The 71735-nt window shown below is 45.5% G+C and overlaps 2 protein-coding genes across 3 annotated transcripts; both read left to right on the top strand.

Moving 5' to 3' along the window:
• Positions 1 to 10038: 10038 nt before the first annotated feature.
• Positions 10039 to 46410, top strand: arid1ab (AT-rich interactive domain 1Ab). 2 transcript variants are annotated; one of them, XM_083680924.1, is made up of 20 exons: positions 10039 to 11187; positions 22972 to 23187; positions 23978 to 24664; positions 25026 to 25142; positions 34361 to 34601; positions 34763 to 34852; positions 34997 to 35164; positions 35949 to 36249; positions 36987 to 37126; positions 37523 to 37635; positions 37759 to 37968; positions 38158 to 38362; positions 40240 to 40372; positions 40573 to 40745; positions 40858 to 40999; positions 41206 to 41325; positions 41541 to 41637; positions 41871 to 42687; positions 42795 to 42925; positions 43100 to 46410. In XM_083680924.1, the coding sequence occupies exons 1-20, from the start codon at positions 10279 to 10281 to the stop codon at positions 45008 to 45010; spliced, it is 6921 nt and encodes a 2306-aa protein (XP_083537050.1). In that variant the 5' UTR covers positions 10039 to 10278; the 3' UTR covers positions 45011 to 46410. The 2 variants fall into 2 exon arrangements, with proteins under 2 accessions (XP_083537050.1, XP_083537051.1); XM_083680925.1 differs by having other exon boundaries at positions 37762 to 37968.
• Positions 46411 to 57108: 10698 nt separating this feature from the next.
• Positions 57109 to 65359, top strand: zdhhc18b (zDHHC palmitoyltransferase 18b). Its single transcript, XM_083680705.1, has 9 exons — positions 57109 to 57915; positions 58472 to 58632; positions 59889 to 60038; positions 60562 to 60699; positions 61265 to 61316; positions 61539 to 61641; positions 61769 to 61881; positions 61975 to 62077; positions 64779 to 65359. The coding sequence occupies exons 1-9, from the start codon at positions 57668 to 57670 to the stop codon at positions 65130 to 65132; spliced, it is 1422 nt and encodes a 473-aa protein (XP_083536831.1). The 5' UTR covers positions 57109 to 57667; the 3' UTR covers positions 65133 to 65359.
• Positions 65360 to 71735: the final 6376 nt, after the last annotated feature.

A 71735-nucleotide genomic window follows, 5' to 3' on the forward strand; every position in this document is an offset into this window, starting at 1 on the left:
TGGATAACCATTTTGATTAATCTCAAGAGGCATGGTATCATATCTATTTATTATCTATGCTTGAAGGCCAGGACACCAAGAGCATAGTCTGTCAACAGTAGACCATAGACTATTAGCAGTATGACGCTCATCCTGTACAATCTCCACAGTCTGCCCTCTTGTCCTGGAATGCTGCCACTGCCCAGGATTCTCCCCTCAAACAACAGTCAAGTATTTGGAATGGGGTGGCTAAATCAACACGCCACCTATTGGTTGTCCCCTGCTATGCTGGCTCCCCCGGTTCCCCAGTGTTTAAAGCATCAAAGGCCTGCTGGAGGTAGCAGCACATGTGAAAGGACGACCGCAAAGGAACACGACGCAGAGTTTAATCAAACATTGGGGTGCCACTGTGATCAGTGTCAATGTGCCACCATTTCAAAGAGATGACATATTAGGCAACATAATGGAGAAAAATCACCCCCTTGGAGTGTGAAGAGTCTAAACAAATGCACATGCCTACTCCCATTTTTTGAAAGGGGACTGTCAGCGGGGAGGTGAATTTGGTTGACATGCAACCAAGAAGATTTTTGGGAGCACTTCAAAGAATTGCCCTGTCTCTGGGGCCTTCTCTCATCTTGCTCAACAGCAAGCCGTTTTGACTCCTTTTACCGCATGGATATACTGTGCAGGACAATAGAGAGTTCAATGTTATTAGATATGGTATATGGAAGTCAAATTTCAGTCCGTGCACACTTCAGTAATGGTCTATTAAGTATTAAGAGCAGCCTTATAATCAAGTGATGTGTATTTCTCTTGTCTCTCAGTGACATTCATAAAATGATCTGAAGGAAAGGTCAGCATTCAATGTGTTCAATTTCAATTCAATTTAGATTTTGACTGTATTGACACTTAACATCAGTGCATTTGTTTTGGACTGTATGTCTCCCCCTTGGCTCATACATACACCCCTCCTCTCCTGCAGGCTCCTTTTTGACTGTCTGGTTGACACAAAGTGCTGCCACGGTGACGGGGTTCACCCCTCCCTTGAAAGCCCAGCTGTCAGTGGTTACATAATAGCAGGGCCTTGTTGGGCTCGCTGGATTGCTTTGTGCGGCTGTCACTGAATGTGATTGTGGGTAAGATTAAGCGGCGGGTGAGAAGCCGATGTTAAGGGTTCCTACCTGATCTCCAGCAGAGAAAACAAACCAAACAGAGTCACAGAGTTGGGGAGTGCTTAAAGCAGCTTGGCCAGAGTCATTCCCCCAGCGCTTTGTGCTGTTGAACGATATTTCTTGCTTATGTGCTTGATTGTAAATGTATTACCACCAAGTAAAGACCACCAAGAGAGCCTATTCCGGCTGCCATTGAATTACACATCCGGTGTCTTTAATCTTTAATATGAATCAATGTTTAAGAAAATGACCAAATAGGAATATTACCTGGGATATGTCACAGCAAAGCTGCACAGTGCCTCTAAGAAAATACTTTATTATTAATTATTAATTAGCAGATATTATTATGCAGACTGGCTGACTTGATTGGAACACGAAACAACTAGTTCCTGCTCCAGCTGTAAAATACATACTTACAGCTTAAGTATACAACATCAGATTAAAATAATCTATCTGTCACATCAGTGCAGTTCAAACTACTGTGTGTCACCTTGTTCTCTGTTGCCAAGACAAGGACATGTATGTGATTTGAGTAAACATGGTTTAATAACAGGGTTACCATAAAAATCAAGGGCAGTGGGTAGGGGGTTATCCATTTATTGCAGTAAGGTCTGATTTCCCTAGGGCCTGTGCTGTTAATTTAATGCATTATGGCATTGTTTATCCAGCGATAGTTTGAATGGGCAAACAAGTCCTCTCAGAGAAGTAGTTCCAAAGAGGATGATCATGTCGGCCCAGGGCCAACAATTTCTCAGATTGGACAGAATCCTTTTGAAAGCTCTATCCAGTCGTCCATCTGTGAGCTAACAGTCATCCCCTGGGCTTGTGGATGAGAGACTCTCTCTGTGGCAGCTTTTCTCTCTGCTCTCTCCTCTCCGCCTCCCTTTTTCGTCGAATCCAGGCCAGCTTTTCCCTTTCTCTCCGTGTTATAACAGGGAGCCAAGCCTTACATTAAATCTGTGTTTCTGCATAACCGGCCTTGTGTGTTTTTTCTAGTCTGCCGGGCCTCCTCTTTCTCTCTTCTCTCTTGCAGTGGAAGTGACTGCCTTATACAGGCAAACCAAGCCTCCCTATAGCTCCCTCTCAATGTTTCAGTTGCTCTGTGCACACTTGAGTTCCTTGCACATCACAAAACACAGACAATGTACATTGTACTAATGTACATTGTTTTGAAGCCTCTCCCTAAATATGCTTTTGCATTACTCCTCTTGACTGACAGATACACAGGTTAGCTGGGGGTGGAGTCTCCTCTTTGATCAATTATCTCCGCCACCACCTCCCTCTTTTCATTTTCTTTTTAAATTGCCTTTCTCTGAGAGAATAGAGTTAATAGTCTATAATAACTGAGCCATATTTTTCCCCTCCTTACAACTGATTTGCTGAGATGCAGGACAGAAAACTGCTCTCCTTGGTGCCTGAAATGAAACATTGCTGTTGTCCCTAGCTGTGTTCTTAGAACTCACTTTATTGTAACAGCCTCAGTGAGGATTGCGTATATGGCGCCGGTTGCTATCAAAGGGAGGAGATATCAAAATCTCTTTTTGAGAAGCACTCAGCCAAATCCTCCAGTTGAAAAGAAGGTTCATGGAAAAGGCACAGTCACAGCAGATTCATAATTTCTGTGATATTAGAGTTACCTACCACTGTGGAATATTGATTAGTGAGAATGTGTGACAATGCTAACCCTAACCCACCACTGTGAGTGGACCCTGGCAATTCAATAAAAACAACAGTTGCTCTGTCACTTTTGTTCATCTTAACCCAATATGTTTTTTTTTTTCTCGCGTAGCATGCTGACACATGCCAAACCCTTGGTTGGCACTATGATGTGGCCATCATGCCTTTGCCAGCCTCCACACTTTAGGGTCTGTGCCAACCTTTTATAAATGCCCCATTTGGCAACAATGTTCAGCCCAGCAATGTCTCTCAAGGTTCTAGTCAAATATCTTCTCCAAATGTGAACATGTTCCAAATGGTGGAAATGCTAGATATTATGCATTCCAAATGGGTAATCACATTCAGAAGAGCCCATGGATAATGTAGTGCTGGCAACAGATTGCATGTCATATGTAAGGCTGCTTTGTCATACATTATTGCCTCACATTATAGTATTTTGTGTTGGTTGAACTCATTGGACAGAGATGGCAGCTGCTACTTTGTCTATCTTTACAGTCTAATTTAGATATTCAGATAGGAGGCGTGTCCAATCAGCCACAGCAAAGGAGCAATCACAATTCAATGTCCCTCTTTCAGCAGCATCTCAATGCAAAGATTTGAAGTCCTACCTCGACACCCTCCCCCCCCCAACCACCCTTCACCTTGTCCTGCAGCCCTCAGGCCAATAATTAACCCAAGAGAATAGCTCCCCATTCAAAGCTCTTGTTGGTCTTCTATCTGGTGGCCTCCCCACAGGGATGCCACAAAGCCAAGCCGAAGTTTTGTTTTCACAGTTGACTGGTGGGTGGAGTTGGAACCCCCCAGCATGGGTGCCAGGGGTCATTCCTGAAGTGTGCCGCCCCACACAGGGGCGAGTTCTGTCACAGCTGCACCTCTCCCATGGAGGGGCGACGATGGATGGTCCCTTAGTCCAGAGAGGAGCATGTGGAGGAAGGGGAGGAACAGAGCCTGTGGTGAAGCTGAATAGATCCAAAGACCATGTGATCGTGCTACAGGGCTTCCAGTCTTGGCCTGACACCTCCACACCTGGATTTACCCATTCCTATTCCATTACTGAAAAACCCTGTAGCATTGCATGTACTATGCCCTGTGTAAGTAATGGGACAGTGAAGCATTGTTTTTTCTTTTGGCTCTATACGCCAAAAGTTTGGAGTGCCTGAAGTCTGCAGCCCATTGACCCCACCAGACGCTTGAAATCTTCTCTGGTGATGCTCAGCCAGGCCTGTACTGCAGCCATCTTCAGTTGTTGTTTGTTTTGAAGAATGTTCAATTGGAATGTTCAATTTAAATAAAAAACGTTCCACTTTTTGGCCCTGAAAAGCTCCCTAGATGCTCTGGCAGGATGTTTTGGGTCATTGTTTTACTGTATGATGAAGAGCCATCCAATGAATTCAGGCATTTGCTTGTACTCGAGCAGACAAGATGTTTCTGTACACTTCAGAATACATTCTGCTGCTGCCGTCAGCAGTTACATTATCAATTAAGACAAGTTAACCCTTGCAATCACTCTAACATGATAATATTCATCTTATCTGTCTACAAGACCTTTTTTTCCAGACCTCTGCAGGAGTTTTAGCAAACTGTAACCTGACCATACTTTTTGAGGATAATGAGTGATCTGCACATTGCAGTGAAGCCTTTGTAGTTCCACTGTAGAAGTCTTCCGTGGCCTTCTGCTCATTTGCTGGTTTTTTTAATGATGTTCTAAACTGTTGATTTTGACAAGCCTAAGACTTTGGCCAGTAGTTTTTTTTCAGATTTTTCAGCCTAGTAATGGCTTCCTTGACTTTCATTGGCACGTCTTTGGTTCTCATGTTGACAGACACCAATAGCAAACTATGCCTGTGCAAATAATGTGATGGAACACACCTGTCAAGCCAATTGCCCCATTACTTTTGGTGCCCTGAAATAGGGGGACTATGTATAAAAGTGTAACAAATATGTACACAAATACCCTCAAATAAAAGCTGAGCATCTCTACTTTAACCTCATACAGTATTTTTATTTTATTATTTCAAATCAGTGTAGTGTATATAGAGTATAGAGCCAAAAGAAGAAAAAATGCTTCACTGTCCCATTAATTACGGAAGGCACTGCATATGCTTATACTTCTAAATGGAGTCCATATTTTCTCTGGTAGGCAACAACCTGTCCATGCTTACTCAATTCATCTTATCAGGCTGTCATAGTCCAGATTGATATGCACAGCTCAAGGGCTGTTCTAAAACTGGCAACTTAATCACTCAATCTGCACCATGTCGATATTGCCCAGCTTGACAACACATCTCTCTTTCATCCCGTTCCACACCGTCCCACAATGTTCAGATGTCTCACACAGAAACATCAAGGTGCAACTCCCTTGTCTCTGACCATCACAGGCTTGTTGATGACTCCTGATTCAGATCGTTTGGATATATTTGACAAATGTTTTCCTATGTTGGATGACTCCTATAGACATTTTAAACGTAATAGTTGAATCTGCCTATCCTTCCTGCAATACATCCCTAATGGATATAGCTTGCAATGTGAACTAATATAATAATAATAGAAGTTGCTACTTTTAAAACATTTTGGTCACATTGTTTTTTCAACCTGACACTCCATGGTGTAAGTCCTTTGCTCATCTTTATTTTGGCCCTGCTGCTTTCTTCTTTTCCCACTAAGAACTGCTGACAGCACGCTCAGTGTGATTTTCAGGTAGAATGAGTGTTTGTCACCAGAGGTAGGGAGTGCATGGTGAGCTCTATGACCCACTATGGAACTGATCTCAGTGTGAGGGCAGTGATGAGTTCCACCACCACAGAGATGCTTCTGTGTGCTGTTTATTTTCATCCCTGTTGAAAAGAAGTGAACACTTCTCTGTCCTTGTGAGGGAGGACACCACATTTTTGAGTGCTCTTTACCTTGCCATGCTTTGTTTAGACCGGGGGTCCCCTTCCTCTCTCTTGCTCACACTGTGACAAGTGGAGTGTTTAGAATTGTGTGTGTGTGTGTGTGTACAGTATGTGTGACTGTAAATTTCATGAATTCATGTATTTTCAAGAATGTTATGAAAATGCCCCCAAGCAAATTATCGCTCCAGAGAAAAAGTCCTTCTCAGATAAAAGTGCACTCGTGTAACCTAAATATGTCCGATTAACTTTGTTTTGAAAGCCTGTCTGGGTGCTAGTAAGTCTCCTAGCCTATTTTCACCTTTGGAGGATTTCATCTCTGTAGATACGGAATACTAGGATCACACTGTTTCTCTGAAAAGGATTTGATGCCTACTTAGCATTTGGAGATAAAGCTGCCGGTATGGTGCATGAAAAACGCACAGGGTTTGATCCCCTTTTATTAAATCAAAGCTTGGTGCTGAGAATAATGACCAAGAGATGATATCACATTGCCAAGGCCTACATGACCTACCTCACAGACAGGGGAAGATTCAAGCTCTCAACTATCTTACAGTATATTACAGTGCTTTTGAATGTTGATGTTATCAAAGCTTTGTGAGTAGAACCCTGTATCAAGACCTGACCCCTGAGTGAAACAAGAATCAGGAACCAATTGTCATTTTAATGTCAGGCAAGGTCTTTATCTCATAAAACATGTCCCCTTATTTCCCATATCAGCAGTTTCTAAGAAAATCTCCAGTGTTATAACAGAAATACAGAGGTAAGAGTAATAGGCAGTGAAAATACTGTAAGACCCTCCTTAGAGATGGAGATGATTATTGTGTATGCTTCACACAAATGTATTTATATTGTCATAATGACCTTTATTTCAACATTTGAACATGTGTGTTTGAGTCAGGTGTACAGTATGTGAACCCAGTATTTTCTTATGCACATAAACTGTGGGAATGAGCCGGACGCCCATTGGCGTTCTCAAAGTGGCACTTCCTTCCTCTGCACACTCCAGACTATGCGTTCCACTGCTGCCTGGCAACCAGTTGGACTGGGCCCAACTGCACTTTGTAGTGCACAAAGATTGTGTGTGTTATTCTAATATGTGTGTGTGTGTGTGTGTGTGTGTGTGTGCATGTGTGGCAGTCCTTGTGTGGGAGTGTCCACAACATTTTGTGTGAGCATGTGCGTTTATGACAGCATGTTTTTGAATGACTGTAAATGAAAGAATGTGAGTTCTGTGTGTGTGATTGTAGGGGGGTCTGCTTTTCCAGTAAGGAATGTCAGTGAGTATATTGTGTGTGTGTGTGTGTGTGTGTGTGTGTGTGTGCGTGTGTGTGTGTTCTTGTTGCTCCAAACTCAACTCCACTCTTGTTCGTGAAATTCCACTCCACATTATTGCGTTGTCTTAGCGATCAAATGGCTCCATTCCCAGACTGGATCCCAGGGGATTAAAAGAAAATCGCAATGATCTGTCATCAATTAACTTACTCAGGAGTGACACTTTTACTGTCTCGTGGTGAGGTCAAAAAGGAAACAATATATGAATGTGTCTTATCTATTTATACAATTAAGCTTTATGTCATAGACCAAGCCCTCTGACTGAACTTCTTTATTCAGTAACTATTTGGAAGAAACAGCAACTTTCATTGGCCAGCAATGCTGTTTTCTGTATGAAGTTCATTCATAGATTGCTGTGGTTTATGCCAATAAAACAACAGCGGTTGTCTTTTTCATAATCAATTTTAGTGACATAGAGTTTAATATGGGGTTGGTGACATTCAACAAATCTGCGTACTAAACGGGTTAACTCAGATCATGGTCTTGGACGTAACAGAGGACAGTGGATGCCAGAACAAGCAGAGAGATGTGCTCCCTTACACCTTCCAGACACTACACTGTCCTGGTAAAGCCTTGATGCAGATGCTCAAGAGACACTTTCTTACTATAATTTATACCAAATCATACAAAGCTTAATAATATTCCCATATCGCTTGTTTTTTTTTACCTTTGTGTTGAAGCTATTCATCTCTCTAACCATATGTTTTTTCATACTGACCCATCATTTAATCCAAATGCTGAAATTGTGTTATTCCTTGATGCTTTGTTTATTGTTATTTTTATTTTTTTTATCTGAGGCCCCCAATCAATCCTTCATATCAGGTAAAAAAGGTTACTGGCTGTATTCCTCTGGCATGGTTCCAGGGCTACTGCCGTGAAGATTGTGGAGAACCCACGGCACCAGGTTGAGGGTGATGCATCATGGTCAGTTTCACAGGGAGGTGGCTGTGGTGTACAAAGTAAATACTCTTAAATCATCACCCTGGGACAGATGGCTATGTCACATGATACAAAATAAGAGGCAATGTGACCAGAGAAGCCAAGCTGACAGAGTAGCGTTTTTCATTGGTTATCATAAGGTGACCAAAGGTCATTCTGACATTTTGAGTTGTGTATATACATGGAAGGAAATGTGACAGAAGACATGAAGATGGCATTACAATGAGTTGTCTTCTTTTTGTCTGATTCAACCAGTGTTATTTTCGGGGGGTTGGTGGTTTGAGATTACAGCCTATGGGAAGGTTCTAGAATTCATCCAAAGCAGAGTTATACCAAGGTGACCATACCAAAGCCTTCCCTCTGCCTCATGTTAGTTGAGTCATTCTTTGAATCAAACTCTCAATACTCCATATGTTGCATCCTGGACAACAACCGATATATGACTTTTGGAGGCTGATTATCTATTGTAAACAACAATCAAACAATCTATGAGGGATTTATATGTGATTTCGATGATTTTGTCTTAAATTCTTCCTGAATATGGATCTGACAACCCTGTTTTAGTCATTTCACTAAGGAAACTAAAGAAATTCTATAAAAAAGGATGAAGACAAAAGATATCTATAATCAGGTTAAACAGGCTAGAACACTGCTGAAATGGGGGAGGGTGGAAAATAGGAAAGGAGGAAAGGAGACAGGACCCCTTCATAATAAACACCAAGTTTATGCTAAAGAGAAAGAAAGATCCCAACCCCCCTCCCCTGTCTGCCTCAGCCTATATTCTGCCAGCACAGTACACTCCTCCCTTAGCCAATATAGTCAACCGCTGACCCCCACCCCCACACCTCTCTTTAAACATTCACAAGCTGTCCTTCCAACCTTCATACACGTCAGAAAAAACCCTCAACTAAACTAAAACTGAGGGGATCCCTTTTCCATGCACTGAGAAATGTCAGCTTGGCCAACGTAGCTCGCCGCCAGAAAGCTGCATTGCAAAGGAAAAAAGGGCTGTGCTGAGCTCTGTGCTGCGCTGCCCATCCCCCACGTTCAGATAGCAAAGTTCTGCTGCTTTTGCAAGCAGTGAGGCTGCTGCTGCTGCTAGGAGAGTACGCGAGGCAGGCAGGCAGGCAGAGAGAATGAGGAGAGGGGGTGGGGAGGGAGAGAGAGAGAGAGAGAGAGCAGCAGAGTGGGGGAGAGCGTGGTGTTCTCATTTGATTATTTACTTTATGCTTTCTCAAAATCTCCCTGGCATCATACTAGGCTTTTCTATTTAACCACAAACATATTTGTAGGTTAATTTTGCTTTAGATGTAGCGTTCTATGTTGGATTTCAGTGGCCTACACTGTTTTTTTTCTCTCTCTCTCACTCTGCGTTTCTCTTTTTTTCTATCTTCACTTCCTGCTCTCTGACTGGCTCAGTCCATCCCCCATCCTTCTTCCTTTTCTATCCTCTCTCTCTCTCTCTCTGTCTCACACACGCACACGCACTCACACACACAGGCTATAATTTCATGCTTTCCCCTCCACAGATCAAGCCCTCTGCTGCTGTTTCTCCTCTCATTTGCTCTCAACACATGGAAGGAATCACTCCCACTCTGTAAACTCTGACTTTATGAATACAGTCACAGCACAATAAGCTGCTCAATTATTATACTTCATGAAATATGTGTCTCCAATCCATTTCAAAAACTGAAGAATAAGTATTTGAACATCTTGTAATATAAATGTATGGATCCTCACAATATGAAGCTTCAAAACACATAGCCTACACAGTGTTTTACAGGTTATGTGGTTGTACAAAAGGTCAAGAATTTGAAAGGTTATGAATCATACGCAATGTCATATTTCTAATGTTTTGCTACAAGACTCTCAACTTCTACATGAATCGTTCATCACAAAATTAGTTGCATATCACTGTTATAGTCCGCTTCCAGTGATGTCCTACTCCGGTCCGTCTTTTGCGTTTAACTGTACGCTTCAGTAAAATGGCTGTGTCTCGCGGAGCCTCGTGCTGGTTTGGTCGGTTTCTTGCTCATACTCTCGTTCTGTAACAGAAGCCCCCCCACATTTTGTATCGGTTAATTTAATTCCCTGGAACCGTATTTATATCCTTCCAGTAACTTTTCAGTCAAATCGGAGTCGGGAGTGGATGCCGGATTAGGTCCGGAGGTAGGGGTAATGAACCGGGACACGGGTACATTGTTATAAAGAATTGTATTTATGTTCAATGCTATTCAGAGCTTGATTGTGAGTGACTCGCTGTGAGAGAGGGAGAGAGGGATATCATGGCCGCTCAGGTCGCTAGCGTCGCCACTCTCAACACTAGCCCGCCATCCGAACTTAAAAAGCCGGACCGGGAAACACAGGAGGAGTCGGTACCGGGAGAGAAACAACATGAAAATAAGGAACCGGGATCTGACAGCGGATCTCCGGGACAGAAGGAGCTGCAGGACGGGGCCGATGCTGGAAATGTAGGGGGAGGTGGGGATCCTGACATGAAGAACGGGAACGGTAATTCGTCCAGGGTGAATAATAATAATAACAACCAGAATGATTCAGGGGGACAAGAGGGGAATAACCATCCCGGAATGGCTCATCACCACTCGGGCCCCTTTCCTCCACCTCCTTACGGTTACAACCAGCACTACAGCCGGGCCCCTTTTCATCAACATGGCGGACAACAAAGCCCTGGCATGGCAGCTGCAGCGGGGCCGGCAGTGCAGCCAGGAAGCATGATGGACCCATACCCGCCCAATTCGCATGAACACGGCTTCCCAAACCATTTTAACAATTACAGCCCATTCCCGAATCGGACTTCTTATCAGGGCCAAGGATACGCCATGAATTCCCCGCGTAATAATCAGCCTCCGGCGGCTGGGGGGCAGCCAGGCAAGCAACAGCCAGCGGGAGGAACTACAGCTATGGCTGCCTCTTACAATAATCAGAGGTATAACATGGGAAACCCACAACCTACGTCTACCCCGACTTTAAATCAGCTCCTAACATCTCCTAGCTCCACAAGGAGCTACCAGAATTACCCACAAGGAGACTATAGTAATCAGGAAGGGGCTAGCAAGGGACCAGCAGACATGGGCAGCAGCCAGTATGGTGGGGGCCATCCGGGTTGGCAACAAAGGAGCCACCATCCTCCTATGAGCCCGGGAAACACTGGACAACCTCTGAACAGAAATCAGGTAAACTTTTCTTCTACTGGTCTACTTTGAGAGAGTTAGAACAGCTAAACAGCTCTGGGTAATGGTAGAGTGTTGCATATTGCAATGGACCTGCCATTGTCTATCTGGCTCTCTAAAATGGCTGCCTCTCTGTTTTTTTCCCCTACAACCTCCTATAAGACCATTTAAATAGTAAAACAAGCTATGCTTATGTTGAAAGACTAAACTGTCAACGCCCCGGGTAGATGTGTGAAACATTGCTTGGTTGGGAGCGAAGGGGACAAGAGTTTGTGAGGAGGAATAGGGGGGCTAAAATGTGGTTTTTCTTTGCAAAGCTTGTGATGCTTCAGTTCAAGACAGTATGAAGCGCAATGATACTGTTCATTCTTGAGCAATAAAACGAATCCCTGTTGGAATAGTTTTTTTGTTGTATTCACTTGATGTAGTCTCACGTTTTGCTGGAGGCTGTAATACCAATTTGATTACCAAAATGTACATAGCAAGATGTTAATGATAAAGATGATGTTCGATTATATCGGAATATTTGGTAAACAAGCGAATTGCATCAAAAAGTACGACTCTTTTGCCAGAAGTAACCATGGCCGATGTTTGTAAATGTAGCAAATAAGTAGCAACATTTGCTCCTCAAGCGCAGTAAGTTCACTGTATCGTCTGGTAATTATTCCGATTGTTAGCTACATTGTAATGAAGAGGGGTGTTTCATTTGACCATTTCATTCCGGAGTTCTTCCCTGTGCCGCTTGTAAACAGGGCCAGTGATTTGAGTAAGTGCAGATTGCTTTGCTTTGGGATTTGAATTATGGAGGTAAAATCCTTCTGTCAAAGCCAGGAGACAGTTGGTCTTAGGTTGACATGCTAGCTGAAATCTGATTGGCTCCCCATCCTCTGCTCCTGGCCATTTATAATTGCATCTAATGTAATGCTGCAAAAATCCCAGATTAGCTTCGGCAGTGTCAAAATGACAAATCATATTTTTCAGCACTTAACCATTTTCCGGGTGTACTGCATGCGATTCGAACACAATATTGATTTTGATTGTGGTCGACAGTCTGAACTATTACATTTCACTTGAGTTGTTGTTATTTGACATTTCAAATAAAGTCAACGAATGTGTGAGCAAATTATATTTTGGGGGTTTCCTTTTATTGAACACATCTTGTTGGATCAGTCCCCCTGCAGTAATTTGCATGATGTCTGTATGACTTCTCTCTTTATACACTGTTTGGCTAACTAGCATCTTAGCAATACTTTACATGTTAAGTTATTGTCTTGATTGTTTCACAGGCACAAGACCACGGGCTGAAAATCTTGGTAAACTGAGTACCACACTTCATGCTGATTCTGTTACAGCAGAGGGAGTAGGTGTGGCCGTTTTCTCCTGGCCAGAATGCTGTTCCTCACTGATTCTGGAACAGTAGTTGTGGAGGCCAGAATGTCTTGAGTTCTGTGAGAGAATCAGACTGGCTGCAGTTGTTTACAAGCAGCCAAGGTGTCAGCCAAGTGTCACTGCTTTGTTCACTGGGTTACAATGATTAGGCCTACTTTCTCATTGCAGAGTGGGTAACCATGTCAACAGTGGTAGCCTATATCCCTCTCTCTGAAGCCTAGGTGTAGAGTTGTCATGACACACCTGAAAAGTGATTTATATCCTTTGAAGTGTAGATGATGACACATTTTCTGACATCGCGACGTCTGACGAAGGCGTTATCGTAGCCTAATCCTGAAGATTGTTTTGATTTGTTATTCATTTTAAGACAGGTTTCTATTTATTGCTAACTCACTGCTCAATTTTGCATTCATGGGCCCCAGGATGTCTTTTTAATTTGTATTATTCTTCTCCAGGTGAGTTCATGCCACTGGAAATTACTGTTAAAACAATGTTATTCCTTCTCAGAGGTGTTTCTAGGCTGTTAATTCCTCTGTAGATGTGGCCTGTCTAGTGGAGTGGACAATTTAAAACTCAGGACTGCAATTTGTGGTGAATTCAAGCACAGGTCTGCATGTGGAGAGAGGGTAAATAAATTGAAATTAGCCCATGCTGTAGCAATCAACTCTGGAGAGCCTTGTGCAAATCAAGTTACTGTTAAATCCATTCAGTGATTTACATATTATTTTTTGGAAATGTGCTCACACACCTATGTTCTTACACTGCTTACACTGGAATAATTGAACCAGAATGCACACTCCTCAGCCTGTACATGCCCTTACTCTGCAGTGCCTGCAATGCCACTCACCTGTACGTAGGCTACCTTTCACTCCGTTGATAATGCTATGTTTTGACTTCCTATCAGAGAAAGGAAGGTTACACTGGTAAATTGTTTGGAGAAAGGCTCAATCGCAAATATTCCTTTTTTTGTTATTCATCTATTTATTTTTTACATTACGTTGCCCTATACCTGTGTCACTGCATGTTGTACAGAATAGTAGCTACAGCAATTGCTTTGTAATAATAGCACAAGTAGTTAAGCTATTTGTGTTAGGCTATAACACAAGTCAAGGATAATTAGGCCTGCTCCTTATTCCACCTGTCCATATAGCCTAGGCCTACCATGTCATTCCCTTTAGGACTACTGGTTAACAACATGTTATGGTTACTATAGCTTAGTAATTACAGCAGTGTTACACAGGTATAGGGACAACTTAATGTAAAGTGTTACTGAAATGTTTTCGGTGGACTCATCTCTGGCTGATCTGTGTGTATTTTCCTGTTCTCTGGCCACGTCAGAAGGCAGGTGTAGAGCTGAATGAGAAAGAGACTGCTTGCTAAAGGTGCTTTGGAACGGACTTTGAGGCCAAGCTGAAGCAGGGAATTGCCTCTCTGGGTGAAAGTTCTGCTAATTGGCGCTATCTGTGGCAAAGCCTGCTTTTGAGTGTAACCATTGCTGACAGTAACACTCTGCTTTTGAGGTTGAAATTAAATCTCATTGGTGTCCTGGAGATTCAAGTAAAGTGTCAATTTATTTTGTTACATTATTAGACCGTAAGAATTCTCATTCAAGGAGGACGTAGATGTGGTATTAGGCCATTGTTGTGTGGGCAGACATTTAGCCTAAATTTGGCTTTTGAAATGTTGTGTCTGTGTATTATTGAAGTTTGACTTGGGGGCCCTGATGTGGCAGCCAGCCGTCCAAAGTCCAGTAGAGGCTTTAGTTTGACAAGCATTTGACTTAGTTTCTTCTTCACTCCAACTGCCCAGAATGGTATTGACGGTTACAGTTTGTGTTCTTGTTTACTACCTGAATCTGTTTTTTTGGCATTGCCATGTGTTAAGGACCTAGTTTCCCAAGTCTGTAGTCTATCTGTTGTCTGTAGATTATTGTAGATGTTCTATTTGTTCAGGGAGGCTTAATCTATGGATGTTCACCTAATTCTTGGGTTTGATATGCCATGTGATCAGACAGTAAATAGTAGCATATTGGTTGGTGGGCTATTTGACAGTATTTTGGGTATATGTTTTGCCCAGGTGTTTCCCGGTGGTGGAGTGAGAAAGTATTGATGTTCCATAGCCAGTGGGATGGTGGGGAGAGGTGTGCTGTTCACTCAAGGAAGCGCTCAACTGTACACCAGAATTAGTCTCTAGTGACGAAGCAGCAGGAGATCAGTCATTTTTGCTGTATGTCTGCAACATTCAGTGATCTGAGCGATTTGACAGTTGGGAGACATGATCAGAATAGGAACCAGCTCTTTTTTTATGTCAATTTTCGCAGGGACTTCAGTGACGTACCAATCAGGGGAGAGAATGTCACGCTAGTTAGCTGCGGGATAGGCTAACATCTAGATTGTGTCTCCCAGAAGGAATGTCTCCAAGTGGAAGCGCAAGCGATGTCTCAAACTAAAATCAAGACTGGTGTGAATGTACAGTCAGCTTGCAATGCTGAGTAATGATTCTCCACACGCCTCATGGACAACACGCTGCCTCATGGAGGTGTGTATGTGTGTGACAGGCTGGTGTGTGTGTGTGGGGGAGGGAGGGAGAGAGTGTCAGTGATATGGAGGGGGAATGTTTTTTGTGAATGATTGTGTGTGTGTGTGTGTGTGTGTGTGTGTGCGCGCGCGCGCACTAACATTACAGTGGAGGGTGGTGGAGGGTGTGTGTTCCCGGAGGATGCCTCAGGAGCTGCTCTGACCTGCTCATGCTCCATGTGCCACCAGCCACCCGTCTCTTCGGTAACAGCGGGCTTTTCCATCCCTGACACGACAGGCTATAGGGCAACGCAAAGGAGGACAGTCTCTCGCTCTCTCTATCTTTCCATCTCTCTTTGTCTCCCAATCCCTCCCCACCCAGTCCTGATCTTTACCTGCATTAGCGGATTAGCCTGTCCACTTTCCCCATCTCTTCTCCTCCAACTCACTCACTCACTTCCCCCTTTTTACTAAGCTGCTCTTCCCATAGCAGCTTCAGTGGTTTCTCTGAGTATGGGGCAGGACTTGGGGCAGGACTTGGGACACGCCAGTGGTGTTCTATAGTGGACTGGACGCTGCATAATAGCAAAGAATGCTACCTCACCCTACACATTAAAAAGTGCAAACACCTTCACAAATACGCAGAATATTCTTCCCAACGTATGGACAAATGTCAAACTTGGGCATTTACAATGAGCCATGTTGGAATGTAAGGGTAATTCATTTCTTTTGACATTTACCTTTAAAATGCGCTAGATTAGCATAGTAATATCCCTCTCCAAGCTTGTGCTAGACTGCAGACTTCATTTACATGATGTATCATGTGTATTTTATGGGAATAGTGTTTAACCTTTAAATGGGTGCTGCGGAGAGCGAATGAGGGTTCAGTTGTTGATCCTGGTAGGTAGAGATTGATGTTACCTCAAGGCTCTTGTAGGATGGGCTACACTGCTACAGTTTATGCCGCTGCACAAGCGTGTTTGCTACCTGCTTCGATTCCACAAAGAGCATTGGGTCGCTATCCCATCTCTCTGGTGGCACTCCATTAGCAGGCCCAGTGTAGTGTCATAGACAGTGTTCTGACCTCAACCGTGTGCCCTCATCCTATACCAGCGGGCAATCCTTCCTTCCTTCCTTTCCCCTCATCCCAACCCTCACCTCCCTGTCTAATGTAGATGTGGCAGCTCTATCTGTTACCATGTGTGTAGTCCTCCCTTTCGCCTCAGGATTTGCATGCCTGACGCCTAGGCTAACTGTTTCTTCCATTGGAGAATGTGCAAATTCACTAGTCCAATGGTTCTATGCCTCCTGAGGCAGTGGTCTGTTAGTGGTTCCTAAACTGTTACCTGCTATGACCTACCTAACAAACAGTTCTTCTTTTTTTCTTCCCTCCCCAAAAAGTTTTACTAGTGACCTACCAAGTAAATTAAATCAATGATGTAGGCAAGACCCAGTCTTAAACATTGATACAGTAACACTTAAGGGTGTGAATCTTTCCCTTCAGACCAATTCGATACGCATCTAAATACATGGTCTACGATATCGTAAGATACATTAAAACATTGAATGATTCGTTACAGCTCTGATTCGATACGGTTCAATTCAACATTAAGGTAATAACGTTCATCTTCCAAACAAGTCCCTGTGTTTATTTCCGCACAAGTATTCAGTGCATTGCTGTGAACTTGCAAAAGCTTAGTTGTTTACTAAGATAACATCTTAAAACAACTGCCAGTCACACACAAATGAAATGAATTGGGTTAGGGATTGGGGAAAATAGAAGATTGTGGGTCTAGTAAAGACAGAGGGCGGACAAATGGGTTGTGGGAAGAGTTGGCAATACCTGTGGCTGAAGATGAATCTACGCAACAGTGTGTTCTTCGGGTTCAGTGACACCATGCTGTCTTCTCAATTGTGTTGAAAGGTTGGTGGTACTGCCCCAGTATTTCTAGTTTTTTTTATAGAATCCAAAGTGTTTCCGAGTTTTCGACTTCGGACTGGTTGCCGCGTTAAACACTGTGTCCTCCGACATTTTCGCAAGCTCAAAGGACAATAGTTGTTTTGTTGAGTGTGGCTGGTGGGCGTAATGAACAGAACAGATACCGTAAAGGTTCACAATAAACACCCGGTCTCCAATAACAGTCTCATTCTAATATGCGCCTCGTTGTTAAAGCAAAAACACCTGGGCTGTTATTGGACGTTTTACGGTTGATCGCAAAGACGGTGAAAGGGCCACCTCTATTTTGGCAAGAAGTAAGAGAATTGGGATGATGCTTCCCAAAATTAAAACAATTACATTAATAATGCGATCTGTGATTGCCGTATCGGTTTATGGCCGGTTTGTGACGGCCGAACCGATTTCCACCTAAGTTTGGATCGGTTTGGGGTCTTCGAATTGGTGCAGCCGTATTGTAGATGCTTGGACCGATTTGCATCGACGTATCGGTGAATCGTTACACCCCTAGTAACACTCCATAGAGTTTCCCTATGCTTTTATCTGTGTAATAAAGCTGTTATTACTGTAATAACATTATTTTATGTTGTAACATAGTATTTAAGCCATTGCATGATGAAGTTATGCGGTTTGTGCAATAACAAGACTCATGTCCTGCCTAACAGCATGTTACACTTTCTGGGGAGGTCCCTTCACTGGTCTATGATTACGAATACATTTGCATTAATATCACGTTACATAATATAGCACTTTGATATCACATTTTTTTTAACATTACATTCCTCAGGCTGTGCAGACTTGCATGAATCATATCAGCAATGGTGGTGGTGCTCTGCGACTGATTTGTAACAGTGAGGCAGTGACCCAGGTCCTTAGGTGGCCTTCTTGTTTCATTCAGCAGCAGGGTATTCTCGGCGTGGTAGAGTGACACACTTATCGTAATGGGTCGTCCAGGGTGCTGGTGGTCAGGCTGAATAAGCATCCTCAGTGCAGCACCAGCAGAGACTCGAGCCTACTCTGGAACGTCGTGATTGTTTCGCCTCCGCAGCTAGAATCGTGTCTCGGTCCGTTTGAGCTCTGAGTCAAACCCCACCACCAGCTCTCTCCTCAGGATGGGAACTCGAGAACGGTGACCTGGAAGATGAGTTTGGCTGACAGGTTGACATTCTGCAGTCAAGGGGAATGTTCAGTCTCTTATATCTCTGACCTGACATCACACTGACAATGGTGGCGGCCGTGAGAATGTCCAAGGCAAGCTGCTCTCCTTTGCACCATCAAAGGGGAGATTTTTGTCACTGAATAATAGCATGTCTGGCAGCTCAGACTTCACCATGGTGAACGCTGAATGTGTTCAGTGTGATGGCTATATCATTGTGTTTTCTAACCATATGAGGGAACAGTATTCACAAGGGTGCAAGCAAAACTGAGTCATGTCAAAATTAGACAAAATTACAAGAAACAGTTTCTCGTCCAGCAGGGAAAGAGTTGAGCATGCAGAGTGGTCCCTCACTTCTCAATCTGAACTTGTCTCAAGCCAATGCAGTATGCTTATAAGTGCCCTATCTTTTATCTCTGTTTCAAGCTCAATTGGCCTGTTAGCTTAGTCTCATCCCATAGCTTCCAGGACGCAAATTGAGAGTTTTTCATCGATGTGTGGTGAGCTCCTTTATTTCGTCTCCCCCTCTAAATCTTAAGAATTCTTAAGAACAGCTGGGTGAACATCTGGGTGAGGAGTGTGATGCCTCCGCAGACTGGAGGCATGGAGCGGTCAGCTTTGAGTCGTAACCACTGCTTTTGTAAGCGTTGCGGTTGATGTGGTGAGAAGGGAAACAAATTGCCTAATTGAGAACATGGCATGGTTTTAGATTTTTGTTTACATTAGCTTTTTAACAGGTACAGATCGTTCCAACAAAACCCACCCAGCCAATTTACAACTTAGCCTCTGACCATAATGTATACTGTAATGTAAAAAAACAGCAATTTAAAAACACTTGGGCCAGCAGGCTGTTCTTCCTACCTTTGTGGTATGTGATATTAGTATGTTACATACGATATTTATATCAAAGTTGTCATAAATGTATTCTAAACGTGTAATGTGTGTGACAGCCCATCTGAGGATGGCCCAGTGTGTGTGTGTGTGTGCCGGTGTGCGTGTGGAGGGCTTTACTGCAGAACAATGGTCTGTGCAGTGCCTAGGCCATGTGGCCATGTGGTGGATTAAATTAGCAGCAGTTGTTTATCTGTCCCCAGTCCATCTGTTTGACTCGGCAGAGTCGGCGAGATCTCTCCTCAGGCACAACTCCAAGCCCCCCACTCCTCCACACACACACACACACACACACAGACACCCCGCCCCGAATCAGTCCCCACCCCCTCCACCAGCCCAGCCATGAGACAATATACCCAGTGCAACCTTTTCTGCCAAGAGTGCTTTGGCTTTCCTCTATGCAGATTAGCCATGTGCTAATTGCATTTATTTATTTATTTTTTTCGGGAAAGAGAAAAAAGGGCAGGGGAGGAGTTTCCTCCAGCGATTGATTAGATGACTGGGCAGAAAGATTGCGCTGGATGGGTTGAGTGAGCAAGATAGTGAGCATGGGTGGGTGTGGGTGTATCTGCTATCTAATGATTTTGCTCATAAACCTTTAAGCTTCATTCACTAAGTTTGTATATTTTTCTTGTCTTCTCACCTGTCAGTAAAAAAAAAAGAAAGAAAAATGCCATTGCAAGCTCATCTGGATTCTTTGTTTTCAGGAAAAAAGCCTAAAAGCTTGATGAATTGCCACAATTAGGGAAACTGCAGGATTTTAAAGAGGTGATTCACCAGGAAAAGAACATCTTTCAAAACCGTGCTTTTAAAGTACAGGCCTGCGTACATCTAGTGATTGCAGGAATCATAATCAGAAGCGAATCCTGATTGATTTTGTTTAATTACCTCAGAGACGGTCTTTATTCATAGAAGCTGCACTGTTTTACAGCACACTTCTGCAGGTGAGTTAAGGAGCGGAAAGCCTGCCATAACAATCCTTGACCCATCCAGAATATAGACAAAGGCAACTTGCGTGTAAAGCGGCGTGCTTTCACTCTCTCTCTCTCTCTCCTTTCTCTCACTCCTCGTTTTAGAGGAGCCCTTGGGAGGCCTTGAAGATGCAGCGTAGTCTGTGTCAGAGATTTGAACAACTTAAGCAATTTGAAGAAAAGGGTTGGTAAACAGATCAATGGAGACATTGAAGAAAAGCTACCGACTTACTGCTCTTTGATCACTGAATGCTGTTGGATCTTTTGTTATTAATGTAACCGAATGGAACACTTCAATCAGTGGAATTACTAAATGAAATGTCAGTCCGTACGTTTTTATATGTTTTTTTTCATATATTCACTCATTGTCTTTTTTGTAGTCATTAATAGTGGAATACTCCTGATGGTTACTCTGGGTATGGACTAATTGAATTATGCAATTAGAATGCATGCATACCCCATTGTTCCCCTGCTGGTGATTAGTCTTTTAGGATGATTGTGGCAGGCCAGAGCCTCTCCCTCAGGCACTGGTAGAGTCAAGGTTCTGTATATGCACACAAACAAGAGGGTTGTCATGGGGACGTCAACACAGTGGTACAGTGGGAAAGAGAACAGGTAATACTGATTTTAGTGGGTTCCAACAACTTATAGCTCAGTTTGGAGAGATATGTATCCTACGGTTGAAGTCAGGTAGCTAATGTTAGGTAGGAAAACAAGGCTATTTCATTTACATGGACCATTTGGCTAATGTAATGTAAGAGCTAAGGTCATAATGATATCAGAGTAGGCCTAGCTATTTACCCGTAGAGACGGAACAGTTGTTCTATATCTATGCTATGGTCCTCTGTGGCTCAGTTGGTAGAGCATGGCGCTAACAACACTAAGGTTTTGGGTTCGATTCCTGCTGGGACCATATATACTGAAAAAATTATGCAGTCACTGCAATGCAAGTCGCTTTGGATAAAAGCGTTAGCTAAATGGCATAATATTATTATCTTTTGCATTTACCCCTGTAGCCATCCAAGCCTAGAATGATGGTGTACTATGGGTAACACTTTACGTTAGGGTTCCCTCTTCCAGTGTAATAACACTAATGACATTTAACAACATTCTATCGACATACTGTTACGCAGTACATTAGTACGCAACGAAGTTAAGCAGTCAATGTTATTACACAAGTGGAATAAGGACTAATGACGCTCTAACCAGCTCTTTTAGTAGCTTTAAGGCAGCGTTTTGCAGTTACTATTACTAAGCAGTCTGTAGTGGGAAACCCTGTAATGAGCTGAGATGTCATGGCGGTATTGCGTGAAGGTTGGGGATATTGTGTGGCTGGCTCTTTACCATACAGCCACTCAGATGGGGTTAAAAGTGCATGAGGGGGTCACAGGAGAATGCCTACTGGGGCCTGTTACCTCTTCCCTGCAGTGTGGTCCGTAATGACCCAGGGGAGCGTAGTAACACCTCCTCTCCCCTCCCATTTTCCCATGCACACACAGAGCACACACACACACACATACACACTGTCCATGAACCTGGAGGAGCTCAGGAGAGTGTGGCCTGGGGGAGGCTGGCTAGAGGTAAATTGTGGAGTGGAATCTGTTATCTGGGATGATGTGACCCCCTGACTGCCCAGAGGCCCTGTCATCCCCCCCCCCCCCCCCCACCCCCCCCCCTGCTGTGTAGTCCCTCAGCCTCCATACCGCCGGTGTCATTCATACCGTGCCAAGACTGCTTTATTAAAACCCAGGAAGAGCCGGGCCTGGCCCAGGTTCAAACAGCAGTGCAGCTGGGACCTGTTACATTTTCGGGCAGACTGCCCTCAGTCTCGCAGGCTATAAATAGCTTTGGTGGTTGTCTTCCTAAACCAACGAGTGAGGTTTTGGGGAGAGAGAGAAAAAAAAAAAGCTGATTTAATAAATGTGGGAAGAAATGAAAGCTTTGTTGTCTGCTGCCTGTCGCCCCCCGGTTGAGGATGCTTTAGGTGTCGGTGGTACTTCAAAGCATTCAATGTAGCTAGCATCCGCTTTCAGATTGTGCAGTGATGGCATGGCATTTATGTACAAAGGTAGATACTGAGATGGAACAATATTAGATTGCCCTCGGTGATCTGTGTCTGAGTATCCCATCAACACTGTACGTGTATGTGTTTATATTGGAAAGGTCCAGGTGGGATTCCTTCCTGCTCAGTTCCTCATTCACACACAGCCATTGGAGCTCTATGACCTTGGCTCCAGCTGTGGGACCCTCATTCAAACCTGTGGATTTACTTCCTATACCTCCTGCTCTCCACCTCTCCAGCATGGCTGTGACACCAACCCAGCCATGTGGAGATTCCCCCCCCCCCCCCCCCCCCCCCCCCCCACCAGCCAGGCCCAGCCAAGGTCAGGCCTTTCCCCTGACAAGCCTCCAGCTGAGGGGTGGGCTCCGCTCCAGCCACCGCAGACACTTCCAGTTCCTTGAGCTTATTTTCATAGAAACACTCCCAAACGTCTCCACGTAACAGTATCCACCCACTGGCACAATGATCTCCTGGGCAGGGAAACAGTCCTGGCGGATATAGTGGGCTCATTCATTCATTCATGGCCAATTTTTTTTCCCTTTTTAGTGGGAAACTAATCCAGCATACTGTTTTTTTTTTATTGTAGTATTTCTTAGCTATAGTTTTTTTTTTTGGAAAAATGTTACGCCATTGCTTACACAGGAGTTTGCAGTGACATGCCATAAATTGTGCTTAGCTTTGATTCATGTTATAAGTATCTCCTAGGGTGAAATCTTCTGACAGTTGGTTCAAAAACGATCATCAGGAGTAATTGGAAGATGTGTAATGTGTGTTTTTAATGTGTGCGTACCTTTTTGAATGCATCAGTCTATTTTGTTGTGGTTTCTAATGAGCCCTCTGTTCTCCAGCCCCCCAGCCCGATGGACCAGGTAGGGAAGATGCGAGGCCAGGCGTATGCTGCTGCCAACCCCTACTCCCAGCAGCAGCAGGGACCCCCACCTGGGGCCCAACAGGGCGCCTCCTACCCAGGCCAGGGTTACGGACCCCCTGGTCCCCAGAGGTACCCCATGGGTATGCAGGGCCGCACCCCTGCCGGCATGGGTAGCATGCAGTATGGACAGCAGGTAAGTGACTCGCACACTCATCCTATGACTCCCCTCATTCATAGTTATAGTAGACCAGCAGTCCAAAATGCCTCTTAACCCCTTCACACCGGAGAACATGGCTGCCTCTTAATAATAATAATAATAATTATTATTATTGATAGATTCATCCACACCGATCTGACAGGGCAGAGGCAGGGGGAAGCTATTTCCAAGAAAGCAACTGCCGTAGTGCTATCACCTGTCGTCGTGTTTTTAATAAGATCATTGCAGATGAAGGACAGAAGACAAAAGGGAGGAGGCCACTTAAACGAGTAGAGATGCAGGCCGTGTGTGGGGCCTCCTGTCCATTGCGTTGTGTGGTTATCTCACACAGGCCTGTTGGGTGGCTCATTGTGGGCTTGATAAGCACCCCACAGAGAAACGGCTCTTACAGAACAGCCACTTCCAGCATGTCTTTTCTGCTCCTCATATTTACTTGGAATTCTTGAGAGGGTAAGTGGTCTGCTAGACAACACACACAGCTTTTTTTTTTTTTTTGTCCCTCTTCCTGCTGTACTCTCTCTCCAGCAAGGTCAGCATTTTCTCTTTTCACGCTTCTCGAGAGTAATGAAATGCAAAGACTGTGGCGTGTGAGAGTCTTCATGTACAGAATTGCAGGATGAAAAATTGGAAAAGCTTCCAATGCCCAGTGGACGGTTCAAGATTTAAGAAAGGCCATATTTTCTGTTTCATATCTATTTAGATTTAATAATTTATGATTTTTTTATTCTAACCGCTAGCTCTGATTGTGTCTGATTCCCTTTTGTAGATGGCAGCCTATGGACAGCAGGGGCCGGGGGGCTATGGTCAGCAGAGCCAGGGTTACTACGGCCAGCATGGCCCTCCACCACACGCCGGCCAGCAGCAGTCACCATACCCTGGACAGCCCCAGAGCACCCCTGGAGCCCAGGCACCCTACCCCCAGCAGGCCCACCCGTCCCAGCCCTCCTCTCAACACGGCCAGGCAGGCGCTCCTTACCCTCAGCCCCAGGGCCCCCAGGGTCCTCCCCAGAGTCAGCCTCCCTACAACCAGCCCTCGCAGTCCCAGCCTGGCCAGCCACCCTACACTTCACCACAGTCTCAGCAGCCGCAGCAACAGGGGCCCCAGGCCCAGCAGGGTCCCCAGGCCCAGCCCAGCTATTCTCAGCCTCCAGGCCCAGGACAGCCTCCACAGCAGCCCCCCTCGCAGCAGCAAGGTCCCCCACAACAGCAGCAGCAGCAACAACAACAACAACAACAACAGCAGCAGCAGCAGCAACAACAACAACAACAACAACAACAGCAGCAGCAGCAACAGCAGCAGCAGCAACAGCAGCAGCAAACGGTGCCCCCGCCACAGGCCCAGCAACCACCAGGTCATGGGCAGCCTCAGCAGGGCCAGCCCTCACCCTACTCCCAGACCCCTCCGCTGCAACAGCAGCAGTCGCCCTTCCAGCGGTTTCCTCCTCCTCCCCAGGTAAAACACCACCTCTGTCTGTCTCTCACAGCTCTGAGTCGGGGAGCTTCTCAGGGTTGACTTGTGTGGTGAGAACAGTGGTTTTGAAGACTAGCTAATTCTCAAAACAGGATGTTTGCATTGGATTGGAAATGTATTTAACATGACCCCAGGGTCAAAAGTCAATTATCAATATATAATTTTTGCCAAACAGTGTTAGCCGCAATGTGTTAACCGTGCAAGATCGTAGTGTTCGCTATTGCCTTCTGTTCTGTATATAAACATAAAACCTGACCTAAGGGTATCTGTTCATCTTGACTCCGATGCTTCTTATCTCACACTTCTTCTTCTTTTCCTCCACCCTCTGTTCTCCTTCCCTCAGGAGCTATCCCAGGATTCCTTCAGCTCCCAGTCCAGCGCTCCCCCCTCCAACCAGCCCATGGCTTCCAACAAGAGTGGTCCGGAGGACAGCATGCAGGGTCGGCCCTCTAGCCTGCCTGTAAGTCCCTCAACACACACTACCACCTCGAAAGACACACACATACACACACACACACACACACACTCTCTCTTTCTCTCTCTCTCGCTACCTGCCTGTCACTCAATCAACCACCCATCTTTCCACCACCTTTTGACGGTCTGTCCTCCCACAGGCCAACCTCCTGCGCTGACCTTGACCGTTCACATGGTAATCAGCTGGAACGTACATGTCATGTTCTTTGTAGCCTCTGTATCTTAAGTTTGGGGAACGTCAGCATTGCGAAGGTAGCCCTTACCCCGGCCCCTTCAGGCAGGCAGGCTCCACAGGGGAGTTATAGTGAATCAGGTTTCTGAGAGGGTAGCTTTAATGAAGCCCAGGAAGGCGTCGAGCAGCGGATGGTGAAAGTTACAGTTTTAAAATCCCTTTTTTTTGAGGAACAGGCAGGAAAACTTATAAAGGATGCTTCAAAAATGGGCCTTTTTAAAAATTATTTCTTCACTTGAAATGCTTTTATTTCTGCTCATTCTATTCTATGCCAATGTGTACCGAATCCGGTCCTAAATTGGCCGTGATGCGATCGAGGTGGACGAGTTGAGGCGTTTAGAACTTTCGCACCTCCCGCCGAAAGAGCGTAACACTTTGTGTTTATAGGTCAGAGAATGGAGATAACCTCATTCAAGGCTTCAGGGAGGGAGAGTGAGGAATGAGATCATTAATGAGAGAGAATGAAAGTGAGAGAGCGAGGGAGGGATGAGCGAGGGAGTGCAAGCAAATGACTTAAATAGAGTGAGTGATTGGGATGTGGGGGAAGATGGAGGGAGGACAGAGAACGAGTGAGGCAGAGAGAGAGAGAGAGAGAGAGAGAGAGAGAGAGAGAGAGAGCTGTCTGTGCCAGTGGGGGATGCCCTCAGGATGTGTTTCCCTCCTCTTTTATTTATTTCTGTTATTTATTTATACATTTCTCTCCAGGCTCAGCCATTGGCCGTTAAGGCTGGCCATGCAGGGTTTTTTTTTTTTTTTTTCCCGGGGATTCCCCATCGGCTCTGTGCGATTGGCCGTGAGAGCCATTAATCTGGCTAAGGTCTGGATGAGCAGATTCCACACTGCCAGCCTCTCACCCCTCCCCCCCTCCTCCGTTCCCCGTGGAGCGCACATGACACAGTGTGCAGATTAGACCCCGCCAACTTTAGCCATGCTTTCACACACAGCCAGCCAGACAACACCTCAGCTAGAGTAGCAGAGAGGCAACACTGGCAGCCTAAGCCATGTGTTATTAAAGCCACTGGGCCTTAGCCATGGCAGCGGAGAGCCCGCCAGCGAGCTACATTTGCAGGTTATGTTGGGTAGATAGTCTCAGACCAGTTGAGGTTCACTGCCTTTTAGCAAAAGAGCTATGTGTGTTGGGGGGGGGGGGGGGAAAGTTAGCCAGACGACACGTCAGCTACTGTACTGTAAATGATGACTGGTGTACCTAATTGAGCCTAGGTACTAAAACCAGTCTGTGATGTTAGTGTGCTGCTATTCCTGTGGGAATATAGTCAAAACCGACTGTAGTAAGACTCTGGAAAAACAACAGTCAGCTTGAGAAAGAGCATTGGATGAGGGGGGGGGGGGGGGAGGAACAGCCGGCGAGGTTGAAACCAGCTGGACGGGTTGAACTGGTTCCTCGTTTGTTTTCACCGCGGATACAGAACACACAGACACTCTCTAACTGTCAAGCTCAGCAAACTGTCTTCCCTATTACTGCTGTTATAATGTTCACTTGAATTCATCTTTTAATAACGTTTCCCTTTTCTGTTTGAAATGCGTCAGCCATACTGTTCATTTCCTCAGCGAGGAGAAATGGGCTCACACTCTCTCGTTTTTTCATTTTGGCTCTCCAAATTATTACTTTGAAAGCTTAGGATCTCAGCTCTTTCAAGTTTGTCAGGTCTGAAATTGGTAAGGACAAATCACTCTGATTGCCCGCTTTCTGAGTCCGAGTCAATTTCTTTGGGCTATTGCGACCTCCAGTAATCTAGATGGAGCCAACTAAGTGCAACATAGTTCATTGTCTTATTCGATTATACCCTCCGTTCATGAATTCCTCTGGGAAAGCCTTTGTCAAATCAGCATATATTAGAAAATGGTTAAAAACAACCACCAACTTGTTTTAACCCCATGGCCTACTGTTTTGAACAGTTTTTTTTGATTGTCAATATAGTAAAGGCGTTTAAAAAAAAAAAAAAAAAGCAACCCAGGAGTGCAAGGTGATTTTATCTTGCTTAATGTCAAGAAGATTTCCCCCCCAGCCATAGAAGTCTCATCTGTTGTGAATACCTTTTTACTATCTATTTACTAACTTTGGCGTTCCATAATGAGCAGAAGCATGTGGGGTGAGGTGAGCTAAGGATTTGTTCAAGCCAAGGGCAAGGCTGAGGTTTAACCCCGTCTACGACTGTTGTTGGCCTTGGGTGGGTGGGTGAGTCGGTCAAGGCGGTCAACTCGTAAGGCCATGGAGTCATATGACAGAGGCTTTTCAGAGAAGACCTTCTGGATTTATTCCATTATTGCTTTCTGATGCACCGTTTTGACAGTGAGCATTTATATCAAGTGCAGAGGGTGAATGTTTTGTGTATAATTACAAATTATTTTAATTTGCAAATTGTTTTGTTTTTTTGTGTTTTGGCTTGTATGGCATCCAACCCGGATCAGTCTCCCCTTTTTTATAAGGGTTTGCGCGAAGGTGTAAGTGTGTCTCGTCACTGTGTGGAGTGGGTAGGGCTGGTGCAGAAGGGGGGAGGGGAGCTGCCTCTGTAAGTGCCTGTGTTGTCAGTGTCAGGCTTTCACTTTCCCTGGAAGTGACACTTCCTCTCCATGTCAGCCCGTGGGAATGGGAATGTCTACCCCCACTCCCCACCCGCTCCCTTTTTTTAATCTTCTCCTTGCCCTCTCAGAGCTCTTTTGTACCCCTTCCCCAATGTGGGGCTAATCCTACTCAGACCCGCCCATTTGGTTTTGGTCCTGTGCACCGCCAAGGATTCTGGGATCCGTGAGCAGAGCGCTCCCTTTCTCTCTCTCTCTCTCTCCTCCACTGTTGATGTGTGGGGACTGACTGAATGCGCTCCGGACTTGAGAGGAAGGTCACATGTTGGTCACACACTCGCTCTGTTGTCCCCCCCCACCCCCCCTCTCCTTTCCTCCACACCAACAAGGTTTCATCTCAAGTATTTTAATTCAGAACTTTTGTGGGAGGGTTTGTGTTGTCCAGCGTGTGTGTGCGCATCCGTGTGTGTGTGTGTGTGTGCGAGAGTATGTGAGAGACTGAAACCCAAATGGGCCCCTCCCTTGGATTCTTTCACACAAGAACTCCAGTGGCTTGCATCACAGTGGACCACCCACATCTCCTAAACAGCCCCCCATGACCCTAAAGCGTATGTGCCAAGACTCATGACCATGTGCCAAGCCCTCTCCCAGTCGTGCTAGCTAGCCCTCAATCCTCTACCCCCAGCCTGTGCAATGCTCTGCTCTGCTCTCCTGCTGCAGCTCAGCTTGTTTGTGCGACACAGCTCTGGAGCAATCCCCGCCCCCCCCCCACCCGCCCAGCCCCAACCCTTTTGCCTTTCGATATATAGAGTATTTTCTCCCTTTCTCTTTTCTGTATCTTCTCCTTTTTAGTTTCTCTATCTTTCCTCTTTCTGTCTCTCTTCTAATTTTCACTTTTTCCTTGCCTGTTCCCCCCCCCCCCACACCTCTCCTCTCCTCTCCTCCTCCCCCTCTCTCTCCCTCTCATTGCCTCTCTGTAAATCAGCTTTCGTAACGCTGCTCGGCTCAACCTTGTTTTGCGAGGCTCTGCTGATGCAGTATTCAGTGTCTGGGGCGTGTTTCCTGTTGCTATTCTGGGGCCTGCGCTTCCTGTGCGTACGTGTCTTATTCAGATTCCAGGGCCTCTGTCTCTCTCGTTCTCTCTCTCGTTCCCCCCCCCCCCCCCCCTCTCTCCTCTGCTCCATCTCACTCGCCTTCTCTCTCTCTCTCTCCCTCCCCCTCTCGCCCTCTCTATCTCTCCCTTTCCCTGTACGTGATTTTTAATTAACGTAGTTTCAAAAATTAAATCTGCTGACAATGTATTGTTTTGGATTTGCCTCAGTGAATTGTTTTGAGCTGGAAAATCCAGCCCTGCTTTGCTCTTGTGCGCACATACGCACAGCACACATTCTCTCCCTCACACACACACACGCACGCACACACACACTCTCATGCCCCTCCCCTCTCCCCTCCATTTCTGCTGGGCTGAGCTAGTTTTGCAGCACAAAGACCGTGGCTGACTGCAGCACTGTCTGTCCTCTGCTCTCTCCTGCTCTGAGGGACTGGATGACTCTGTATATGAAAACAGCTCTGTTTTAAATGGAGAAAGGCTATTGGTGAAGTTACCATTTATTTTTCTATTCTCCAGAAATTCACTGGTTCTGTGTCAGACTCTTTGGCAGAGCCCTCTAGATTGGGTTGCTGGGCGTCTCACTGTGGGAGGGGCGTTGCTCTGGTGAGCAGGCAGACTGGCTCTAGGGGTCTGGAGCCTCCCGCCCTGCCCCCAGCCTCCTCAGCTCTCTGTATCCCAGCACCCCTCACCTCGGCCTGGGCAGCTGTCTGCCTCACTTGGGCATCTGTGTGGTGCTCTGGGACTCCCCGCTACCATTGTGATCAGTACAAAAGGCCCCCCCACGCACACACCATCGCCCCATTATTCACAGCAATCAGACCGCCAACCCCTCCTCCCTCCGCTCTGCTTTACACACAGACTGCTGCAGTGTGTGTGTGTGTGTGTGTGTGCGCGCGCTACTCTACTCAGAGAGGCTCAATTAAGCAAATGTTGAATGTTTATTAGCTACTCATATTATGTGGGCCTAGCCACTTTCCTGACAAAAAGAAACAATTATAATTTTCATCTAAAATAGGAAAATGGCAGCTTTGCAATATTGATTAGTTTCTGACTATCTTATTAGTTTTTTATATATATGTTTTGTGTGTATGTTTATTTCCCCTTCCCTTTCCCCTACTTTGTCCGTTAATTACATTTCCCATGCGATGTCCTCATGAAGTAATGGTTGTCTCGGGAGCTGGGGCTGCTGAGGGATCTGGCCGGTTGAGGGAACAAGCCTCTTTAATAGCAGGACTTATTAGTGAGTGGCCATGTCGAGGAAGGAGCACCTTTTTCTTTTTGGGGCCCTGTCAAAGTGCCACCCTACCACTCTGGAGTCGCTGGGGAGAGCAGGCTTTTTGATGTAGTGAAATATCACAGCTAATTTATTTAATAATTCGATTTTTTTTGTTTTTGGCAGATGTTTGCGTTTGTATATCATGATGTGGATTATGTAGCATCTGTGTGTGCATGTGTGGTGTATATCATTGTGTGGATTATGTAGGATGTGTGTGTGTGTGGTGTATGTTGTAGGCTATACCATTGGTGTCGTGAGTTTCTCATGAGCCTTGTGTTCTGAAACACTGTAATGGCTGCTGCTGTATGAAGCAGGGGCCTGCCTCTCCTCTCTTCTCCTCTCTCCCTTTCCTCCTCCACAGTGGGATGGGAGTGCCCCCTTATGGTTGAGCTCAGCCCTGCAAACCCAGAGCTGGGGCTGTGTTGCTCTGTCTTAATGCCCAGAGTGGGCTTCCCAGAGCCCCCTACAGTTTATCCCAGTCCCTGTTTGGAGGGGACACCCCTAACATGACGGAGGGACCAGTACCCCTGTCTGTGCCCCCTCACCTCCCCTGCACAACACTAGTCATAGGCCCCTGCCAGGGATTGTCTGCCCATGCTCACCCATCATCCATCACAGAAAGGTCAAGAGAGGAGCCATGTGCCCACTGGATGTAAAACGGGTTGTAAAATGTCATGGCATGACAACACACGATAACTGAAATAAAATATTTTTAAATGGAGAAGACTGCGTGTTTGAGTTCAGGTATTGGGGGGGGGGGGAAAAAAAAAAAAAGAAGAAAGAAATTCACTGGAAAGGAATCCTGTCAGATCGGTTTGTTATGAAGAGGTGAATTGCCATTTTCCATGACCCTCTGTGAATATGAAAAGCATGCATCTAGCCTAACTAGAGCTAGCTGAACAAGAATAAACATAAACACATTAATCTATGCAGTGGAGTGGTTAAACTGGGCCCCTCTGTGTGTGTGTGTGTGTGTGTGTCTCTCTCTCTCTCTCAGGCTGCTTCAGCGGGCCCGGTGGCTGAGTGTGTAATTAAAGTCACTGCAGAGCTGGGAGGATGGCTTTGGTCTGTCTGTGCTTCCTGTAACAATGACGGGCTCCTCTTTGTAGTAGCTGACTGCACCGTGACCCCGTGAGGCTCACAGGGAGGCCAGGGGAAGAGGAGAGAGAGAGAGAGAGGGGAGGGGGAGGGGGAGGGGCGGTGTCTGCACTAATGTGTCAACGCACGTGGAGCATGGTAACCATGGCAGCCCGAGAGACGCGGCCAGTTTTTTTTCTTTTTTTCCCCCCCTCTCCAACACCTCCCCCCCCTCCCCCCGCCATCACCTCTCTGGAGGGGATAAGAGCGCATATGTGCATGCGTGCGTGTCTCTGTACCGTAGCCACTGTGTGTGTGTGTGTGTGTGTGTGTGTGTAGGGCTGGGAACAGGAAACCTGCCAGGGAGTAGATGAGGCAAGCCCGAGGGGGAGTGAGGGTCAGGGAGAGTCTGTGACTGAGAGCTGAACCCTGGACCCCCCGTTAGTCTCCAGATCCGGTTACACTACTGGCCCCCCCCCCCCCCGCTCACGGATTCCAGATAGGTTTCATTATCTCCCTCTGATACGGCACGCTCACCACCTCTGTGTTCCACTTTCTGTTTCTCATGAAAAAATAAGCTGGGCAGACTAATGGCTCCCAGTCTGACTTGATTGATTCAGTGAAGTAATCTGCAAATGGAATACATTAGACGGGAGCCTGCGAGAGAAGCAGATGACTAAGGGGACAGCGTGGCAGACTTGTGGTCGCACCAGACAGAAACATGCCTACATTAGGCAATGAGGGGCAGGCAATCACTTTTTAAGATGGTGCCTTTTTTTTTTAGGGATTTATTTTTTTTCTTTTGTTTGTTTGAAAAATTAATGTTCATGAAAACCTATTTTAGTTTGGCTGTTCTCATTTTTTTTTTTTTTTTTTTTACATTTTGTTTTATTTATTTTTTATAAAAGGTTTGAATGCAGCTCTATTGAAGTTCCATGTTAGACAGTAGGAAACACAAAATGGCTGCCACAGAGGGAAACATGGTGCCTTACAGAGCTGCAGCACTGGCTCTCACTCGGTCTCTGTGCAGTGTTGGGTCTCTGTGTAAGGTACATGGTGCTTGGTAAGGCTCTGTGGTGTATGTTTTTTGTCTATCTTAAATCTTATTCAAGTAGACACTGCTCCCCCACCGCACACAAACTCTCCATCCTGCTCTCTCTGCTCTCTCCCTTTCCCTCATTCTCCCCTCTGTCTCTCTCTCCCTCTGTGATGAGTGGCCAGTATGGTGAATGGCTCAGCCAGTCCAGTATTAAGCTCTCTCTCTGTCCAGCTCTGTGCAGTCAGCAAAATAGGGCTAGGGCTCGCTGGTGCTGCTGTGCAATATTGAGCTGGGGAAAATCAATGACTGCAGAGTAGGAGTTGGGAAGAGGCTGCTGCTGCTGCTGGTGGTGGTGTGCGCATGGCAGGTCCCTGGACACAGCTCTGGATCTGTCCAGGGATCATAACTGACAGTTTTGGTTGAATGAGATATCTGGGGAATTTAAGTGTGTGTCTGTGTGTGTGTGTGTGTAAATTAATTTCCTCTTTGATGTCCACAATAGGCTCCTGTCAGATCCCGACTTTTTCTTGTTCTGGTCACACTGCTTGTTTTTAAACCTCATTAGAATGCGGTTGTCTCTGTGACCTGTCAGTGAGGTGAGACTACTGGGCATGGCCTAGGGGATTGACCTCTGCCCTCTGGCCCGGGGGATGGTGGTTGGGTGGGGAGGGAGCGGGGGGGGGGGGTCTCTCTGAGGCGGCCCTGTCCTCTGACCGCTGGGGCTGCAGCTCTGTTGAAGCGGTCATTGTGGCTGCTAGCCTGACAGGCCCTGGCCATCAGATGACTGGTCTTGTGATGTCTGTGCTCTGCCCAGAGTGGGGGGGGGGGGGGGGGGGGGGGTCAGCTGACACTGCTGGGTTTCTGCAGATCGCGCCATGGTTTTTAAGGGGATTATTCACTTGCATCCCGGTTACTCACTCACTGTACCCCTGCACTCCTCTGGGTTGCATGCACACACAGGCGGACTCTCTCTCTCACACACACACACACACACACACACAAACACAAACAAACACAATCCAAGTGTCCTTTTTGGTAACACACACACACACACTAAAATGAGTAATGCCACTGCTATGTGGGATGCACACAAACACACACACACCCCAGCTCTCCTTTGGCTTACACATGGCATGGATGGGTACACATACACATGCATGCTTCCAGTGCCGCCGCTCCTGCATAGGTCGTGGCACGCGCAGCTTTGGGCTGGCAGCGAGCGAGGGAGGAGAGAGAGAGAGAGAGAGAGGAAGGGAAGGAAAGAGGGGAAGGGTGAGGAAGCCTGAATCAGCGTCCTCCTCCTGTCGCTCCCTCCGGGGTTCCTCCGTCAGGTCACGTCCCAAAAATAGCAACGGGCGCCGTTTCAAGTGCAAAACCGCCAGCTTCGGGGCTGCAGCCAGCCTGCGAGTGTGAGATTTCTATGGGAATAGTTGGCCACCTTCCAGTGCGTGTGTGTGTGTCCCTCCTCCTCCTCCCTCCACTTTTTTTCCCTCCCTCCTGATCTGACTGGCAGATGAGCTTGCATTTCTGAACAGCACATGGGATCCACGTGAGGACGGCCAGTGTGTAAACACTCACCTTCTCACAAACATAATTATGCCTGCCTGACTGCCTTTTTGTTATGACCAGCAGCACTGTCGCACAGCTATTCCACTCAGTAACAACACTACCACATGGTGCAAAGGCCTGAGCTGGAAAACGTACCCAGTGGCAATGATTTATTTAAAAAAAATTAAAATAAAATCTGTCACCAGACTAATGTTTTGAGATTGTGTTCGAATTTTTTCAAGTGGTCCACATGGTTCAAGAGTCTGCAGAAATGGATCATCAATATTTTTTTTGGAAACCCGGTAACAACAGAATCATTCATGATCAACAACCATGTTTTTAACCCCCCTTCTAACCCCTTTCTCCCTCTCTTCTTCCAGGACCTGTCTGGCTCCATTGATGACCTGCCCACCGGTGCAGATGGTGCTCTGAGCCCAGGGGTCAGCACCTCGGGCGTGTCCAGCAGTCAGGGCGAGCAGAGCAACCCTGCCCAGTCGCCCTTCTCACCCCATACCTCACCACACCTGCCGGGCATCCGTGGGCCCTCGCCCTCCCCCGTGGGCTCCCCCGCCAGCGTCACCCCCTCCCGCTCCGGCCCCCTGTCTCCCGCTGCTGTTCCAGGTCGGTGGATAAAGACACATTCTGAACTAGAACACACGATGTAAATGATGTCTTAATCACCATGTTGTTTTAAACACTGAGCTTTGTTGTACAAAAAAAAAAAAAGCTACATCTCTCGTGATGCAGAGTGTGTCTGACTTTCCTCTCTTGACGTCATGCAGGTAATCAAATGCCCCCCAGGCCGCCCAGCGTCCAGTCAGACGGAATCCTGCACTCTTCTATGACCCAGTCAGCCATGGGCCAGGACAGGGGTGAGTGTTCACCCTCAGACCCTCTCCACGTCTGTGTTTGTCCAATATGTGTAGAACAAACGCAAGGAAAGGTAGCGGCCAGAAATAGCATAATGTCTCAGAGACGTGGAAGAGTGTAGCTAACCACTGACCTATTATCTCCAGTGTACATGCGGAACCCTCCGATGCCTCCGTACGGGTCCCCACAGCCTGGCTCCGCCTTATCCCCACGCCAGTCCTCGGGAGGCCAGATGCATGCTGGGATGGGTCCTTACCCTCAGAATAATTCCATGGGAAACTACGGGCCTCAGGCCGGGCAGTACGGCCCACAAGGTGAGGCCTTTTATGGCTCATAAACAGGAGGGGGAGTGTGGGGTGGGGGGGGAGAAAAAGATGACAAAATGAAAGTAGAATTGATCATCATCCCGTCCTACAGATCCTATCAGAGCAGAGTAGCCACGTGCTCCTCTGCAGATGAAAACGGCTGCTGCTGTAACAAACCTCTTGATTGTCGTGTGGTGTACTGTGTGATTTTAAGAAGGCTTGGTTCGTGCTCTGCCCTGTTTTGAAAAGATCCAAATATTCAGTCTTTTTTTTTTTTTTTTAAACATTTTCTTCAAAGATTTTTCAATTCTCATCCTAGTGCCATCACCAGGTTTCGTAGGTAGCCTAGATACAGAGAACCTTTGAAGCTGCTTTAATATGTAGCCTAGATGTATAAAAATATATAATTTTACCATTTCCCTCAGAGGCCCTTTTTTTCCATGGGCTTTGAAGAAGTACTGAGATTAGTCATATCAGACTCTCTCCAGCCAACATCTAGATCCTGCTTCATCAGCCAGCTTGTCAGAAGAGAGTCAGTGTTGAGTTAAATTTAGACCTGGATCATTGAAACTCGACAGTGAGGTTACTCTGCACATGGCTGGGTTTGAGTTCACCACACAGTAGACCCAGAAGCCGCAAGGTTCACCACAGGTCTCTCTCTCTCTCTGCTTGAATAAAACATTTCACTTGTAAGTTATTTTCTAAAGGAATTTGAAGTCGTCCTCTGGCCTTGCCCAAGGATGCTTTCTGTGTTTGCTCTAGTTCTGACAGTTTCGCTGTCCTCTCCCCATAGGTTACCCCAGACAGCCCGGCTACAGCGGCATGCCCAACGCCAACTACCAGGGTCCTGGCATGGGCGGCTCCATGAACCCCGGCATGCCAGGTCAGGCTGGCGGTGCTCCGTATGCAGGCATGCCCCCTGGCAGGATGGCCCCGGGGCAGATGGGTGTGCGGCCCTACGGTCCGGGGATGGGCCCCAACATGGCCGGCATGCCCCCTCAGGTGGCCTCTGGGATGTGCCCTCCCCCGGGCATGAACAGGAAGGAGGCTGGCGCTGCCATGCACCACGGCCCCTCCAACTCCATACACAACAGGTGGGAACTCCAGGGCTGCTCTTCAATGACAACGGCCAGCGTCAGTCAGTGTTCCAGTAGGAGACATGAGGGAGCTGTTTAGCGTTAAGGGTCATTGACCTTCAGTGTTGTATGGAGACTTCTGTTGAGACTCCTCTGAGCCAGACGATTAATCATCTCTTTGCAGGATAAGAGCTGTGTGTGTGTGTGTGTGTGTGTGTGTGAGCAGGAGCATGTATGTGTGCGGCCCTGAACTCATTGTTTGGTTATTTCCACACGCAGGCTCAGATTTGTGGTAAAGGTGTGAGCCAGCTGCAGGCTAGATGGAGCTAGTAGATCAGTCTACCAGCCAGAGACAGAGAGATGGCCGGTGAGATCAGGGACGCAGGCTATGAGTCACACTCTTATTCAGTCAGGAAGTATGCTGCAGAGAAAACGGGTAGGTGGCCTTGGAGAAGGCTGCAGAAACCGGTGCAAGAGGAGGTAAGGCAGGTGTCCTCTTGAGTAAGTTAAACAGGGGGGAAATTAGGGAGGGACTTTTGAACAAGACCTACAGTAAGAGGCTACAGTAAGAGAGGGAGGAGTGAGGGTGAAGGACAGTTAAAGTAAGATGTTGGTATCAAGCCCTTCTGTCTGTTAAACCACTAACAAAGTTCAACATATAACATTTTGAATATCCTTGTGGTGTTCTAAATGGTTCAGTGAAGTAATGGCTCTATAATGTTGTTGTTGTTGTTGTTGTTGTTGTCCTCCCCCAGGCCACCAGGTTACCCCAACATGGCCCAGGGCATGATGGCAGCAGGGTCCCCGTACGGCCCAGCCATGAACAGTATGCAGGGCATGATGAACCAAGGAGGACCCTACCCAATGGGAGGCAACATGGCTAACAACTCGGCTGGTGAGTGCTGAGCAGGGCATTAACATTTACTTTTTGGTCGACCAGCCAAAGGTGTCTGGTGGACGAGCCTGTAGGCTTTCAATTTCATGCCTATTCCTGTCAAAATGCCACTAAATATTTTCCCATGCATGTTTTTCTCGCGTGGTCACGTCAGTTTCGTTTTTTTTAAATTGAAGCGTAGTATTCGTGAACCTTTCTTGGCTACCCGCCAAAGTGGCTGGTAAGATTTATAGATTTACCTGCCAATGCCAAAATCTACCTACATTTGGCGGGTGTTACTTTTTTTGCCCTGGTGCTGAGGGATATGCCAGCTTTGGTCAGTTTGATAATAGTTTTGTATTTAATTGTATTGACTAAAATCCCAATTGAATCCCCTCCTCCTTCACTATCTGCCAGGTATGGCTCCTAGTCCTGAGTTTGGCATGGATGTGAAGCTAAACCCAGCCCAGAAGATGAACAACAAAGTGGAGGGGACTCCTAAACCTGAAACGACGACGACAACAAAAAAGGTACGTTGGCGAGAAGCAGTAGGTTTAAATACCGTTAGTTTGTAGCACTGATTTGTATAGAAGCGTGCAAGTGCTCAGTTTGGTGAATATCCTCATGATTTTTCTTCAATCTCCCCGCTGTAGAAGTCGAGCTCTTCCACGACTACCAATGAGAAGATCACGCGCCTGTATGAGCTGGGCCCAGAGCCGGAGAGGAAGATGTGGGTGGACCGCTACCTGGCCTTTGCTGAGGAGAAAGCCATGGGCATGAACAACCTACCGGCTGTGGGCCGCAAGCCCCTCGACCTCTTCCGCCTCTATGTATCCGTCAAGGAGATCGGAGGCCTCACCCAGGTGTGTGGGATCCTCTTATACCGTGTGTGTGTGTGACTGTGTGTATTCATGTGGACGTGTGTGTTAGTCATGATTTGCCTGTTTATCTTTGTTTCTTTCCATGATTTTTGGAGTCCTTTTTTGTCTTAGCACATAGAGTTCTGAGTTCTGGATATGATTTTGTAAGCGATTCCTACTACCGCCCACCAGGTGAACAAGAATAAGAAGTGGAGGGAGTTGGCCACCAACCTGAACGTGGGCACCTCCAGCAGCGCTGCCAGCTCTCTAAAGAAGCAGTACATCCAGTGTCTGTACGCCTTTGAGTGCAGGATCGAACGCGGGGAGGACCCACCCCCGGATATCTTTAATGCAGACGGCAAAAAGAACCAATCCAAGGTCCAGCCTCCGAGCCCAGGTCAGTGCTGGATTCAAAAACTGTCCTTTGTATTTCCCCCACATACGTTCTGTATTAAAATTGAGTTATGTATTAAATTACATACAAATTGAATGAACGAAATAATATTTCATATACTCCCGAAGGTTGGTGTGGTAACTGCTATTTATCACATCAGCTGCTTCCCTCGCCCAATATAATGTCTCCATAAACTAGTACATTTTTATTGTATCCTATTAATTGTGATGTTAAAAGGCAATCTAACACGATCGTTTGTCATCTCCCTTCGAGCCGCCTTCCTCTATAAATCACTGGTGTTTTGGCTTGTGGCAAAGTAGCTGTAAATGATAGTGCTCTGGTAGTAAGTCATGGGTGTGCGCAGTCGGTGTCCTCGGACAGTTTCATGAGCATATCTGAGGGAATACTTCTTGGCATTTGCAAAGACGCTGGGTTGAATCGACTTGTCCTTTCGCTTCTGTTGGTCTTTGCTTGGACGTTGATGCCCCCCCAGCATACCGATATCTTTGTGAACCAACATTCAGAGTTTATTCTAGTCAAATAGCTGCTAAGGCCATCCTGTAGCCTAGCTAAACATTCCAGGCTTGCCGCATCATGTGTTCCTGTGTCTTGAGCAGGAGGTGAAAGGGTTGCTCCCTGTGATCTGAGACCCTCCTCGGGGGGGGGTGTGTGTGTTCTTGCCTGAAAGCTGTTTGTTAGAGAGGCTCCTCGCATATCCCTGCCTGGCAGAGCATGCCACTATCAGCCACGTGCTCAAGTCAGTTGTCTGGCCAAGGCTGTCATATAAGGGGTGTGGAGTCAGTGCCAGGGGGGCTGGGCAGGGTGGGGGGTGCATGGGGTATCCTCTGTGATGTGAACCACGTCTGCTGGGGGGTGGGGGGGGTTGGGACTCGGCTCATCGGCAGATGCCCCTTAGTATTACGCGGTACTATCCGATGCCTGATGATGCCTGGCCCAGGGCTTCAGAGGCAAACTCCCTGGAGATTTGTGCTGAGCCAGAAAATGATGAATGGGAAAAGGGGTTGGGTTGTGTGTGTGTGTGTGTGTGTGTGTGCGTGTGTGTGTGTGCGTGTAAAGTCACACACTTTTTTTTCCCCTCCCTCTCTGTCTTTTTTTTTTTTTTTTTTCCCCTTCCTGAGATTCTCCCTCTGCCCCCTCCCCCCTCCCCCTCTCTTCATCTCTAGTAGAGGGAAATCCCTGCCCGGAGGGTGGGAGGGAGAGGGAGAGGGGGAGGGCAGGCTGATGTGTATGAGAGTGCAAAGTGAGAATGTGAATAAATGTGACCTGCCAATGACCCCTGTGTGTGTGCCAGTTAATGAATGGAACACATGAGTCATCAGACAAGCGTGCTAATAGTGAGAAGTCCTGAGCCGGGGCTAAGGATGAGCGCCACACAACATGCTCTCACATGTGGCCATGCGCGCACACACACACACACACACACACATCTCTGTCTCACTCTCTCTGGACCGTGTGGTAATCTGATTGAGGCTGAGTTTGGATCATTGTTTCCTGGTGGCTCCAGTGTGCTGGCAGTGGTGGTGGGGTGGAGGGAGGGTTTGGCATGCTGAGATGAGCTAAAGGATTCTGTGCTCGCTGTGTGCTCAAAGCCAGCCAGCCTGACTCAAACTGCACTCCTCTGTGCAGCGCATGGGAATTTCTTAATGGGATTTCAGAGTGCCAAAAGCAGCAAGCATTCCACCAGTGGTGTTCACGATCTTAAATGCTGAGGTGATCTCGCCTCACTATGAACCTCTTTTTATCCCTGGGGTGGGGATGAATACTTCATATTATATCTCAGTGTGTTTATTCATGCAATAAGGGGGATTAATAAAGGGTATTCTGTGTGTGTCTTTAACGTGTTTGTTTCTGTCTTGCAGCTGGGTCTGGATCTCTGCAGGGCCCACAGACACCCCAGTCTACCAGTAGTTCCATGGCGGAGGGGGGAGACCTGAAGCCCCCCACCCCAGCCTCCACCCCTCACAGCCAGATGCCCCCTATGCCAGGGGTCAGGTATGCCCCAGTTTCTCTGCATCCAACCTGCTACTCTGCCCTAGACCAGCCAATATTTTACTCTCCCTCAATGCACCCACAATTTAGAAGAGCCTAATTGATTTTTCCATTCAAAGGAGACCCAAACTGATCAGCACAATTGAAAATGTGTTTTGTTGTTGCTGATTTATCTAATCTCTCGCTGTTTGTATACTTCTTAGGAGTAGTGTGAATCTGCAGGACCCCTTTGCTGATGGTGGAGACCCTGCTTTTTCCAGACGGAACGCAATGACCCCTAACTCTGGCTATCAGCCTGGGATGGGTGGGCCTGAGATGATGGGCCGCATGGGCCCCTATGAGCCCAACAAGGACCCCTTCGGTGGCATGAGGAAAGGTGGGTGCTGGCTGCTGGGTTAGCTGGGCCTCTTGTGTCCCTAGTATCCCAGGCATCATACAATACAGAAGACAGTGTTGAGTCTAAAACAATGATGCCTGTGTGTTTGTAGCTGGAGAGCAGTTCATGACTCCAGGACCAGGTCCCAACAGTGGTATGGTAGAGCAGTTCAACCGTGGCCCTCCAGGACCCATGGGCAACATGCAGATGGGCCAGAGGCAGCAGTACCCCTATGGACCAGGATACGACAGGAGGTAGGACAAATCCACTGTTTGTTTTCATGTAGTATATGATGGTGCTCTCCTCTTTCTGTCTTTCTTACTCTCCTTCGGTCTCTCTCACTCACTGATCTCTCCTGATGTGCTGTTATACCGATGTGTGACGTCTCTCTGGTCCTACAGATGTGAAAGGCTCTATCGTATTGTATGCTGATGCCATCCTTCTTTGTTGTTCCTTACAGACAGGAGCCAGGGATGGGCCAGGACGGCAGCATGGGTCCAGGAGCACCACAGCCCAACCTGATGCCTTCCAGTGCCGAGTCGGGCTTGTACTCGCCCAGCCGTCCCCCGCAGCAGCAGCGGTCAGTACCTCTCATTCTGGGCCAGTCATGCACAGGATCCCACTCCATAGTGCACTGGTTACAGTACTTAGAGTAGAGTTGTATGGCTTTTCTCTACTAGACATGTATATCCTTGAGTTCTTTCTCTAATCTTTAGTTTGTTTTATTTATAATTCAATTTATTTCCGTGGTTAAGGTCAATGTTTTGAATCGTGTTGTGTGTTGGCTGTTTCCAGGCACGATTCCTATGGTAATCAGTACCCTGGCCAAGGTGCGCCCCCTGGTGGACCTTATCCCAATCAGCAGCCAGGAATGTATCCACAGCAACAACCGGTAAGAACATTTTGTCCATTGGTTGCTGTGAACCCAATGATGCTTCATAGGCTTTTTAAATGTTTGCCAAAAAATAAAGATCAAACAAGGATGCATTTAGCAGTGCAGTGGGATGTATTTTTAAATCATGTTACTTGAAAATATGTAATGTCTTCAGTAATTCATAACCAGTAAATTCTGAATTTGATTTGTTTTATATTGAAATGATGACAATGTTTCCTCTCTGTTTTCAGAATTACAAACGGCCTGTGGATGGGGCCTACGGCCCTCCTGCCAAGCGGCATGAGGGGGAGATGTACAACGTTCCCTTCAGCAGTCAGCAACAACAGGGACCCCAGTCCGCTGCACCCCAGGGCCAACAAGACATGTACAACCAGTACAACGCCTACCCTGGTGGTGACCGCCGACCACCCGGCCCACAGAGCCAGTTCCCCTTCCCCTTCGGCAGAGACCGACCAGCCTCTGGAGGGCCTAACTCTCAGTCCCCCATGCCCCCCCAGATGATGGGCAGCCCAATGCAGTCTGCTCCCGACGGCCCCCAGGGCCCCATGTGGCAAGGCCGCAATGAGATGGGTTACAACTACCCCAACCGGCAGGGGCCTCCCGGAGTACCAGGCCAGGGCCCTGGCTACCACGGCATGAACCGCTCCGATGAGATGATGCCCTCAGACCAGCGCATGAACCACGAGGGCCAGTGGCCAGGCCATGTCAACCAGCGGCAGCCTCCCTACGGACCAGGCGGTTCCGGGCCCCCCATGTCCAGACCCCTGCAGTCCAACTACCAGTCCTCCCAGAACCACATTCCACAGGTGTCCAGCCCTACTCCCATGCCCCGGCCCATAGAGAGCAGGACGTCCCCCAGCAAGTCCCCTTACATGCACTCGGGCATCAAGATGCAGAAGGCTGGACCCCCTGTGCCCGCCTCGCACATTGGCCAGGCCCCCGTGCAGCCACCTCTGATCAGACGAGACGTGGCCTTCCCCCCTGGGTCTGTGGAGGCCTCCCAACCCCTCCTCAAGCCCCGCCGACGCCTCACCATGAAAGACATTGGTACAGGACTACTCTGGCTCTTCACTGAATTTTTGCCATTGTTAAATGATGTAATGCTGACATACTCCTTTGAAGCCACTCATGCGTCCTCTGTTGTATTCCCACAGGCACACCAGAGGCTTGGAGAGTGATGATGTCCCTCAAATCAGGCTTACTAGCTGAAAGCACTTGGGCCTTGGACACCATTAATATTCTACTGTACGATGACAACAGCATTTCTACTTTCAACCTTTGCCAGGTGAGTCATAGAAATATTACATTGGCTTAAGAGATGGAATGCTGTATATTGTCATACTTGGTTTAACTAGTTCTGGTGTCTTCTCTAAAGACTCTATACACTCAAGATTGAATGTGAATATGAATATGTTGGTGGTGAGAATCTCCTAGTTATGCCTGTCCTGTCCTGTTGCAGCTTCCTGGTTTCTTGGAGCTGGTGGTGGAGTACTTCAGACGCTGTCTCATCGAGATCTTTGGTATCCTGAAGGAGTATGAGGTTGGAGATCCCGGCCAGCGCACCCTAATAGACCCAGACGCTGTGGATGAAGACTGCTCAGATGAGGAGGGCCCAGAGCCTGAGGTGGAGGATGAGGACGAGGATGAGGACGAGGATGAGGACGAGGAGGAAGAAGAAGAGGATGAGAAGAGCAGCACAGACGCCTCGTCATCACTGGTCCAGGTGAAGCAAGAGAAGGATGAGAACCCACAGAAAGATCAAAAGTCTGCAGCAGACGAGGAGGAGAGGGAAGGAGAGTCATCCTCCAAGGAGCCCAGTTCATCCACATCAGCCCAAGACCCCAGTGTCCCCCAGGAGAGGCCCAAGCAGGCCAGCAAGTTTGACAAACTTCCCATCAAGATGGTGCGGAAGAAAGACCCCTACCCCGGGGGCCGCTCCAGCAAGTTTGGCCGGCGGCAGAGCTTCAACAGCGGCTTGATACACTGGAGCATCGGCGGCGGTGACACCACAGAACACATCCAGACTCACTTCGAGAGCAGGAAGGACCTCCTCAAGCAGCGGAAACGGGTGCCGGTGGCCACTGAGAGCCGGAAGAAAGTCACAGGGCTCGAGATGGTGACGGAGGACCCAGAGAAAGCCAAGTCCAGCGGAGAGGTGGAGCCGCAGCCCTCTGCGTCTCAACAGACGTCAGCAGAGAAGAGCTCCCATACCATGGGTGCACCTGTCACGGCCACCATCGACGACGTGCTATCCGCTCGCCCGGGCTCCGTGACAGAGGAGGCGGTACGCGGCAGGGCCGAGGAACAGAAGGAGAACGGCAAGTTCCTCTTGAGTATCAGCCCGGAGCAGCAGAGCCGCCGCAACATCAAGATCCTGGAGGACGAGCCTCACAGCAAGGATGAGACCCCACTTAGCACCCTGTCGGACTGGCAGGACACGCTGTCCCGACGCTGCATCTGTGTGTCCAACATCGTCAGAAGCCTCTCCTTCATCCCCGGGAACGATCTGGAGATGTCCAAACACCCGGGCCTCCTGCTGCTGCTGGGCCGCCTGGTCCTGCTCCATCACAGGCACCCTGAGCGCAAACAGGCCCCTGTCACTTACGAGAAGGAGGAGGAGGAGGACGAGGGCGTCAGCTGTGAGAGAGATGAGTGGTGGTGGGACTGCCTGGAGGTGCTGAGGGAGAACTGCCTGGTCACTCTGGCCAACATCTCTGGCCAGTTGGACCTCTCCATCTACCCCGAGAGTATCTGCCTGCCTCTGCTGGATGGCCTGCTTCACTGGGCTGTGTGCCCCTCGGCTGAGGCCCTCGATCCCTTCCCCACACTGGGGCCCCACGGGGCGCTGTCCCCCCAGAGACTGGTACTCGAGACCCTTAGCAAGCTCAGCATCCAGGACAACAACGTCGACCTCATTCTGGCAACGCCACCCTTCAGCCGCCTGGAGAAGCTGTACGGGTCGCTGGTGCGCCTTGTCGGGGAGCGGAAGGTGGCTGTCTGCAGGGAGATGGCAGTGGTCCTGCTGGCCAACCTGGCCCAGGGCGACAGCCTGGCAGCCCGAGCCATCGCGGTGCAAAAGAGCAGCGTGGGAAACCTACTATGCTTCCTGGAGGACAGCCTGGCAGCCACGCAGTACCAGCAGAGCCAGAGCTCCCTGCTGCACATGCAGGGGGCGCACTTTGAGCCCACGAGTGTAGACATGATGCGACGAGCGGCACGGGCCCTGCACGCCCTGGCCAAGGTGGAGGAGAACCACTCAGAGTTCACGCTGTACGAGTCACGGCTACTGGACATTTCCGTATCCCCCCTCATGAACTCGCTGGTGTCCCATGTGATCTGTGATGTACTGTTTCTAATCGGCCAGTCATGACAGCCGTGGGGTTTCAGCTCCGCCTCTTTCCGTTCCCCTCCCCTTTTTTTTCTTTTTTTTGTGTGTCTGTTGCGTGTGAGTGGAGAGAACTAAGAGCAAAACTGTCCTTTTTTTTTTAATTTATGCAAAATCACCTCGGATTCCACTGTCTGACCTTTCTACCCCTGCTTCTCACTAAAGGAAGGATTTCATGAAGTAGCTGTGGATTTAAAATTTCTGAAAAAGAGGAACTAACATGGATAAGACGAGCAGATCGGGACCCTTGCCTAGGAGAGAGTGTGTGCTGCCCTGCGGGATAGAACTTTTTTAATGAAAAGAAAAATCGACACAAAAAATAAAAACAAAAACTGTAACCAAAGTTGCTGTCTCGTTTACAGTGAGTTTGGGGGATACATGTGCCCAGGTTCTCCCTTGGGGTTGGCGGGGGGGGGGGGGGGGGGGGTGATAGGGCATGGAGAAAACAATTTTTTGGTTCATGTTTGGAGGCTAAATGGACTCATGGACTCTCGTGTGGTATAATTGCTGTAACTTGGATACTATATACTCAGCCCCACAGGAACCAGGTTATCGGCTGTGAACAGACATCTTTAATGGGAGGCCTGTGCAGTAGATTGTAGGACTTTTTTCTGTACTGTACACCTTAAAAAACTGTAAACATACTGTAATAATACTGTTTCACACTGAGATACGCTGGCTTGGCAGCAAACTGTAGTTTTTAAAAATGATTTTAGTTAATGTTGAGAGAGAAAAAAAGGCTTTCCCCCCAAAGTATCGTGAACCTACAACACCCCGACCTCTTCTCTTCGTCCCTCGATTGTATGACTTGACCCTTAGAAAAGAAGTCACCTTTTAGGACTGGTCCTCAACTCTAGATGCAGTCCAGGCTGCAGTGTATATATGATGTTGTACATTACACTCTCTCTTTCTCACCTTCTGTTGCTCTTCACCATTTTTAATCTTTGATGAATAAAAGGTTACTCTCAAGTGAAATTCCCTGCATCAAGTACGCCATGTGATTACTTAACCTCTGTTCCTCTGGCGCCTCACCCCGCCTGTCTCGCAAGAGGGGCGCGCAGCTGCTGTCCCTTGCAACCCCCCCTACACAGATCAAGTTTCAGTTTGTCTCCAGTACAGGTGTAGAGAACATAACATAACAAAAACATGTCTGCGGTTCCATTTGAGCTCCTTCAACAACAAAGCAAGACCCTGATGAAGAAACTGTTTGAATTTTGTTTTCTTTTTTTCCAGTGATATGGATTCTGCATATTTGTATTTCAGACGATGTAGCTAAAAACTTGATGTAAATTCCTCTTTTTTCCTTTTTTTGGCTTAATGAATATCATTTATTCAGTATGAAATCTTTATACTATATGTTCCACGTGTTAAGAATAAATGTACATTAAATCTTCGTAAGACGTTTGCGATGGATTTATTCATTGTGTGCCTTCCGTGTGGATGTGTCTCTGAATGAGTCTACACTCTTCCACAAAGTTGCTTTATTCTAGATGCAACGATCTCCACACCAGTCTAGATAACAGATTATTTTGTGATGAAGTGTTTATTCTCACAGGTTATGAGTTTGTATCCCACGCCTTGATGGCACAATAAGGGATACTTGACTGGATCCAGATACTGTAGGGCCTATCTACTGAAACAGGGTGCCATAAACATCTTCAATGAGAGCCGACTGGTTACTTTCAAGACCACTTTTATGTTAACAAAGTTCTGTGGTTATACAGGACTGGGGCTTGGAAACACTTGTGACCCTTGTGGTTCTGTGTAAATAAATTGTAGTGAGCCAGCCATCAATCATAGGACCTGCACCAAATCCATTCCTCTTGATGGGGTTACTTAATTTTGAATTGTGCTGTAGTACTGGTTACATAAGGCTACATCGTCCTTAAAAGGCTTTTTGTAGCAACCTCAATTTGAGGTCAGCCATGAAGGGGGAAGGTGAGGGGGCATAGTTTGCCATTAAGTACATTGTTCACAATTGTCAATATGATTCTGAAAGCCACAGCCATTTGTTGCAGACATATTATGGTTTCAATTCAAGCTACTAATTTATTCATTACTTGTACATGATTTGCTGAGTATGCATATGTTTATGTTTTTCCTAATGCACACAGGTCCGGATACAGCTAATCAGATGCGCCGCCGCGTTTACCGTCCTGCACTGATTAACATATCTGTTCCGTGAACACTGTTAAGCAACAAGTTCCAACATTTAAGACTTCCGGTTTCGCGCATTCAAAATAAAAGGTATGAGGTAAGCGATGAATGGAAAACGATGGGATCACAATATTTTCTCATATTTTTCATGAAATAAGGAAATGTTACGGAACAAAGTATATGCAATTTCAAAAAAGTAATTATTATAATTGACATATTCATGGGATAAATTACATGCCATTTTGCATGGGGCACATAAATGGGCTAAAATTGATATTTAATATTTATTGATATATATTATCTACTCAGCAACACTGAGGGGCTGTCGTGAAATAAACTACAAATAAAGCCCTTTTCTCTGCAGTCAATATGCACATAAAAGCACTTAACCAATATTTTACGGATTTCAAGCCATAAATGTTCCCAGGACAAGTACTGCGTGTTCTTACTATATTGGTGAAAGCAAGCGCAACCATTCAGACACCCCTATATGCTAATAATTATATCTATCCCATATCCAAATTCTTGGTCCTTGATAAAATATGATTTGATTACACTTGTTGTCAACGATCAGCGCATACTATTTACTTGTTTACTAAATAATCCTTTATCTTGTGGCGCTCTCTAGCGATAATTTGGTAGTAGTGGCGTTTGGGAGTGCGCAACAGCAAATGTCCGATTCCCCGGCTCATTGTGACGAAATAATTGTTTCTCAGTTCATCATCTATTATGACGCAGACGTTGCTCCATGCGATTATTCTGAAACTCTAAATTCTTTACCCGAGCTTTAGCTACACACTCTCAATAACTTTGGAAATAGTGATCATACCGCACCGCAATGATTCAGCTTCCATCATGAGAATGACTGATTAACATGGACCGTACGGTAAAGTAGCCTATATTCTATAAACTTTCCAAACAATATTACTTAAATACTCACTGTCTGATTTTGTATTAGGATAGGTTATGGTTAGTTAAGGTCAATATGTAGATAGCTGCTGCTTTTTTCAGCCATGCAATGTCACGCAAGTCACATCAGTTGAACCCCCATTTAAAAAAGGGCTGGCTTCTCCTATCCTATTATGACCATTAGCTAATTTCTACTTCTCCCACATAATGATGGTAAACAGAATACTCCTCATCCTCTTGACCTGTCCAATCGAGTAAAGATCCCTGTTGTGTCTGGTGTCTCCAATGTCTTCCACACAACCCGTCTATGTGAGAGGGTAAGCAGACGGCTGATGAGCATCATCTATCGCAATAGTTTAGAGTAACAAACAAGTTGATCCAGCCTTTGTTTGCTTTACATTTGTTACACTTTGTCCTTTGTAGGCTACATTGATGTATGTCTGTTATTTCCGACATGTTAGACGCACTATTGTCAAAGTGGGGTATGCGTACCGCCGGGGGTACGTGGATCGATCTAGGGGGTACGCGAAATAAATCTGTGATTTACCTTCCCAAACAGTCCTGTTGAATAGCCGACTGCAGTCTCAGTACCAAAATAAATGCATGCACCCAATCCAACAGAATAATATTATCACAATGTCTAATATGTAAGGGATAATGTTCATAGAATATCAATTAGGCTACAAAATAACCGACAGGGGGTACATTAGACAACCAAATATGCTGTCAGTGATATTGCCAGTAAGATAAGCTCCAATTCACTTGGAGAGAGGGCATTGAAACTGATGATTTTATGTCATACTTCAGTTGGTCCAGCCGAAAAGTGAGTTTGACCTGACTGACCCCAATGGATATCTGCTGAACTCTGAGTACAGCAGCCTGCATGATCCCAACCTTAGGAGCTACCTCCACCGCAAAGACATCCACCAACGACTCATTACTGGTGGATTCATCACCAAGGATGAAAAAGTGAAGTTTCAACCTTTTTCATTATCACTGTTGCCTCCTTTTTGCATACACCCACCTAGCTATGTCTGCTTACCCCATCCCCTCTCTTCCAGATTATTTGTTCAATCAAGGAGTTAAACCGGTATAGAGATCACTTGGCAGAGGTGGAGCTTGACTATGCTCGCAGATTTAGGGAAGAACAGGTGAGAGTCTTGTCTGAGTTCAAATTAAAGTACTTTAAAAAATGCTACGTCTTAATAGATTCAGTCTTCTACTACAAAAAGAACAAGGAGATACTGTATTTGATATTTTCTTTCCGGTTATAGAAAGAGTTGGTGCGGAAGTTCCTGACCCTTCAGAAACAGGGCAAGATCCCAGACAATGTGGCCATGTCTGATGTCACAGAGTGGCTGCTGCAGAGAGGAAAGAATTTCTTCTTTATGCAAAACCAGGCAAACAGGTCAAGGTGAGAGCAGGGAGCACATAGGTTATAGTAGGGCCTGTGACATACTGGGTACTATGCATAGAAGAAAGAGGAGAGGCACACAAGAGAGGAGCAGACACAGGTTGAAGTAATGAAGACAGGACCAATTGATAAGTGCATGAGTATCAATGTGCACCTTACAATACAGTTGTGTAGACATTTCTCTTGTAACAAATCAATGTTGTCTATACGAATTTGTTATGGGCATCAACAGTCTACAGGTGTAGCTGTTGATGAATGGAGGAAAACTGACACCTGTAACTTTGATTTGGCAAACACATGTAGCAGGCTCACTGCTAACTATGGACTGAAGGATGAATGCTGTCTCACGAGGCTGCCTAGCATCGCTATAAGGAGCAACATGGTCAACTTAGCTTGCTGCCCAAGCTCCATCTGTAGGTCTGAGCTGGTAAGAGACAGAGACGCAACAGTTATCAGGTCCATCGTCAACTGAACTGATACAATAGGTGTGAATTTATAATACATTTTATTATTTAAAAAAAATATTTTCTTTCTGTCACTTAAAGGTGTGGAATACCAAGGGCCGACAGATGCTGGAGGAGGTGACCAAGGAGGTGAACAGAGAGATGCGGCTCAAACATCGCTGGGTCATCAAAAAGCAGGAGAAGGAAGAAATGGTACTGCTTTGTCTTGGTTTTCAACTTTCCTTTGTTTTATATTTTTTGCCCTAATTCCTGTGTAATAACACAGTAATTACTTGAGTAACTGTGTGTTAACATGTTGTGACGTAGTAATTTGGTAATTATATGATATGGAGTTTAGCAATTTGTATTATTACTGCACAAGTGGAATAAGGAGCAAAATGTACATGTAGGGACAGCTGCAAAAAGCATAAAAGAAACAAAAACACATTCATCCAAACATAAAAGCATTGTCTTGATCACTCACTCCCAGAAACGAGAAAGACAACTAAAGAAAATGGGCCTCAAAGGGCAGAGGAAAGAGAGGCATTTTAAAACCAAGACAGATCCCCAAGACAACCCAGAGAACCTGGATAACATCCTCATATCAAATCTTGACAATGCACAAGGTGAGAGACAGTTTCCCTTTAGAGGTTTTCACTCTGTCCGCCAAGTTCACAAGGATAGGATCTCTTTGTAAAGACCTTTTTCTAGGAATGATATTTTGATGTTTTATATTCCAACAGTGCAACCTGCTGCCTCCACTAGCCTGCGTTTCTCTGAATTTCAACCTTTGCTTTCACCAGTGGAGCCAAGGGGTGATGTAAAGAGAGTAAGGATCTTTGTTTATGGCTTCTGCTTTTGTGTAGAAGATGATCTATGTGTTTTTATGTTGCTGACATGTTTCTCATCAAAAGTTGCATTTGTGTTATAGAAACTCTCAGCTCTGTGTCAAAACGTGTTGGTGGCAGTGACTCAGAGATCCATTATGTCTGCCCACAACCTTAACACATGTAAGTAAGAGGCTTAGCCTCTTTTTTATTTTGCAATTTAAATATTTCTTATCATATGTCATCATTAGGAAAAAGTAAGTTGAGGTGATTCCCAGGGTTCTTTTTGCTTCTGTGTTTGTTCTGTCTACAACAGGCCAATTTGTTTATAACAGCATCAACCTACAACACTACTTCAACTATACTTCTTTCATCGTCGGTTGTCTTTAGTGTTTAGTGACTCTTAACTTGTATGGTGCCAAGACATTTACATTTTATTTTATTAGCTGATGAAGGCCTGGTCCACTCTGCTTCTTCCACACTGGCGACATGTGGTAGTCTGTTTGGACATGTTGGCTCCCTCCAGTCCATAACCCAGCAACTGACTGACATGTGAGTGTGCAAGCCAAAATGAAAACATATAACATATATGTGTGGTCTACTGACTTTACAACTTTTATATACCTGTAAGAGACCCTATTTAGCTGTGCTTTAGTTTTTATTTAATTTAGCATCACAAATGGGAAGGCTATAGCTTTGTAGTGAAATTTTCATGTCTTTTTACAGAGAACAGATGCTACTAGAGGAGCATTTCAAAGGAACTGTACGTTTATTATTCAAGTTCATTTCAACACCAGACATGTGATCTCATACCTTGATGGCTACTGATTTATCATGGCCTTTTAGCACTATTTTAAGGCTAAAATGTACATACCTTTAATGCATCATCTATTAAGTTTCCTTCATTCTGTCACAAATACGGTTAGAGCTTGCCAAGTTCCAGTAATCCAAGTAAATGAGGACACCTAGTGGTAGCTATCAAATAGAACTGCCAAACCATGTCTACTATCTAATATTGCATGGACCTTGAGTATTGTTTGCTTCTATGATGTTCTTATTCTCTCTACCTAGATCACCACTGAGGAGCTACACACGATTATGCAGGATGTGGTGGTTACAGTTGTAGAGGAAGTAAATGGGATCCTTATCCCAGCCATTATGGCCTTTGAGTATGAGTGTCTAGTGGGCTCCACCAGCTCCAGCGACATACCCACCTACAGTAGCATTTCTTCATCTGATTGCTATCAGTCATCCGTCAGTGCCGGTGTACAGTCCTCCAGCTCCCAAACAATGTTGTCCAGCACAACCCCTCCTATGCCTTTTAATCCCACTATCATCATTAAACAAGGAACCTGGACCGTGACCTCTCCTGCGGAGCCTGAGAGAAAGGTGTTGCCCCTGAGCCCCCCGTGTTTGCGACCTCCAAGCGCCAGCCTGGTTTTGCAAGTCGAGAGTATCATACAGAAGGTCATCAAAGGAGCGGTGGATATATTGGAGGCTGAGGGTGACAACAGTGATAAGAGCAAGGAGAGCAACATGAGTCCTGAGCAAAAGGTCAAGATGGATTCTAAGAGTGTCGATGCTGCATCAAGAGATACCAAAGAAATTAGCTTCAGGGGAGTCAAGACCACTGAAGATACAATTGATATAATGTACAAAATGAAGGCTAAGGAGGCTACTGTGGAGGTTAAGGAGGAGGAGACTATTTCAGATGGCCTAGCCAATATAGAGCTTAAGGAAGTGGAGAATATTGTGGATATGATGGTCAAAATGGATGCCCAAGAGCCTAAAGCAAACACCTGTTTTGAGATGGAGTCCAAGCTGACTGAGGAGTTGGAAGTCAATACTAAAATGGGCAAGGAAGCCAACATTGAAGTCAACACAGATACACCTGGCAATATTATTGCTGAGAGTGACTCCAGGACCCTGCTTATTCAGACAGATGGAGTGTCCAAAATAAATGTCATAGATGATCATATGGATTCTCAGGGTGATGATAAAAATGCACAGGCTGAGATGGGCTGGGGCGGCCATGAAAGCCCTGAGATATTTCAGTCAGATTATAGAGCATCCCCATTTCTTAACCTGCCGAAGAGCACTACACTGTCCTCTGATCAGGTGGATGAAATCTTGGACAAGGTGATAGATATCCTGACTGAGGAGAGACATGAGATCATCTTTGCAGAAGATAAGCCAACTAGCTCATCCAGGCCGAACCCCAGCATCTCCACAGAGTCCAGGCCCAGCAGTGAGCCGCTGTGCTGCGTATCTGGTGGACAAGAGTTCCACATACAACACCCAGGGGAAGACACTGATCCCCCCTGCAAGCTTCTAGGAGGCCAGTCCAGCTCACTGCGGTCCCTCACCCCACTGCCAATGGAGAACGATGTGTCAGATGCGGAAATAATGCCCTATGCCAACAGCATCATTAATATTATCATGCAGAAAATGAAATATGACAATGACCTTTATAAGCCTGTGAGGGTGAAATCATACTTTCTGCAATCCACCTCCATGGTCCCTGTGGTTTATAGCCCTAGGATGGTTGATCTGAGATCACAGATAGGTGCCAATCCGAATTCCATTAGAGTAGTCAGGTGGGTTCTGCAGACTATCCAGAGGTGTCATGGATGGCTGGGTCAGGCTAATGTTGGTAGCAGGCAGGATGCAGAGAGCCAGCATCTCTGTGAGGTCATCCAGATGTTACTTGAGAAGCTAAACCACAGATATGCAGGCACATATTCAACTGGAGATATACAGGCACCCACCCTATCCGATGTCCTACAAGCCGATGATAGATGTGGTAACCCCCCTAAAACCTTCAAGATAATGTTGCAGGAGGCCACAGTTGAACCCATAAGTGATATTCTTGAGCATCTCTCTGCTAATGTTGTGAGACCCAAGTCTTGTGTTGTGCCCAATAGAAAGCCATTCAGCCCCCTCATCAAAAGCATTTCATTGACCAACCTGAGGTGCCACACTCTGACCTCGGCTGTAGCCATGGATATCAGCTCCTCTGTTGTTGAGAAGCTCACAGAGGCCTCAGGTTTCAGCAAAGCCACCAGCTCAATGACGATCCTTCGTGACTTTGTCAGAGCCATGACAAACAGCCATCGAGAGCACAGTCAGCAAATCTCGCCCGGGTCGAATATTGACCATGTTTTCAAGGAGATTTTTGAAATGGTTATAAACAAGCTGAAGGGTTTCATCACTCAAGGACTATCTCACAAGCCAAGACAACAGCTAGCAGAGAAGATGGCAGAAAGCTGCCACGAGGTAGAATGTGCCTTCATGGAGATTCTTCAGACACTGAAGAATTACGGACCAACAGTAAAGGCATGTGACACCCAGGCAGTTGATCAGCTGTCCACAGCTTTATCTGACACTATGTTTAAACATGTGTGTGAGGGTCATCCTCCTCAGGTGAATACAAAGCATGCCCAGTTTAACTCTACAGCTCAGTGCAAGCCAGCAAAAAACAAGACAGATAGTCAACAGAATTACACCATCAAAAAAAACCCTATGGAGATCAAAGTGCAGCTGCCCCATAGCAGCTTGAATGTAACCTCCCAAAAGACCACCAAGGATATGCCTCTACCTAAAATCTGTAAGCATAATGTTCCCCTAGTGCCAGGCTTGTCAAGCGGCCAGCGATGCTTTGTGGAGGCTAAAATGTCCAAGTCTTCTGTGCACCTCTTACAAACCACTGTGAAGAAGTTTGTGATCAAGCTGGTGGGTGAGCGTGTGTCCTTCCCTGGCGGCGTGTCTGCTAGTTTTCAGCAGAGAAAGGACCAGCAGGAATCTGCTAACACTAAGAACCTGCAGCGGTGGACCCTGGATAGTTCCTTTGAAGTTCCAGCAAGTGCAGTTAAAGCATCAGGTAGGAATATGGGGATGTAAGCCACTATTTGAAAGATAATTATAATACAAATAAAAACATGTTTCTCAAATCACTGTTTGAACACTACCACTGCCAATATTAACTACTTTTATGACCTTGATGTTGTTATGTATGATGTCATTATTATCATTATATTCATTGCCCTCATTGAATTTGATTATAATCCTGAATAATTTTTCTATTCACAGATGCAAAGGAAAGCAGACTGTCCCCTGGAAAATTGGGTATAAAGTCCCAAATGTTGGTGCCAACTCCCCCTCCACGGCCTATTATCACCAATGGCCAAAGAGATGAGAACATACATCAGGATTCCCAGGAGAGCAAGAGGGGGGCCCGATCCCTCCGGACTCTTCAGGCTGCCAAAAGGGTGGCCAGCTCTATGACCTTGGATGTCCCCAGGCCTAATATTTGCAAAAAAAGTGGCAGGAAGGCAGGTCCAGTCATTAGCAGTTATAGTCTCCTTAATGAGCCTCTCACTGGTCTAAGGCCCTCTGTTGCCCCTTCCAACACGTCCCTGGCAGCCTCTGAGATCACTGAGGATGTTGTGCGCAACCTCCTCCTTGGGGACTCTCCAGACCTAATATCATCCAGTCACACCAGCCCCAGTCCCAAAATGATTCCGTAAGATCTGCTCACCTAAATGGAATGGTAATATTCTAGGAGGGAAATAAAAGAGTTACTTTACAGGCGACAGTTGAGATATTCCTGACAATCAAAATATGTTTAACTTAAGCACTTGATTAAAGTCTAATTATCTCTCTATTTTCACTTGCAGGCATCCCAGTTTCTAAACTGACTAACCCATCAGTACCATGGAGACCTTTTAACATCTTCATTTATGAAAATGATTCTTCCACATTAATTTGCAGAAACCTAGTTTTTTTTAAACATCAAAGCTAAATAAAAGGATGTTATGCAATTCTTGATACAATGTTTTGTAATATATAGTTTGGCCATAGGCTGCTGCATTTGCTGTCACCAATGTTTATGATAGTAAGTGGTATAGTAGGTCTACCTCAGAATGTCAACCTACTTTTTTTCTCTTCTATTTTTCCCCCCACTTTGTATTATCTATCTATATATCTATCTAACCTTCTCTCAACTATTTAACCTTCTCTCACCTATCTTTCTATCTGTGTATCTATCTATCCATCCATTCTCTTTCATCTATCAATTCATCCAACCAACCAACCAACCAACTATCCATCCATCAAACCATTTTTAACTTTATCCTCTACCATAATGATCTTAACTACCCAGCAAATCTATTTATCCTCCATACCATCTTTAAACTTTTTCCACTACCAAAATAATACTTTGTTAGCCCACAAAGTTTCTTCTGGAACTTATTTTTGTAGTTCCTTTTCTTCCGAATGTTTTCACTGTAACTTCTCCAAGTTTTAAGATAGACATACCAATCAGATTTTACAATGTAACTCGCGTTGCTATGACTTTCGGTGTTGATACCAATTAAACTTTGTATACTATTTCCGTTACTTTTTTTTTTTTTTTCGTAACTCAAAAACTTTTAGCAAGGTGGAATGCTGATTTAGGCAAACATTCCGTGAGTTCCATTGTTACTGCAACTGCCGGGGAACTTTCAGGTCTCTTGAATAAAAACAGCATGCAACATTCTTAGAATGATTACACAACAATGCACTCTCTTGGCTACCAGTTCTACCCCACTCAAACCACTATTATCCGTTTATCTACCCCAGGTTCATCATATCTACAGTATCTGTCTCTCTATATATCCTCTAACCTTCTCTCATCTATCTGGCTATCCTATCTTTTCAACATCTGTCTATCCTACTATCTCACTTTTTTTCCAATACTTAGCCATCATCCTTTCTTCCTTTCACCACTCACTACTGCTTTATTCTGTATAACCCATACTGATTAACCTCTTAACTGTATTGATCTATCTACACCTCTCTTCTCTCATCTATCCATCCTCTCTTTCATCTATCATTCATCCATCCAACAAACCAATCAACCAAACCATCCTTAAACTTTATCTGCTACCATAATAAGACTATTTCACTTTCTTTCAACTACCCCAACAAATATATCTATCTATCGTCCAAACCATCATTTAACTTTTTCCACCAAAACAAGACTTTACAAGCCCACTAAGTTTCTTCTGGAACTTCTTTTTCTAGTTGAATCTGTCGTAAACCTTCCCTTCAGTTTGATGTTTGGAACAGTGGAAAACGGACACGGAGTGTGTGGTGGTGAAAACAAAAAAGAAGATCAAACTGAATTGTCAATATCAGACAGAAGAACCCTGGTATGATACAAGATATATTTGAATACAGTGTATGGGGCACACATACATAGCTGTAGTACTGCTTCAATGCCAGCCGCTAGGGTTAGCTTAGAGAGCTACCGTTTGTAGCTTCTTGAGCCAGTTGCTGTCTTGTTAGCTCAGATGACACACAGGGTAGTGGTTTAGCTTTTGATTTAGCCAGACGGTGGCTAATGTCGATCCCTGCTCGCAGGTCTCCACATTGGCTTGTAGTTGGTACATGGACCCGGTTTGGTACGTTATTATTAGCAAGTAGCTAGCGTATAATGCCTACTGCCACTATACCATTACAGTAGTAAGTAAGCTTACATTGTCTGGCTACTGTACTACTGACTGTATTTCAATCGTTGACATGATGCCTTGTGATGGATTTGATAGTAGCAGTGTTTTCCTCAAGAAGTGTGTAGCTATTTGTTTAAACACATTGTTGGATACGGATGGTGGCATTGTTGATTCAATTACAACCTCCTCCAGTCAATTGGAACATGAGCGTAGCTAGCGCTAGTCAGTGTATATTGTTACTAACAATGTTAGCGTGTATAGCTAATTTAGCAAGTTGCTGCCTGATGTAGCTAGTCTGCTGGAGATAGCTCCGTGGCAAGCACTAGCCAGCTGCTGCCCAGCTGCTCTGGACGGACGTCCAATTCTGGGAGGACAGCAATTCAACATTGTTTTCATAAATCATGAAAAATTGCGAATACCAGCAAATCGACCCGCAGGCTCTCTCAACGCCCACACCAACCCTGGCGCCACCTCGACCAGTTGCCGAGAACGAGAAGGTGGTAAAGGGGGCTAAGAGAAAATGGGAAGTGTTCCCCGGCAAGAATCGCTTCTACTGCGATGGACGGATCATCGTGGCTCGCCAGAGTGGTGTCCTGCCACTTACTCTTGGCCTCATTCTTGTCACAAGTGGACTATTCTTTATTTTCGAGTAAGTTTTTGTTGCATGTTGCTCAGCTGTTATTCACCTCAAATAATTATGCCAAAGTCACAAAGCACAGATTTCAAGGAAGGATAGGTTTAATGCTGAAAATGTCATTCTTCCTCGCATACAGTGGTATCTTGGTAGTGGAATGTGTGTTGCATCTCCAGGGAATGAAGTGGTGATTAAAAGTGTTGAAAGTTATTTAATATAAGATCCCTGGGTGGTCGGAAAAACTGACTGCATTATCAGAGTTACTAACTACATTGTTGAAAATAGGTACTGGCCCTTGAGTTGCAGTCAGACAGCATTTAGAAATAGGGCCTAGGCCTTACAAAAATGAAAGCTTAAAGGTACTTCCAATGCTGAAGGCAATTGATTTAACAAATACTATGAACTGCAAGGTTATAATTATCCTCAGGTTTTTCTTAGACAGGTCAGTGTGGGTTCAAGTGTAGATAGACCCTCAGGTTATGGAACATTTTAATATGGTCTGTGTCCTGTCACTCGCTGCAGTGCACAGGAATCAATCATGTCCTCTTTTTTGCTTGTCCTGATGTCACAGCTGCCCTTTCCTGGTGAAGCACCTGACCAGCTGCATCCCTGTGATTGGAGCGGTGCTCTTTGTGTTTGTGGTCATCTCCCTCCTCCAGACCAGCTTCACTGACCCGGGTATCCTGCCCAGGGCAACACCGGATGAGGCCGCAGACATTGAGAAGCAGATTGGTAGGCGTACAGAGAACGCAGGCACTCACTGATTTAAATATCTTAACACTCTTTTTTTCAGATGCTGTAGCAGCCAGCTTTTGGTTTGAACAATGCATTAGGCCTATTCAGACAGCAAATGATTAAACTGCATAATTGCATTGACCACCCCTCCAGTCTCTTTTGACCAAGCATGGTGGATGGGAGTCTTCTGGTTTGGGGGGGGGGGGGGAGTGGGGTGTTGTTGCTCTGTGAATGAGACCCTGGGCTTTGCCACTGGCATTTAATTGTGTGAAAAATTAAAGGACTTTCTGCCCTAATTATGGTGGATGACACTGGCATAATGGTTCTCACATGGTCTGGCTCTCTTTAGAGTGCTTTATGGTTTGTGCACAGCTTAGGAGAGAGAGGGTGTTGTTTTAGCTAGAGTGATTCATTCTGTGGCACAATAAATGTAAGGAGTGAGTAGTCAACAATGGGAAGTCTTGCAACAGAACAGGCCTGGTGTTTCACAATAACCCTAACTGGTTCTTCCACTGTTGTGTTGAGAAAGTAGATTGGTAATGTTGGAAACTAAGACACACATGATTTTGACTGGCTGCACAAAATGTATCTGCCTGTCAATGGAAGGAACAGAGTTGGTCTCTTAAGGGTGCTTTTCAGTTTACTGTGGTTGAGCTCATGAAATCAGCCTATTAATGTCAAGCAATCATTTAAAACTTAATGACAGTGGGCTCCTGATGACTACCATGGCCTACCACTCACTCTGAGTCTGTGTTGATTGACCAAGTTCACAAGTAGCGTTTTATAAAGACATGCTACTTCCCCCATGACTGAGTCTAATGGATGCCATTCTGCCAGCAATTTACGCCACGTTGCTGACTCAGAAGTGTACTGTTCTCTGCCAAAGCTAATTTGTTATAGGCTATCTCCAACTTTTCCTGGGCTATTTTTAGACTGATTTGTTATGCTTCAGACATGGACCTGTGCTATATGTTCGCCTATGTTATACATTAATTGATCACAGACCTTGTCTAACTGATCATGTAGTATCTGCCACTGTCCAAGTGCAGATGGCTGCAATGGCCATGAGTGATCTCATCTGCTCTGTAGTGACACTCCCTGCTCTTGACTTAATCAGCCTGCTTACAGTGATGCCTTTGACAGCTGATTTGAGCTGAGTGAGTGCAAACACATAGAGAAACCTTGAAGACTTGAAGATTATATTATCTTGTGACGTGCCCATAGTCCTGCCTGATGCTTTTGCCCTCCGACAGACAACTCTGGCTCCTCTACCTACCGCCCTCCGCCCCGCACCAAGGAGGTCCTCATCAACCAGCAGGTGGTGAAGCTCAAGTACTGCTTCACCTGCAAGATGTTCCGGCCGCCCCGGACCTCCCACTGCAGCCTGTGTGACAACTGTGTGGGTAAGCAGTGGAAGCAGAGGCTGTGACATTTACACACTGAATAATTCAGACACACTACATCCTGTTGAGATTGTTTTATGGTCTTCATCGGCCATATAAACATGATTTATTTTTTGTGGTATCTGTAAAGATTCAGATCAACTCTGAAGGCAAGGCCTGCTGCTCAAAAGTTTCACTTTTTATACAAGTTTATTTCCTGTACAGTGCTTTGTTTTGTTGAGAAGAGTTGATTGCGTCACATTCCAATATCATTAACCTAGATCTAATTGTACTCTTTAATTGAATTGTGCCTGGTTGATTTATTTAGAAAAATAGCTGACACAGTAGTTTACATTGATTTTTAGGGTAATCGTAATGCTCAGTGGTCTGTGTATTTGGGTTACTGAATTTCCTCTCTGTGTGTCAGTCTGATCCTATTGAAAGGGACAAGGCTATGATGGGAGCAATAGGAGGTAGGCTTCAATGTCAATGTCACTGTAACTGCTAACGTTGTTTTCCTTTTATCTCTTCTGTTGTACTCCAGAGCGGTTTGATCACCACTGCCCTTGGGTTGGAAACTGCGTGGGGAAGCGCAACTACCGTTTCTTCTATACCTTTATCGTGTCTCTCTCCTTTCTGACGGCCTTCATCTTCGGTTGTGTGACGACACATCTAGCACTGCGTACGTACTCTGCCCGGCTTGTTTTGTTAAAGCCAGTGTAACAGGCCTTTGCCATGCCCTTGTGTTTATTTTTTGACCTGACTTCTGGATCGTAACCAGGGTAACAGTATGGGATACTAGTCATGTCTATTATTGCTTACCACTTCCCAGAGTCTCACTTGCAGTTCTACAAAAGTATCACGATACCCTGCTTTGAAAACGGTAATGACGCACTTTACTTTGAGCTCTGCAGAATATTATCTTGTAAGTGTAATTTGTCTATATGCTCATGGGGTGCGGCGGCAGTGCGCTCTGCATGTATATTGGGCGTGTGTAGCTGGGAAAGACAACGCTAAACAATTGCACACGCAGTGTTGACAAGAAGGAGGAAAGAAAAGGATGGAAGCCGCAAGTGTCGATGCTGGCCGTCTCCAGCTTGTTGATTAAAAAAGGATGCCAGAAGTGAAATCTGGTCTTTGCCTGATGTTCCATCCCTGTACATTATTATTATTCTTGTGAATAGTTTTTTTTGGGCGGAGTCATGTTAGTCATATCTATAACAAGCGTCTTTTGTTCTTCCCCTCAGGGACGCAAGGTGGGAAAGGCCTAGTCTTCGCTCTTCAGGAGAGTCCAGCCAGATATCCTTTCATTGTGTTTGATGTCCCTGTTGATCTGGAGGAGCTTACCTGACCAATACCTACTGCACTGTTACTCCCCTGACCAATGCATATGGCCCCTTTAGTCACTTAAGACTTCTCAATCCTTTAAAATTAGAATGTGTCTGTCAATCCTAAATGACATCACTGTTGACATTTAGATACATTTACCTTCAATTATGTTGGCCTTGACCCTTCCTGTACTGCCGTGGAGCTGGTGATCTGCTTCTTCTCAGTTTGGTCCATCTTGGGCCTCTCAGGCTTCCATACCTATCTGGTCGCTTCCAACCTGACAACCAATGAGGATGTGAGTACTGCTAATGAATGTGTGTTTCAGTTTACCTTGACAGTAGCACTCAGTTACTTGGTCAATCTCAGTACCACCAGTCTAGGATGGAGTCTGTAGGTCAATTGTGTATGTCTCTTGTTCCTAGGTCAAAGGTTCGTGGTCAGGGAAGAGTGGGGCAGAGGACACTGACAACCCATACAGCTACAACAACATCTTCACAAACTGTTGTGCTGTTCTCTGTGGACCTATGCCGCCGAGGTGAGGCTCTAAATGCTTTATTGTGTATTAAATCAGAAGACCATGTATTATTACAGTCTGACTGACATGTTCCTTTGTCTTGTCCCATCGCAGTTTGATTGACAGGAGAGGCTTCTTGCCCACTGAGGAGTTGTCCCAGACTGCCACCACAGAGATCGAGCTGCCTGATCTAACTGCTAAAAATGAGATAAACGTGGTAGGAGGATCCTCCCAGGTGCCTTGTGCCTTGCAGGAACCCCCCTCCCTTCTACCTGCACTCCCCAGTCCTCAGCCAAACTGCTCCTCAGCCTGACAGACCTCAGTTGCCTGCTCCAACCTAACCCAACCCCCCCCCCCCCCCCCCCACATGACTGTTGCCTGACTGTTGTGTATGGTGTTCACTTTCAGTATCTTTGCTCCACAGACCAGTTTATTAGGCAGCATCTGGTACTCTGCACAATACAGATGGTGACCAGACATAGAAAAGAAGACCTGAGATTATCCAACACTCCCTGTCTCACTTTCGATAACGGCTTGTAAACGCCATTAGATCCAAATTATAGGCCATCTGAAATGTGAACATACCATGTTGGATGACCCAAATTGTGGCTATTACTGTCACAAGTAAACTTTGTTAGGTCATCATAACTGGAATCTTCAGGAGTAGTCATCAAGTGTGGTGTACTGTTCCCCTCTGGTTGCTGACCCTGGTAGCCTGTCCATTTCAAGCGTTCGTTTGATGTACAGTAGAGTACATTGCGGTTTTTCACTGGAAAGAGGAATTGATACTTGCTGCTAGGCCATGTACTGTATTTGACCTGGGAGGAGCTCAACTATTTTATGCCTTTTAGATTATGGATTAAGACTTGAGGCCTTTATGGCTACTACAGTATGAGAGCAGAGCAATGATGTTGAGTCTTTTTTCTGTGAAAAAGGGAATGTAATATGATATACTATCTGATTTTATCTTTACTTATTTTAAGGGAGTTGTAGTGTGTTACACTACACCAATACATGTGTTGTTTCTATGGGTGAGCTCAGGGTAAGTTATATTTGTCTGTTTTTAAGTCAAAAGAATTTCCCCTGCCCAGGTGCCCTAGTTTCACATCCTTCTTTTCACATGACTGTGAGAGACAAAGAGAGAGAGAGAGACAGACAGAGAGAGACAGAGAGAGAGATGTTGAAAGTGGTTTCGGCTGTCATACCTATCTAGGAAAAATGACTGTCTAGACCCAGCTATCTCAAGGGGGGGACGGGGAGACAAGGATTCCCTGTGCTTATGGAGTACGTTGCATTTGTCTCTTCTCAATGTTGTTGTTTCCCACTGTTTTGCATCTGTCTCTGAGTTTAACAGTCTTGATGTGTTACTGCAGTGAGATGTGTGTTACATTATGTAATTGTCAAGTTACATCACATCATACACAAACCACCTCAAGCCAGTCAAAATCATCTCCCTTATTATATATTATATTTTTTTTCCTTTTTTTTCCTTTTTTTTTTTGTCATCATATTTATATACATTTCAAATATTTTTGTCCAAGAAATGTAAAGTATCAAATATTGCATTTTAAAAGTTAATAAATAATTATTTCCAAACTGACCATTTTGATTAGACTCATGTATGCACAGATCATAATTGTTTTTGGCACCCCATTACTCACAACGATTGTGTGTGTGTTGTGTGTCTGTCTGTCTACAACTTCAAACTGGTGATCATTTAAGTGTGGAAGAACAAACTGTCCCTACTGTCACCATGTTTACGACAGAGTGCCAATTCCTTTTTAGTGTTAACTTGTGTATGTGTGTGTGTGTGTTTTGTGTGTGTACACATGTCCTGCCACCCCCATTAGGAGGAGAATTGTCTGGATTTTGCTCTGTCCTGTACTGGCTGATTCGCCAGTTTTAGTGGAGAGAGACAGGGCAGGACTAGAGGTTGGTAAGACCCCCAGAGAGGGGTGTAGAGTGCAGTGGGGTGTCTGGCTCCTTGTGGCTGCTGTGTCTGCATGTTGCTTGGCTGCTCTCTACTGTGCTGCCAAGCTTGGTTTACACTGCTTATTCTTACTGTGTCAGGCTGCATCACATCACACATGGCAGTGGATGGAGATTGAAACAAGGGCTCATCCAGGCTTCAGACTGTTTAGAGATTTAGCACTAAGAACTGGGGAAAGTATAATAGTGCACATGTAGTCTTTTAATTGTGATTCTCTGTTGGGTTAGTTTCTTTTCACTTATGGCCATGCAGTATTTTGTGCACACATACCCACAGAGCATAAAGACAGATAAGATATGCTATTAATTTGGATGCAGTAGATATGATAATAGCTTACAGCGACTTAGCCTTCACTTATTTTTCTCTTTAAGGTTTGATGCATCCATGCTGGTTTAACAGGAAATGGTTCCACTGAGGAGAACTCATACAAATTCCACTCTGCATTCCACTCTGCATTATGAATAATCTTTTAAATGCGTGCTGACAGCGATGCGGTCTTTACATAATACAATAAGAACATCTCTGTATTCTGGGCTTAGCCAATCAGACAAGCAATCATTTTCAATGAAATGGTCCACTAGGTTTTTGTTGATGCTTCCTCATATTTGCCTGTTTGTTTCTCTTGGGTGACTCATACCACTGTGTTTGAGAAGTGTAATTTTGTCTGCATGACTGCCTCTCACAAATATACCATTAGAGTACCTGCATGCTCTCCTTGCTGGCCCATAGCTTGCTCTCTGCACTGTTGTTTGAGTGATCCTGTACTTAAACTGCTTCTTTTTTTTTTGTTTCTTTTTTTTACCCCTGGCAGCCACCTTTTCTTGCTTCTGTTCTTTCCTGCTCATGCTCTCTTTTTAAAAAAAATAATCCTCCTCACCTTGTCTTACTTTTTTCTTCTCTTTTCTGTCCATCTCCATCATCATCTCAGTGCACACAGGGAACTAAAGGCTTGTTGGAGACAGCCTCTCGCTCTCCGCTCCTCTCCAGCCCGTGTCCCCATGGGAAGCCCCAGACAGTCCCTGCTGGCCCATACAGCAGCCCGCCCGTGAACTCTCACTCCTCTGCAGAGCGTTCTATGAGCTGTGGGGCGCACGACACCACCAGCCACCCGGATAGGACTCCCCGTCTGGCCAAGACCCGGTCGAAGCGCAGCAGCAAGCGTGCAGCTCTGCATATTGCCAACCCTGCCTACAACGTCCCCAGCCCCCCCACCTCCCCAGGCCTGGGCCCAAGCCATGCAGCAGGGGATCACAGACGTACCAGCTTTGCCTCATTGCACTGACTGACTGACTGACTGCAGGTCAGTGAGTGAACCTGCACAGATCTGCATTAAGTTTTGCATGTCTCACTTTGGTTGTAACCAGGTGGTCCACCAGACTCCACCCTTTATCTTAGTCCGTAAGGCCTCTGAAAGAAGTGGTACATCACAAAGACATCCTTTGGATAGCAGGCCTTCCAAGAGAATGTGCAACAGGATCTGCTTCTATGGAAAGCTATGGAGGGATAGCCTGCTTGGAGCCTCCATGGAGAGCCCTTCTTTGTTACATCTGCCTAGCAGCAGGGGGCGCAATAGCAGATGTAGTGAAGGGTTGCTGTGAATGGTAATATTGTTTGTTTGTTTATTTGTGTATATATATATATATATATATATATATATATATATATATATATATATATATATATATATATATAATAAACCTCCAATGTAATTGGACATCCCTTATTCCCTTTGTTTACAGTGAAAAGCACAACAAAAGATCTGATCTTTTGGTGAGTGAACTCGCATTCTCATTGAGCCATACGTCCCTCTGATACACCCATGTACATACAAGAGACATAACCAGCACTTTGGAGCCTCATTTAGACAAGCTGGTCACCAGTTGAAGATTAATAGCTTTGCTGTACCAGGCGGTGGGGCTCACTCGGGGATATCTATTGACTAGGGGTGGCTCACATTATTAGAGTAACTGGCTTGAGTCCCAATTACCAAACTCCAATCCTTTTATGCAACAGCAGTGTTGGACTGTTGATGTTCAGTATCTGCAAACTCTATGTGCTTTGTGTGGCTCTGTGGAAAGAAATTCCCCCATCTTTAAGAGATAAATCAAGGAGTAGCTCTCTTGAACCCCCCCACCCAGTACTGTATCTGAGCCAGGTTTGCAGTATTGTGGATGTGCTTGCTCATTCGGTGTCCAAAGAATCCCTGCTTGCGTTGCCACTATCAGTCCAGGCTGATTTAAGGGGGATCCTGGCACTAATGGCTTTTCCTTAAGAATGAGCAGATGAGTTTCCATGATCTGCTCCTTTGCAGTTAAACTAAGTCCAACAGCAGCAGCTCGCCCAGCTTCTTGACCTTTTTTTGTTCTCTTGGTGAACTTGGTGACAACATGACAGTAGGGACAGTTTGTTCTTCCACGCTTAAATGACCACCAGTTTGACAAATCTAACATGGTATTGTGTAGTGTTAGAGGGCACACTGTCCCAGCTGAACTGAGTGAAGGACAGTGTTGTTTCAGGTGGAGACTAGAGGTGTGTGTTAGGGCTGCACGATATGGAGAAAATATCATATTGCGATAATTTAGCTAGATATTGTGATATCGATATGACTTTTGTTATTAAAAAAACCAATACTGCAGTCCTTTTAAGATGACATCTCACAATCAATGGGGTAGACAACATTATATTTGGGTGGGAAATACCCAACCTGCCCTACACATGACTCACATACAGTAGCGCATCTTGTGTATAAAAGAGAGCTTATTCTTTGAAATGACATTTTAAGTTTGCAAAATGCACATTACATTACATTGGCAACACCCTTTGATAACGGTCGACCATTTGAGGTTAAGGATAATATGGGATAGAAAAATGGTCTTGTCCTGCAGATTTTATTCTCCTGTCCCACTGAAAATAACTCCTACTGTATCGTGCATATCCTGCACCGAACAAATCTTCTAAGCTTGAGCTCTCGCACCCGCCCCTGTGTCAAAATACCGCTAAATATTCCCCCCGCATGTTTTGTATGCCGCTTTTATTAAGTCTTTACGTCAGCGGGAGCTTGTCGATTATATAGCGCTACAGAAAGCCTCCATGGGGTCTGCTTTGTGGATGGACTAGACAGGGAGTGAGACAGGCTTGGTTGGTAGCAGTCTCCACTTCAGCATCAGTAGGCCTACTCGTCGTCATGACGACTTGCTGGTGAATGTGCCAAATGCAGATAGGTGGATTTTGTGGCGCCGACGCCACGCCTGCGTGCTATACAGGTCAGCAATAACACGCTTTGAGTTAAGCGCATCTCTTTGAAGCTATGTTGACGACTATTGAAACATAACTTAACTTATATCGAGGCCACTTGAGATAATATTGCACATGTTATAATCGCAATAACAATAGGTATACGATATATCGTGCGGCCCTAGTGTGTGTTATAGATTAACATAGGCTATTTCATATGCAAGTTAAATGTCACATTTCATGTTTATCCACTTCATTACCCCTGAATACTTTATTACCCCTGCACAGAAAAGGTAATGAACTGACACTGACCGTGAACGTGTCGTGACCATAAGAAGTAGCAGGCAGTAGGCACACATAATGTTCACTTGTTGTTCACTTAAACTTTGCTTTGAGTCTTCACATTAACTCATTTAGTGAATAAAATCACCCGAATTGTCAACATTCTAGAGTGCCAAGGGTGACTTTATTCACCAGAAATTCATAAATTAAGATTCATTTTGTAGCCAATCAAAGTATTGTTGCTAAGTCAATACCACATAAAACACTTGACACTCTAGGTGGAGAGTGTTCCGGATTTTTTTGGCAGTTAGTGAGTTAAGCAGAGCAGTGAAGTGACTCTATACATATTTTGTATTTCTAAAAGTGTTTCTCTCATCGAAAGAACTTACACACAATGATCAATGTCAATTAGAGAGCAACACAATGCATTTTAGAGGTAATTTAAAACTTTATTGTACGTGTTATATTTTGGTTTCTAAAGGGCTTGTTGGGTTATTTCAGCCCTCAAAATAATGACAATGAACAATAAAAAGCACTGACATGAAAATGTTTTCTTTGTCCATTATTACATGATCATGAATTCAAAATGACTAAGGCCACCAGATGGCAGTGATTGCAACCAAATATATTAGAGCTCAGCCGAGCAGAAGCCCCCAGTTCGATGGTTGTGGTGAGGGCGATTGTAGCAGTGATTTAAGTTGTGCCCTATGCCCAACTTGCTTTAAGATGATCCCCATTCATTTGATAGTTTTAGAAGGACTTGATATGCTAAGAATCTACCATTGTTATGTCATTGTGTTATGAATAACAGTTAACTCTGCTTTTATGACTGGTTTATTCATTAAAGTAATGTAAATCATTTTACAAACTGCAGATATTCCAAATACACCTGCACCCTCAACATCAGGAACATCTTTTTTTTGGTATTTGCACAATTTCAAAGTGCTCTTTCCCTAGAAAATATAAAGTATGTTAGCTCAAGTCAAGTAACCTTTTGCCTGCTAAACTCCCTGGTATTGTTGAGAACTTTTATGTCTACCATTATGTGTTTGTTTATTTTTACTTTGATGTAACTAATATTGTTTTGACTGGATGTTTCTGTGTCTGCTGGGAAAATGTCCCAAAGAAGTGTATTATTTCCCCTTTTGGATGATGGTATAGTTGAAGCATTCAAATGGAAGACCAACAGTATACTATGGAATATATAGTATATATAACACAAACTGTAGAAGAAACAAACACTAAACAGTAAAATGCTGCAGAGAAAAAGGTGAGCTCTCCTTTTTTTCCTCCTTCTCCCAGCAACAGGTTCCTGCATGCCCCTTAAGTGTAGCCTGTCTGACTGATGTTGTGGGAAAATGAGGGCAAATGCTGTATTTGTGATGTGCTCGGAGGCTACCCTCTGTCTCGTTTGATGAAGAGCATATAAATGTTTATGGAGAGCAGCTAGGAAGACAGTTTATTTCCTTTATCCTTACCCTGATTGTGCATCATATCAAGGCATGAAAACACAGAAAGTTGGTAGGGAGATTCCAGCAGTTGATGAGAGGGGTCTTTGTCTGTGTTAGGCTGCAGGTCAGAACATTTCATCACAATGTATTATGCATTCCATATCTGGCACCCATCACATCTCTGATATAGTGCCAAAGCTGGCAAGAGAAATGAAAAGAAAAAAAAAGAAGTAGAGCAGAGGAAATTATGAATGCTCTGCTTTTCACATTTTTATTTTTACCTCTCAGTTAAAAGGTCTTTAATCATGCTGACTTTCTTGTTCATTGAAAAATGACTCAGTGGTAGCCATACAGTATATTTCACAGGCAGTTGGGAAATGTGGCACTCTCAAGTCCTTTTGAGGTGAACAGTGTGAAAACAGCCCTTCCTGTCTGTCTGGTCAATCACGGCTGTTTGTTAGGTCAATGTCAATGGCCAGGCTGTGCTCCTTGAGTGCTCCCCGTCAAGGCCTCACTTATTCACTATTTTTGATGTTACCACAGCCAGGTGCAGCACCTAACTATTTCATATGTGGCAGACAGCACATAAATTATGTTTGCTTCGCACAGTGAGTATTAATGCATTTTGTATGAATACCCCTGATTTTCTTACCAGATATGTTGTGCTATTGATTAGTCTTCTTCACATTCTCTTAAGTGTGTACTGTATGTTTCACTGAAACTTTGACTATAGAGAATGGTTCTAGAGACCCACATTGCACTACCATTCCTGATTCTGTAATGAATTAATCGCCCAGCACTGAGAAACACTGCTATAGAGTTGCCTGAAGAGTTAACAGTTGAGCCTAGGAGCAGCAAATGTCAGAGAAGCCACAGCTGTCAGAATTCTGATGTCATGAGTCAATGGTCAATGTCATGAGTCCAGTCCACACAGATATAGTCACTGGGAAGCTCCCAATGTTTTTAGAAGATTAGTGTACAGTATATCCCCAATCTCACACACACACAGCTCTGCTATGAATCACGTAATCTCTCATTCTCTCTCTCCCTCCTCTCTTTCTCTGAATGTAAAACAGATAAGTGGTTGGTTTTCCTGTCACATTTTCCCTACTCTGGTACATATTCAGCAGCAGACTGTCTGACAGCTTGCAGATGGAAATTATGATGAAGTCCCTGGAGGCCACGTTTGTGTAATGTATGGATTGGAGTTGGAAAAGTAATTTACTTAAGGACTGGTAGCACTGCTGAGAGAGAGACAGGAAACTAGAATGTGCTTCTCCTACATTGCTTACATTCCCATTTTTGATTGCCACTGGTTATAGGGCTACTCTATGACATAGACATAGTTTTTTTAACTCTGAACTTACAGAACTAAAAGGGATTGTAATAACGTTTATGTCAAGTGGACGTAGTGAGCACATTGTAAGTGGATATCTATATATATCTAGTTATATTTAATTAAGGCACTAGATAAAGATCTTTTGGCTCTGGTCTAATATCCTGCAAATTCTAATCTCCCTTTAAAGTCTCTATTTTTCCGGATTATTGTTAGAATCCCCCCAGAAAACCTGACACAGAGATTCTGCCGCTGTATTTGGGAGGGGGGCCCCCCTCCAAATTTCTGTGTCAGGTTTTCTGTGGTGCAATTAGTGCAACCTCAAAACCTGCGGCTTTATGGTGTGCTCAGGGGGTCCTGATTGGCACCACTCCCAACACCCACAGTACCGTGCCACACACTATTTTGCATCTGACGCTGTGTGGGGTCTGCTGAAATGGGACTCTTGCCGCACAGGTGGTAGGAAGGTAGGTAGGTGAGTAATGACACATCTGGAGGGACACATTAACACACTAACCCTAAGTAGGCCTTTTTTCTGTCCTTCTTCAATGCATTTTATGTAATTGTTTATGTGCTTTTAGGACAGCAGGGAACTTTGGGATACGGTTAAGGGGGCTTACTCCCAATGAGGGCTGCAGGCCTTTAGAACCGTACACTTCTGCAATAGCCTCCACTATCCAGTGGGAAAGGCGCTGTTTGGATAGTGCAGCGTTGGCGAAACACACAAACAGTTGATCACATCCCCTGAACGCCTCAGTTTTGTCGATGTAAAAAACATGACTACTGTGCGTCATAAAAAATACTTTGGGGACGAACATGGCGTTAAGACATATTGTAACTTTGAGTCGCAGGAGCAAACTGAGTGCATGAAGGATGAAACGAGAGCACATGGAGGTCACTAACGTGCTTGGCTGTGGTGAAGGCTAGCAACCATGCCATCTTATAGATCTCCTGGGCCACTGCGGGCCACTGGTGAGACGCATAAAGATCTACGACAGCCTCGCCGTAACGTCTCTAAATCTCCTGGACGACATCCGGATGGAGTCACCATTCCCTTGGTAGGGGGCCTTCTCACGACAGTAAATCCGGTTCCGAATTCAGTCTGCCTGGTACATGTGTTGCTCCGAGAGACAACAGATGGTTGCTGCTCCAAAGCAACGGATCCCTGCTTCCTTGGATTTACCAGGCGGCATCTTCAATCGAGGCAGAGGACGTGAATAAGATAAACAGATACGTGGAAATTCCCTAAATGTCTATTGGCTAACAGTAAAACTTCTATGCACGCAAACAAGCCAATAGCAACCATGTGTAACGCACTTTCTAGCACACAAACTGAAGTTGAATCTGAAAGGAACTACGAGAGCAAAGTAGCCAGGTGGTGGTTTATCCTCCTGGGAACCAAGGAAAAAAAGTGTCTTCCAATTTCTTTTTGTGTGTGATTTCCTCTCTATTTAGGGTTAAAAAAACCCATCTTTTTCAAATTTATTTTAAATTTTAAATTTTACATAATGTCCACTGTAGTGGACCACAGGACCATTTAAGTGTGAAAAGACAGCCAAACTTAGAAGATAAAACATTTAAC

Source organism: Argentina silus (genome assembly GCF_951799395.1).
Source record: "Argentina silus genome assembly, chromosome: 11".
Classification (NCBI taxonomy): domain Eukaryota; kingdom Metazoa; phylum Chordata; class Actinopteri; order Argentiniformes; family Argentinidae; genus Argentina; species Argentina silus.

Excerpts from the sequence above, each read along its gene's own strand:
- arid1ab (XM_083680924.1), top strand. The coding sequence starts at position 10,279 with ATGGCCGCTCAGGTCGCTAGCGTCGCCACTCTCAACACTAGCCCGCCA. Across the intron at positions 24,665-25,025 it reads GGTTTCCTCCTCCTCCCCAG|GAGCTATCCCAGGATTCCTT; the intron begins GTAAAACACCAC and ends TCCTTCCCTCAG. Across the intron at positions 34,853-34,996 it reads AGCCATGGGCCAGGACAGGG|TGTACATGCGGAACCCTCCG; the intron begins GTGAGTGTTCAC and ends TATTATCTCCAG.
- zdhhc18b (XM_083680705.1), top strand. The coding sequence starts at position 57,668 with ATGAAAAATTGCGAATACCAGCAAATCGACCCGCAGGCTCTCTCAACG. Across the intron at positions 60,039-60,561 it reads CCTGTGTGACAACTGTGTGG|AGCGGTTTGATCACCACTGC; the intron begins GTAAGCAGTGGA and ends GTTGTACTCCAG. Across the intron at positions 61,317-61,538 it reads CTTCAGGAGAGTCCAGCCAG|TGCCGTGGAGCTGGTGATCT; the intron begins ATATCCTTTCAT and ends CCCTTCCTGTAC.